This window comes from Spermophilus citellus (genome assembly GCF_964194105.1).
Source record: "Spermophilus citellus genome assembly, chromosome: 9".
NCBI lineage: Eukaryota > Metazoa > Chordata > Mammalia > Rodentia > Sciuridae > Spermophilus > Spermophilus citellus.
Window position 1 is genome coordinate 46,718,014 of NC_138191.1, and position 60,948 is coordinate 46,778,961.

The 60,948-nt window shown below is 35.0% G+C and overlaps 1 protein-coding gene across 2 annotated transcripts; it reads right to left on the reverse strand.

Moving 5' to 3' along the window:
- Positions 1 to 32,418: 32,418 nt before the first annotated feature.
- LOC308657090 (pancreatic alpha-amylase) lies at positions 32,419 to 41,249 on the reverse strand. Of its 2 annotated transcripts, XM_081308548.1 has the most exons (11): positions 41,206 to 41,249; positions 39,583 to 39,760; positions 39,079 to 39,225; positions 38,073 to 38,270; positions 37,125 to 37,355; positions 36,239 to 36,372; positions 35,368 to 35,490; positions 35,175 to 35,274; positions 34,126 to 34,244; positions 33,913 to 34,038; positions 32,419 to 32,636 (listed from the first exon to the last, which is right to left on the reverse strand). In XM_081308548.1, exons 2-11 carry the CDS (start codon positions 39,748 to 39,750, stop codon positions 32,447 to 32,449), a joined length of 1,536 nt encoding a protein of 511 aa, XP_081164674.1. In that variant the 5' UTR covers positions 39,751 to 39,760; positions 41,206 to 41,249; the 3' UTR covers positions 32,419 to 32,446. The 2 variants fall into 2 exon arrangements, with proteins under 2 accessions (XP_081164674.1, XP_081164673.1); XM_081308547.1 differs by lacking the exon at positions 41,206 to 41,249 and having other exon boundaries at positions 39,583 to 39,796.
- Between the last annotated feature and the right edge of the window lie 19,699 nt (positions 41,250 to 60,948).

Below are 60,948 nucleotides of genomic sequence, written 5' to 3' on the forward strand. Positions count from 1 at the left end.
GCAACAGGCAGCTCAGACTCAGGGAGATGCGAACATCATGTGTAGCCTCCCAGCTGCCATGTGGGCTATGACAGGTAAAGCCACAAGGGCTACCAGGACCCTGGGGGCTCACTCTTTGATATCATATATATAAGAGACCAGACTTCAAGCTTCAGGATTTAAAGTCTGCCCTACTGGTTTTTGGTCTTGCTTTGGGCTGATTACTCCTTTCTACTTCCTCACACTTATGATATGGTAATGCAAAACTGGCTAACATACTATCTAAATAACCATCTGCTTCCTTCTTATTATAAAATTATATTTTCCAAACTCTTTATGGAATTCATGCTTTTCAATGAGTACATAGTGAGTCATCATAAAGGTAGATTTCAAATTATTTAACCCACTTTTTTCTTGTTCTTTGAAATTTACTTGGTTTCCAGTCTCTTAATCTTTAAGTGAGAAAGAGAACACTTGAAAAAGACAAATTGTAAATGTGCTAATTTATTCCAGGATAATTATTCCCCACACTCACTCTTTCTTTTTTTTTGAAAATCTGGCAGCAATGTGTTAGTGATAAATGTGCAGTTTTATATGGGGGAGTGAACTTCATGAGCTCTGACATCTATTTTCAGTAAGGGATAACACCAAATATATTTTTTTCTTATTTTTACAAATCTCAGTTATTTAGAAAGCTCATAAACTCCAGTGATTCTATAACAAAAACTGACAGTCATGAAAGTGCATGTTACCATGTAGCTGAGATGCTTCTGTTAGAGCTTTGCAACTTTTCATGAGATGGGAACTTCTTCTTGGCCTCCATTTTATCCCCCCACCCCCCAACAGTGATTCATCACCCACAGCCCAGTTGTTCAGTGCTGAGAAGCCACCATATGTTCATTCCTAGTCCTCAACAGAGGCACACCATTCAGACTTACCCTTCCAGGCTCTCTGTTTCTCTTTTGAGTTTACAACTGTAATTTCTTCATCTAAAACACAAAACAAGAGTTCAAGGCTAAGATGATAGTTGTATCCTTTCCTAACATTCTGGTTCTAGATTCTGCCTTAAACCCAGTAGAGTGTGTGCCTTAAATTTAAATATGAAATTACCCAAAATTCAACAGATAGTATTGAGAACTCCAAATGTTTTCTCAAATGATTTGTATCACTTGATACAAATATCTGGATCTGAAATGTTTAATTCAGACCTAAAATCTCTTCTTTATTTTAATTAGGTTTTATCTGTAATAAACAGATGCCATAATCTTCCCTTTTTCTGTGCATAGAGTTATTTGAATATATCAAATGTTCAAGTCTATATTACTTTTTGTACTAGACAAACCACATTATTCTACACTAACTTGTCCAGGTAATAGCAAAAAGTAATTTTTAAAGGCATATTTAGTATGATTGGATGCATTCATAGCACAGCTACAAATCTTTCAAAGTTGTTATAAACCACGCAGAACTACTTCCTTGTGACAGTTTGTTGAACATTTAAATGGAAATTGAAAAACCTAAGCTATCAATTTCAATTCAGCTAGCAATTCTACCGAGCTTAAAAATCTAAAATTCCATAGTGCTGTGAAAATACCAACTATCAAAAATATATACAATTAAATTACAATCTTTAAAAAATCTACATTGTTTTCAAACATCTGCCTGGCAAAACATACATTTTTTGTAAAATCATTTAATGTTCTACATTGCGCCATGTAATCTGGATAATTTTCAAATTACTCTTATGTTCCTCCTGAGTTTAAAATGTAGATATCTAAACATAAAATTGATCATTTCTCCTCCAGGTCTGATTCTCAGACAGGAGGTTTCCAGTCTGACACTACTCCACTGAAATTATCATGGTCACTGAGGGAAGGTAACTAATTGTCTTATTTGAACTTTCTCATACCCACTCCTGTTCTTTTCGCTTGCTTTAGCTCTTTTGGTTTCTGTTAAATCCTGACTGTTAAATCCTGAATGATAAATCCTGACTCTAACCTTTGTAGCCTTTTTTTTGCCCTTGCTTTCCTTTTCTCTTTTTGTATTCATTTTCTCCCACTTCTCTCCTTTCACTTCAAAAATAAAGCTCTAATTAAGGACTCAATTACTACTTCTATATTGAAATTTCCCAGATACCTATCTTGTTGACGGAAAAGATTTTTCTTATGAAGTCTAAATCTACATGTCCAGCTGCTCACTGAGTATCAGTACCTGGAAACACACGTGTTCAAATATGAACTAATGGCCATTGTTTTCCTATTTCATTCACCTCCAATTCTTTGTTACTACTCGTTTATGTTGGCTTATTCACTTCTAATTCTTTACACTCTTAAGTCCTTCTTTTTCACCGTCTGTCTGTATATTCCATCTGTCAACAACCACTTCCACTTCCTCCATGGGTTTGAGAGTGTTTGCTCTAACGCTGTCCTCGAAGAACTGCTGAGGCCGTCCCATCTCCAGCCAGCAACACCCTAATTAACTTCCTGACCTCATCAAAATCATCTTCCTCACTAAAAAAAAAAAAAAAAAAAAAAAAAAAAAAAAAAAAAAAAAAAAAAAAAATCCTAAAAACACAATGATTTGTTCCTTTTCATTTTTACAGTAGTTACTTGTTATCTCCCTTCCTGAATCACAGGTATAGTATGTAGACATACAGAAAGTGTGTCCCCCAAAAGCTTATGTAGGAGACGATGCAAAAAGGGTGAAGTGATTTGGTTGTGAGAGCCTTAACTCAGTCAGTTCATGAATCCCCTAATAGCTGTAGGCAAGTAGGATGTGACTAGAGGAGGTAGATCCCTAAAGGCATACCTTTGAGGTTTATATTTTGTCCTTGGAAAGTAGAGTTCTCCTGCTCACCCCTCTGTCTCATCTCTCTGCTTTCTGGTGTCATATCCCCAGCTGCTTTCCTCTGCCATACACTTGTGCTATGATATTCTGCAACACCTTGGGCCCAGAGGAATAGTCCACCACCTTAAGGACTAAGACCTCTGAAACTGTGAACAACGAATCAACTCTTCCTCCTGTAAAATTGCTCTTGTTAGGTCTTTTGAGTTGCAGAAAAAAAAAAAAAAAAAAAGCCTACTAAAATGGAAATCATTGGTGGTATCACCAGAACTGACACAAATAAAGTGGTCTTCTTTCTGCTCATGGATTGCCAAATATTTGACAGTGAATGCTGATAATACCCATTTGAATGTTGTCATGCAATAGGTGACAGAAACTGAAATGCTGATTCTCTGGGAATATGCTAATCTTATTTCCCTATAAATCTGCATTTATCCTTCTCTTTTATGATTCCTAAGGCTCCCCTTCGCTATTTTGGTGGCATTGTTTTGAACATCCCTGGTTAACTATCTGCACATAGCCTCCCCCAAAGCTCTAATGCTTACCTGTACCATAGCAACACAGTGTGCAGGGAGCATAATGGGAACTTGAACTCCTCAAACAAATGTGCTAGGTATTGCCTTTCAGCAAAAGTTTAACCCTTTAAGAAAGTATGTGTAATTAGAGCTGGGGTAAACATCCCTTTTCAAGATCTTCCTTTTCTTATACTGCTGCATAGGTCAACCACAAAATAGCCTCAATTAGAGTCATGATTTTCCAGAGTGTTTTTTAAGCATCTACTCAGGTTTTCTACCTTATTCCATGTATGCAACACTTTGTGACTAGGGGCTCAGTGAGTTTGAGATTAGTGACTTACTTCAAGATGCACTAAACTAAAGCCTTAGTTCTACTGATAGTGAATAGGCCCCCCAAATGTAATCCAGATGTCATCGGTGGCTTACTTGCCTCTGGAGAACTAAGTAAGACTTGATAAAATTTCCAGCTCCATTTGCTTTGGAAATCAGGATTTTTGTTAATGGGAGAGAGGGAGAGAGGGAGAGAGGGAGAGAGGGAGGAAATGGATTCACGTCCTCAGGGTCACTTCAAAGTGTTTCACTGGCTTCTCTGTGTAAATCTCTTTCCTCTTTAGTCCCTAATTTTATGTTCTTTCCTGGAAAAAAAAAAATCCTCTCTTTTCTCATAGAGGCCTAGGTTTTTATCTCAGTCTCACTATTCCTCAGTAGTTTTTCAAGATATCCTCCCAAAGAGAAGCATTTTGTTTTGGGGAAGATGCCAGATAAGAAAATAAATTTTCACTCAACCCCAATGGCTGGAGGATGTACTTTTTAGCTGTAAAGTACACTTCATTGAAGACACACCCTATTAGGCACCTTAAAGACAATCTTATCCAGCATCCTTGTGACTGAGAGAGAAACGACCATCCCAGGATCACCCTGACAGCTAGTTTAAGAGCCAGACATGCAACTTGAGATTCTGCATTCTCATTCTCATTTGACTTGACAGTGCAAATAAATGCAATCATTATTTAGGCATTATTAATTTACTTCATTTAATCAAATTATAAAGATTCAAAACAATTAAAAAATTAATATACTTTTCTTTGAATATTTAAAATTAATAGTAAACACTAGGGCTGCAGATACACCTGGGTTGTAGAGTACTTGCCCACCATGATTGAGACCCTTGTTTGATATATCCAGCACTGGAAAAAAAACAAATAAAGGAAGTTAGTAACCACTCATCAATCACTTATTCTTATAAGTTTATATTAAAAAAGTAATTATGTATGTGCACAAATCAAAACTACTCTAAGATTTCATCTCACTCCTGTCAGAATGGCAATCATCATGAATACAAGGAACAATAAGTGTTGGTGAGAATGTGGGGGAAAAGGCACACTCATACATTGCTGGTGGCACTGCAAATTGGTGCAACCACTATAGAAAGCAGCATGGAGATTCTTCAGAAAACCTGGAATGGAACCACTATTTGACTTGGCTATCCCACTTCTCAGTTTATACCCAAAGGACTTAAAATCAGTCAATAATGCAGCCACATCAATATTTATAGCAGCTCAATTCACAATAACTAAACTATGGAACCAACGTAGGTGTCCTTCAATAGATGAATAAATTTTAAAATATGATATGTATATAGATAGATAGATAGATTAAAAAGAATATTACTCAGCTTCAAAGAAGAGTGAAATTATGGCATTTTCTAGTAAATGGATGGAGTTGAAGAATATCATGCTAAGCAAAATAAGCCTATCCCAAGTAACCAAGGGCTGACTTTTTTTTTAATATGCGGATGCTAATTCACAATAAGCAGGCAGGCAGTAGAGAAGAATAGTGTTACCTTAGATTAGGTAGAAGGAAGTGAAGGGAGGGGAGGGGAGGAGATGTGGGGATAGGAAACATAGTAGAATGAAACAGACATTATTACTTTGTGCATATTTGTGACTACATGACCAATATGATTCTGCAACATGTACACTCAGAAAAATGAGAAATTATATCCCATCTATGAATGATATATCAAAGTGCATAAATGCATTCTAGTGTCATGTATGACTAATTAAAACAAAAAGATTAATAAAAATTATTACTCTTTCAAATTACACTTTTGATGGCTGCATAATAATACAATTGCTGAATTAAATTTCTTACCACTCTGTATATATTTATATATATATATATATATTTATATTTATATATATATATATATATATATTTTAATAGAGAGAGAGAGAAAGAGAATTTTTTAATATTTATTTTTTAGTTTTCGGCGGACACAACATCATTGTTTGTATGTGGTGCTGAGGATGGAACCCGGGCCCATGCATGCCAGGTGAGCGCCATCCCCAGCCCCAAATTTATTTATATTTTTACTTCAATATATGTAAATCGATATCACAAAAATCTAAAACTTAGAGATGTTTAAGGGAAAGAATCCTTTGACTTAATTAGACAGGTTCATGTTTATCTTAACTTATATAATTACATTATTTACTTATTTCTAGTCAAGATAAAATTTTATTGAAATAATAACTTTAATTTGTTGCACATTCATTAAAGTAGTGCTGTATATTTTACTGCATTTCTACACTTTTATGTAAGCTAGATGTTTTCTCCTATAATTAACTAATAACACTAAAGTGCAGAGAAGTTAAATTACCCAAAGTCACAAAATCCATTGGTCTGTTTCACCCCAAAATACTTTTACCAATATAAAAATTGATTCTTTTCAATTATGAATATTATTTTATTATTTATATTGGTTTATATATAGGCTACTTTTCAAGGTTGCATATTAATATCTAATGAGAAAATATATTTTCTTTCAGTATTCATCAATATATTCAAAAATTTTTATTGAAAGTCTACTTTCTATCAGCAAACTATGTGTTAAGGTTTAAATGTATCCTTAGATTTAAATAGGTATTTAAATAATTATAAAGATTTGTTTTTCTCAATTTTTTTATTTTATGGATTTTTCTCAAATTATTGCAATATTTATGAAATATATAACTTAAAGTACTATTAATGCAATAATAACTTTTGAAAATTTTTTCTAAACAACTATTTGAGGAATTTTTCCTTTTGGAAATGTTGCCAGTTCTTAATGTAAGATTTTTTTTCTCCAAAAATCTCTGTAAATATGAGCATAGATACTTGCCTGACCAGTATCTGATTCACTGTTCCAATTATATGGAACAGATTTTTTTTTAGACTTTTTTTTTTTTTTACTTGACCTAACATATTGATTCATGCTTGCACAGTATTCATTCCAAAGCAATAAAAATCTAGGACCGGGTGACAGGAAGACTCACCCTAATTGGCAATATGTCAGCATTTTTCTGGTGACATGTAATGATGGACTAACTTGGCAGCAATAAGAGTGTGGGCATACCTGACCGAGCATCATGTACAGTTTCACTAATGCAGATGATTTAATTCTATGAGCAATCAATAGTCCCAGGACAAATCACATATTTTTTTCTCAAACTAAACCTGCAAAATTTTAAAAATTCAAAACCCACATACTAAAAATACAGACTTGACTCTCATAATATATCAAGGATGAGCTAAATGATATAAACCTGTTTTATATCTATTTCATCTGCTTTGAGGGAAGATAGCTCAAGAGCAACAGAACTCTTGGGTTTAAATTAAGTGTGTGTTTAAATTTCTAATCAGTGAAACCCTTGTTTCTGGGAATGGACTACTATCCAAACCAGTACACCCATATCAGCCTGTGTATCTCCTTCTACAATAAACCAGAGTGATATGAGGTGTTATCTGAGGCATATGAGAGGAAAGAAGGGTACAAAAATCTTAATACAAATAATCTTAATTCACTTCCAATAATTAGCATCACCATTATCTTATATATATGGGAAAACAACCCTTGCCTGTATCCCTGACTGTAGACGGGGATACCACATGGATATCCATCTTCACCAACCCCACCCCTTGCTCATTAGTTTCTAACCCCACCCCTTGCTCCTCCACCCCTTGCTCATTAGTTTCTACAATTCTTTTCAATTAAATTGTTTCTTATATTCTAATGGTAGAGAGGGCCTGGCCACAGCTGCCCTTTACTATGCTGAACCTTTATCCTTCTCATGTGTGTTTCTAGCTCATGGGTAGACTGTGGCAGGACCGCTTGTAGTGTGACCTGACGTAGATTCCACTATGGGCAGACTTTGTGGCTTTGTAAAAGCTGAAATAGAGGAAAAAAATGCATTTGGGAAGAGAAATATATTTTGAAAAACAAAATCACCAGAAATTCCTAATATAAACTCAAAACTTCATTAGAATTCCTTTCATTTATGCTCAATGTAGTATTTTAATTATTCATTTATTTATATTGCATTCCAAAATGGTTTTAGTGGTTAGTGCCTTAAAATTCAGGTGATATTAACAAATAAGTGTGAACTGCAAAATGAGGATTCTTTTTTTTTATTTTCAGAAGATATTTGTTATGAAAGTCAGTCTTTCTCTCTCTCTCTCTCTCTCTCTCTCTCTCTCTCGTTCTTCTCCCTCCCTTCTCTCTCCATTTCTCCTTCCCTCCCTCCCTACTTTATATATTATGCATCAGCTTCAAATTTTTTTTTAAATATTTATTATTTTTTAGTTCTCGGCGGACACAACATCTTTGTTGGTATGTGGTGCTGAGGATCGAACCCGGGCCATGCCAGGCGAGCGCGCTACCGCTTGAGCCACATCCCCAGCCCGGCTTCAAATTTTTTATAATTTATCATGCTAATATTGCACTCACACATGAACACTTTGTTTTCTCTTCACTCAATATGACTAGTTAAATCCAAAATTTCTGCATTCAGTATTATGACTGTAAACATTTTTCATCCTGATTTGTATTATAACAATATTTCATTGCCTTTCTTAGACAACAGCTTTTGCTTTTCATGAAGTTTAATTTTCACTTGCTTAGCAACTTCAAATCTCTGCGTAAGTCATCCTAAATTTCCAACAGCTCTGTAAAATGCCTTTCCAAGTAAACATGGTCAAGCCTCTCTGATAATTTATCAATCTTAACTTTATTATATTTTGCTGAAAAAAAAAGTTTCTCACAAAGCTCACTATCATCCTGATGCAATATCTACCAGGAAATCTTTAGCTGTGGGAATCCTAATGTATGGATACTTTCTTTGTCATTATGTTGAGAATTCCCCTTGCTCTCTCTTCTATACTGAAATTTCTTTTTTAAAATTAATTTATCTATTTTAACTTGTTGTATATGACAGCAGAATGCATTTCAATTCATAGTACACATATAGAGCAAAATTTTTCATGTCTCTGGTTGTACACAAAGTAGAGTCATACATTTCTTGTCTTCATATATGCACTCAGAGTAACAAGGTCCCTCTCATTCCACCATCTTTCTTACCTCCCTCCTCTTTTCTCTTTTCTTTCTTTTCTCCCTCCCCTTTGCCCTATCTAAATTCCTCCCATGCTCCACCCCCATCCCTGTTATGGATCAGCATCCTCATATCATAGAAAATATTTGGCATTTAGTTTGGGGGATTGGCTTACTTCACTTAGCATAATATTCTCCAACTCCATCCATTTACCTGCAAATGCCATGATTTTATCCTCTTAAGGTTGAATAATATTACATTGTGTACTATATTGGAATTTCTATCTCAGGAAACTTATTATCCTCTTTCTAGATTTAGTTTTCATTTGGAAAATAAAGGGTATATGGGGTTATGGTTTTCGCATATGATAAATGTCTAGTCCCTCACACAAATCATGATTGATAGTTTTGCTGGCTACACAATTCTAAGTTGGAAATCATTCTCTCAGAACTTTAAAGATATTATGTATTCTGCTCAAGATTCACATGTTGCTGGTTTATAAGTTTTTGAACAGTAGCTAACATTAATTCAGCAATTCCTATGTATCCAGTTTTTTATTGGATTATGTTCCTTGCAACAAACTTACAAAAATGTATTATTATCCTTAATGACAGAAGAGGAAATGGATGTGCAAAAAAATTAGGCAGCTTTTCTCAGACTCTTTACTACATGTGTTGTATAGTTTAGATCTGAAGCCAACACCCATCTGTTTTCTTATTCTGGCATAATTATGCTAATCTTATTTTGATCCACCATATATTAACTTTTATCCTTCTCTATCTTTCTCTCTCTCTAAGTTTTTAGAATAGCTTTTCTTTTCTTCAGTTTTTTGAAATAATACAATATGCATTGCTATCAATATTTTGGTTTTCTACTATTCATGTCTTGAGCTCATAATTTCCCATAAAACTTTGTTCAAAAATTATTTTAATTAGATGATATTTTAGCTTTATTGAAATAGGGATTGCTAATCAAAATTATATATATTCAAAGTAAATAACATGATGTTTTGATGTATGTATGCATTGTCAAATGACTTCCACAATCAGGCTAATTAGCATAGGCATCACTGCACATTGTGTGTGTATGCTGAGAATACTTAAGATCCATTCTCTTAGCTGAATTAAAGTATAAATACATTATCAATAACTACAGTCACCATATTAACTTATTCCTTGTATACCTACAAGTTACAAGCTTTAACCTGTAGTATTTTTCATTCTTTGGCTATTTTATTTAGCATAATGTGTTCCTGTTTATCCATGTTGTTGCAAATGGGAGGATTTTCTTCTTCTTTAAGGTCATTGTATATACAGACTACCACAATATCTTTATCCATTCATCAGTAGAAAGACACTTAAGTTGTTTCCATATCTTGGCTATTATGAATAATGCTGTAACAAATATAGGAGGTAGTTATTTTATTTTCTTTGGATGTTGTCTTAATTTATTTTCAGTTACTATAGCAGATTACCTGAAGCTGAGTTAATGGATTAAAAAAGATATTTATTGGCTTATGATTCTGGTGACTGAAGAGCTCAAACAATATAGTTCTGGCATCTGGCAATGGCACTGACTACATAACAACATGGCAAAGAAGAAGACAGGGTATTGTGTAAATCCAAAGAGACTGAGGGAGAGATTGAAGGCTTTCTTTATAATAGCCTGCTCTTGGCAAAAACCAATCCACTCCTTTGAGAGTAAGAACTCACCTTTGTGAGAAAAGCATTAATGCATTTTAAAGGCCACCGATACCTCTGAAAAGTACCATTACCCAACACTTCCAGATTGGAGACCAAGCCTTAAAATGGTTTTTAGTGCAGAAAAACTATACTCAAACCATAACACACCATAACAGTGGTTTTTACTTGAGAGAGGGGGTCAAGAGTATCTTCATTTCTGGGAGGTTTGTGATAACAAGGGACATTGGTTGCCTCAGCAGCCAAACCTGCTGCAAGTGAACCCTCAGCTTTCTTCCTATTTCCAAATATGCCAGGTGTGTTAGTCTCCCAGAATTCCTTTTGTATGCTTATTCTCCAGTTTTTGCTCCATTGTGTTACTGTAAGTTTGTAATTCACCCCATGAGCTTTCCTAGATCTGTTTTTGGTCCATGGATGACTGATTGCTATATTTATAGGGGAATGAAGGCTCTTGTCTCTTTTCCCATAGTATTCCTTTTATTAAATTATGAACTTCTTGAAGTAATTTTTAAATTTTTAAATCTATTCCATTTTGTTTCCCATCTGTTACCTTTCTGTTGAGTTTCTTTGGAGATTTTTCTAAACTTTACATTCCAAGTTTTCTATTGAATTTTTATTTCAGTTATCACACTTTTAATTTCAAGAATTTCATTCATGAAACATATTTTCATTTTTTGGTGGGTTTTTTTTTGTGTGTGTGTGTCTTGAAAACACTAGAAATTTTCTTAATACACTCAATTTACATCTTTTATTAGGTTTAAGTAGCATATAGCTTTACTGTTATTTTAAATTATATTTTAAATACCTTTTACCAAGTACTTTTGCTTATTTTTCAGAATGCCATTGATTTTTGTACTGCTGTGAATTCACACCTGTCTTTTGTTTATCTTCCTTTACTTCCTTAATGTTAGTTAATATGGGACATGTGTACTTTCCTTTTTGATTATTACCCATTCTTGTTATGCATAATCTAAAACTGTGTGTGTATGTACTGTATGTACGTATGCATGTGGGTTGGGATTGGAGTGGAAACATTGGTTAGCTGGAACATTTTCCTTGGGTGTATATATTATCTCAAAACATTTTTCTTCAAATGTGTAGTATCTGTTCCAAGATAATTTCTTTTCTTTCTAATACTTTTTCCTGTTAGCTTCTTTTTTCCCCCCAGAACAAGCAGAAAATCTGTATGGCTTATTATGAAGCATTTTATGTTACAGTTTCCTTTTTGATCTGAGAGAGTTTTATTTCCCTCTGAGATAACCAGAATGGTTTGTAAAATCAGACACATGTGAATCAAAGATCTGATTCCAACCTCAGTCTTTACTAATCATCTTAATTATATAGTCAATCAAGAGTTTCCAACAAAGCAGAAAAAGATCTGAGATTTTAACAGCATTAGACATGCATGTCTGGATCCGAACAATAATTAGGTCTCTAAATAACATTCATGGTGTTACTTTACACAACAAGAGCATTCAAGTTATAAAGCATCTCATTGAATACTTTAGACGGCCACATAATGCCCCATAGATTTTGAATTCTATCCACCTTGAGTAAGAAATACTGCAATGGGCATTTCAGAGATAAGCTCTCTTCCCTCTAGCAAATATCTATAGTTCCTTTTTTTAGAAGTCCAGCTGATAAGGAGACTAACCAGTTCATCTTCTAGTCTTTTCCCTCAGGACTTCCACCAGTAAAAACAGTGAACAGAAATTGCAAACTAACTACTTTAATTACTTATTCATACCACTGAATGGTATTTGTCCAACAATTATTAAATTGATCATCAAACATATTCCTTGCCTTTTCTTAAAACACTGACTTCATCTGAAAGATGTGGACTTTCTTTGTGGGTTTTCTTGCTCTTATATTATGGTACAAGATTTGTGGACAGGACAGTTCCAAATCCCCAGAAGCTCAATATTCAGAGTAAGAAATCTTTGTTTAAGTATTTAAGGCTAAAGACTTCAAAATTTCTAAGAAGCATATGCTATGCACAAAATCTTTTGGTGTTATTTCCTTTCTATATTAGTATACTAAATTAAAAACCAAATGTTAAGTACAATATTCCAATCTTTTGGTATTTACATGTTGATCCTTACAGCTTATTATTTGGACTAGACATAGTATTATTAAAGATAGTTTTTCCTATAGCTTTTTTTCTTGATGTTATTTTCTATTTTTATTAAAAAAAAAAGATGTTAGAGTGGAAATATTTTTACGTGGATATCTTCAAACATAGAAAAATGAAAATGTCTACTGCTATAACTAAATTTTCTGTAATTGAAATGAATTTACAAATATATTTACTTCAAAAGCATTGATTTGACTTTTGTGTGAATCAATTTAAAATTTATGATTAACTAGATTCCTATAAGCTTTTAGAAAGGAAATGATTAAGTTTTTGCTATTTTGGAGTCTGAAAATATGAATGATATAGGCAAGTAGAAAGGTAAATACAGAAAAAAAAAATAATAATAATCTTTAGATTCACTTTCAATTATTTTAAGTAAGCAGATATTGAATTTTATCTACAGCAAATGTAATTCATTTTAGGGAAACAATGAAAAACAGTGTATTATCCTATATGGGTCTTTTATATATGTTTCAGATTACTCTTTTTAATATTTTTGATTAATAGAAGAAGCAAATGCAAAATTTTCTGAGGATATAGGGAACTATTAGCCAGATTCCAGAAAAGGGTATCCTCCAGAACAAATGCCACACCTACCTAATTTTTTTCCCTACCCATTCCCACCATTATATCTTACTGTTTATAAATGTTGTGATGCTGTCAAAAATGTGAAAGGAATATTCAAGCAACAAGTTTTTTATTAACATTCTCCTAATTAATTAATATAACTCAATTAAAATATCAACCTTCTTTTTCTTCATTTGCTCTAAAATGACTTTTTCTCTAAGGACTCTAAATGTTCTTTTCAATGAGTTAAATATTATTGCAATAGTAACAGTAAATCTTCAGCAAAATAACATTTGCCCAATGAAAAGAGAAAGAAAAAAATAAAAAGAAATATCCTGGTCAAATTTAATTACTGAGAATACTGACACTGATAGCATACAAGTGCTTAAGACAGAATTTTGCACAATTCCTAAAATAACACCCAATTTTTACAAAATATGCAAGTAGGAACGGATGTTTCATTTTACATCTCATTGCATCTGAAAAAGCAACCTTCCTTAGCAGAGTCCCAACCTCCCTCCTCAATTTCAATAGAACATTTCATTCTGAGGTTAATAGATATTTATAATATGTATAACCACAGAATATCAGCTACTAGGCCAGAGAAGGGGGCTTCTTTTCCATTGGATAATCACTGGAGAGCTTCATTCTGACCAGAAGTAAGGTCTTCATACTTAACTCATCCTGTCCCCTGTCACTACAGAGAGCATCTGGGCAGCTCTTCCACCACGGATTCGCCAACACATAGCACTTGATTTTGTTTCTTCCCTCACAGGATCTGGTAACAATGAAACATTGGAAAGAGCTATAGGTTCTACCATTTAAAGCAGCATCATTGTGTAAAGCTTTGGGTTTGCGTAGAATAAAGTAAGTTATTAAATTCTGATGATGACAGTACTGAGTTACAGTATGTATTTCAGGGTAGGAGCTTTGACTTATTTAAATGTGGTAACAAGTGTTTGTGTCTTGTGCAAACTGAATGAACACATTGGGGTGACTGGGTGAAACATGACAATTCCTAGTAGAATTATTTATAATTGTGTGCTGGAGTATAGGGGGTTTGGAAGTAAGATTAGGTGCTGGAATCCAGAGTGATGATTTCAGATACTCAAAGAAGGAAGCCGAGAATATGTCTGCCTTAGTCTTTTTGACTGCTAAAACAAAAGAACAGAACTTAATTTCTCACAGTTCTGGATCCTGGGAAGTCCAAGATAATTCAACATCTGATGAGGGCCCCACTGCATCATTTACAAGAGTCTTCTTTCTTGTCCTCACAGGATGGAAGGGGCCAGTGAGCTCCCTCAGGCTCCTTTGATAAGAACGCTAATGAAGACCCTATGCCCCCACGCCCACCTATCACTTTCCACACCTACAACCTCCTAACACCATGATCTCTAGGGGCAGGACTTCTGCTCATGAGTCAGGTAACTACAAACATTTGGACCAGGGGAATGTCTGATTATTAAAATAATCCTAATATTCCTCTGATTTCTGATAGTTCTTGCTGAATCCTGAGTCCTGAAGTGCTTCCACTTTGCTACAGGGTAGGTTTCATTTTAGCATTTAACATGAAATGTCTATGATCTCTTTCTTTCTTTCCTTTTTTTAAAGGGGATTGAGCCCAGTAGCACCCTAACATTGAGCTACATCCTCAGCCCTTCCCAGACTTTTTATTAATTTATTGATTATTACTTTGAGAACAGAGTCTCACTACATTGCTAAGGCTGGCGTGGAATTTGAGATTCTCCTGCTTCAGCCTCCCAGATAGCAGGGATTACAGGTATGTGCAACTGCACAGATTATGATTTTAATCTGCAGTAATATATTTGTTGTCCTGAGAATAAGACTAGGTAATGAGACTGAATCCTAAACGTTATTTTAATACCAGTATGAAGATATGAACATCAGTATATCCAATCAAAAATATTTTGTATTTTCATTTGGGATTCCTGAGAATGTGAAACTACAAGAAGAAAAAATTGGGGAAATGTTTTAGGACACTGGAATGGGTAAAGATATTTTAGACAAGACCTGAAAAGCACAGGAAGAAAAATAAAACATAAACAAAAAGGACAATATCAAGCTAAAAACCTTGAAAATAACAGAATGAAGAGACAAACTTTAGATTGAGAGAAAATGTTTGCAAACTATATACCTGATGGGGGGTTAATATCTAGGCCATATAAGTAACTTAAAACTCAAGAGTCAAAAAACAAATAATATGGTTTAAAAATGGACAATAGACCTAAATAGACATTTTTCTTTTTTTTTTATTGGTTGTTCACAACATTACAAAGCTCTTGACATATCATAATTCATACATTAGATTGAAGTGGGTTATGAACCCCCAATTTTACCCCAAATGCAGATTGCAGAATCACGTCGGTTACACATCCACAATTTTACATAATGCCCTATTAGTAATTGTTGTATTCTGCTACCTTTCCTATCCCCTACTATCCCCCCTCCCCTCCCCTCCCAACTTCTCTCTCTACCCCATCTACTGTAATTCATTTCTCTCCTTGTTTATTTTCCCATTCCCCTCACAACTTCTTATATGTAATTTTGTATAGCAATGAGGGTCTCCCTTCATTTCCATGCAATTTCCCTTTTCTCTCCCTTTCCCTCCCATCTCATGTCTCTGTTTAATGTTAATCTTTTCTTCCTACTCTTCCTCCCTGCTCTGTTCATAGTTGCTCTCATTATATCAAATAAGACATTTGGTATTTGTTTTTTAGGGATTGGCTAGCTTCACTAAGCATAATCTGCTCTAGTGCCATCCATTTCCTTGCAAATTCTATGATTTTGTCATTTTTTATTGCTGAATAGTACTCCATTGTGTGTAGATGCCACTTTTTTTTATCCATTCATCTATTGAAGGGAATCTGGGTTGGTTCCACAGTCTAGCTATTGTGAATTGTGCTGCTATGAACATCGATGTGGCAGTATCCCTGTAGCATGCTCTTTTAAGGTCTTCAGGGAATAGTCCGAGAAGGGCAATAGCAGGGTCAAATGGTGGTTCCATTCCCAGCTTTCCCAGGAATCTCCAAACTGCTTTCCAAATTGGCCGCACCAATTTGCAGTCCCACCAGCAATGTACAAGTGTACCCTTTTCTCCACATCCTCGCCAGCACTTGTTGTTGTTTGACTTCATAGTGGCTGCCAATCTTACTGGAGTGAGATGGTATCTTAGGGTGGTTTTGATTTGCATTTCTCTGACTGCTAGAGATGGAGAGCATTTTTTCATGTACTTGTTGATTGATTGTATATCCTCCTCTGAGAAGTGTCTGTTCAGGTCCTTGGCCCATTTGTTGATTGGGTTATTTGTTTTCTTATTGTCTAATTTTTTGAGTTCTTTGTATACTCTGGATATTAGGGCTCTATCTGAAGTGTGAGGAGTAAAAATTTGTTCCCAGGATGTAGGCTCCCTATTTACCTCTCTTATTGTTTCTTTTGCTGAGAAAAAACTTTTATGTCAAAGAAATATCTGTACTCTGATGTTTATTGCAGCACACCGAGAAATGGAAACAGCCTAAATGACCAACAACAGATGAGTGGATGAAGAAAGGTAGTATATAAACACATGGAATATTATTCAATCTAAACAAGAATGAAATCTTGTCATTGGCAACAACATGAATGGAAATGGGGATTATTATGTCAACTGAAATGAGCTGGGCCAAAAAAAAAAAAAAAAAAACCACAAGTATTGCATGATCTCAGTTAAATGTGGAATATAGAATGGTTGATGTCATAAAGTTTGCAAGTAAAATGGTGGTCACCAGAGGTTGAGGAAAGTAGGGGAAAGAAGGGATTGGTTGATCAATGGGTACCAAGTTATAGTTAGAACAGAATAAGTTCTTGTGTGCATATAGTGGGATGAATATAGATAATGATAAAATACCATATATTTCAAAAAGTCAGAAGGAAGGATTTTAGTTATTTTCACCATAAAGAAATGACAAATACAGCTGGGCATGGTGTTGCACACCTGTAATCTGAGAAGCTCAGGAACTGGGGCAGGAGGATAGAGAGTTCAAAGCCAACCTCAGCAAAAGCAAGGCACTAAGCAACTCAGTGAGACCCTGTCTCTAAATAAAATGCAAAATAGGGCTGGGGATGTGGCTCAGTGGTTGAGTGCTCTTGAGTTGAATCCTTGGTACCAACCCTGCCCCCTCCAAAAAAAAAAAAAAAAGAAAAGAAATGACACGTTTGAGGAGATAGTTTTTACTTGATTTAAATACTATACAAAGTGTGTGTGTGTAAAAAATATATATATCAAAATAATATGTGATAACCCATAAATATTTGCAATTTTTGTTCATAAACATCAGTTGGAAATGAAAATTTAATTTAAAATTTAAGTAAAAGAAATCATGAAGCTCTGATTCCTGTTAGTCATGTCCTGCCCTGCTTTCGTCTGCCACATGATTCCACCATGATGTCCTGCCTTACCCCGAGCCCTGAGGAATGAAGTCGGCTCACTGAAACAGTGAGTCCCCAAATAAACATATAAACTTTTCCTTTTCTGAAAGAAATAAAGAATAAAAAAAAGAATTCATGATGTCTTTTTTCATAGCGGTGGGAGGTATTGGAGATTGAACTCAGAGGCACTCAACCCCTGAGCCACATCCCCAACTCTATTTGGTATTTTATTTAGAGACAGGGTCTCACTGAGTTGCTTAGAGCCTTGCCATTGCTGAGGCTGGCTTTGAACTCATGATCCTCCTGCCTCAGCCTCCTGAGCTGCTGGGATTACAGTCATGTGCCACCACGTCCAGCCTCATGATGTCTTACACATCCAGTGTGAAATGTTTTATTTTATGGTGGGATTCTCAGAGTGTTCAATTCTATTGCTGATAGAATTCAGCCAATGAAGAAAGACTGCAAGTGACGAGACCACTGTCTTTCCTAAAAGATTAGGAAAAATTGAGGACAGAACTCATAAAAAAGAGTAAAATTTGATCAAAAGGTTAAGGGAAAAGAAGTGATTCTGAGAACTATACCATTGCCTCTGTCCCTCTGATGGTTTGTTATCAATTGACAGTTCCCAAAGATTGACAGTTAAGGTCTGAAGGCAGAAATTATGCTCAAGTATAGCAGCCCTTTGCTATTCTTAGTGGATTGGTTCCAGGACCCACAGAAGACACCAAATTTTTCAGAGGCTCAAGGCTCTTATATGAAATGCCATAGCATTTACATGTACCAATGTAACCCTTGCACATACTCTAAGTCATCTTTAGATTACTTAAAATCTTAGTACAATGTAAATATGATATAAATAATTGTTATACTGGATTGTTTATAAAATAATGACAAAGAAAAAAGTCTGTATATGTTCAGTATAGACATAGTTTGCAGGTTTTAAAAGTTTTTTTTTTAAATCCATTCAATTCACAGATGTGGAAACCACAGATAACTGAAGACCAATGCTACATAAGCTTTATTAGTGACTTTGTCCTGAAAGTATGGCTTCACTGAAGCATGGTCTTTTCTACAGAGGGTTCACTTTAGCAGGGAAGGGGCTATATTAGCTTAAAAAAATAATTTCATGTGTTACATAACAGACATCTAGACAGTCATAAGTAGGAAGGTGGCCATGTGGTTCTGAATATGTTCGTACTTGAGCTATGGCATGAAGCCTTTCACATAGAGGATTTGGGAGACTCTGAAGGCAAATTGGTAGTGCCATAGTCATAGGCGTAGTCAGAGTCTGAGGCATAGAATAATAAAGCAGTTTCATTCAGATCTGGGAATTAATATACATGCCAGACTGAGCAAACAAAGTTGTTTAAGAACGCATTTTATTTAGCAAGACTACACACTCAGGAAGTAAAATACATGAATTAATCATTAGTCCAGGACATGGTGAAAAATTAAGGTCACAGGGAAATAAATGACCCTTGAAACATTGTGTGACAGAGAGGGTGATATGACAAGTGAGTCCAGAAAAAGGACTTTGGAAGAAGCCTACAGATAAAAAGTAACAGGTGCTAGGACAAATGTTTTGGAAGTGATAGCCATGATTAAATTGACTCAGCATAAAGAAAATTTTTAGTTTTTATAATATGGAAGTTCAGGGATTCATATAACTTCAGACTGGAATTAGGAGCTCAAAAAAAAAAAAAAAAGAACACCTTCTCTCTCTCTCCATCTCTTGTCTCTGCTTTCCAAGTTTTGACTTGATTCTCAGGCAACTGCTGTTCACATGCAATATCAAGTTTACTTTCCATCAGACAGGCAAACAGAGAATAGTAAGCACCACTTTCCCAACAGTTTCCTAGTTCCAACACCTCTTTCCCAAAAGTTCAATCCAAAGTCCCAAGGTTGACCCTTAATCCATCTAGCTTGGTGAATAAGCCCATCCCAGAACCATGCATGTGGCAAGGAAATAGAATGCCATGATTGTTCCAACATAGGTCTTATTCCACTATCTCTGGAGCTGAGAAATGGGTCAACAGTGCCTTACAACATAAGGGAAACATTGTCTCTGGGTGCTTTCTTCAAGGGAGTGGTAAATTATTACCAAAAAGGAAAGCATGCTTGCTGGGTGCAAACAACATTCATCACATGCCTATATTGAAAGACTCTGGTTCCTGTGGACCTAGAAGATGTTATCACTAAAAGTTACAAAAGGAAGCTATACAATCTTAAAATAACAGTAGTAGAAAATGTGCACCTGAATGTACCTGTTATCTAAAACATTGTTGAATCATTATACTATATTTGTTCTGAACTAACCACGATAAAACTTGAGTTTGCTTTTATTTGACTTTGATATATTTTGTTTGGATTATTATTTCAAAGTCTTTACTCCATCAGTGTTAATCATACATCCATGTCTTTGTCTTTGATTTCCCTCTGTTAGAGCATACATAGTGCATTTTCCTACTTGACGATATTGGGCTTATCCAGGTGTCTTGCTTTCACCAGCATTATTTTTTGCCCATTGAGAAAATCAAAAGCTTTCAATATACTTTCTCCATGAGACTTTGTCTTTTACATTTCTACCTTGTAGCATGAAAGGAACATGCCTCAACTAGTCACCAATTAAAATAAAATGAATCAGAACTAACTCCAATGCACAGTCTAAAGTCAAGCCCAGGGAAACTGTAGTACAAAGCAGAGCTACCCACAATTACCTATAGTCTTGGAAGCAAGAAAAATATTCACTTCTCTAAAATGTTTAATAATTCTGAAAATAGCAGGAAAATTTCTACATGTAGTAGATTATTGTTTCTTTAAAAGATTTAACTATGAAACATCAAACATTTCCCATAAAAGATAAAAATTAAAATTAACATTTTAAAGTCTTTTTTCCTGTATTTAAATTTTAAAACAACCGTATTGTTTTAGTTAGCTTTGGTCACTGTGACTAAAATAACTGACAGGAGCAATTTAGAGAAGGGAAAGTTTATTTTAGCTGTTTCAGAGGTTCAGTCTGTGGTCAGCTGACTTCATAGCTCTGAGGCCTAAGTGTGTCACAATATCAGGGCAGAAGGACATGGAGGAGGAAAACAGATCAGTTTATGACAGCCAGGAAGTAGAGCTTGAATAAGTGGAGCCAGAGATAACATAATCTCCGAAGGTGGTATACCCCCAGTAATGTACATCCTCCAGCTATTCCCTGCCTGCCTACAGTTATCACCAAGTAAAAATTTTCATCCATCAAATGGATTAATTCACAGATTAAGTCACAGCTCTCATAATCTGATTATTTCACCTCTTAGTAAGTTTGCATTGTCTCCTTCATGAGCTTTTGGAGGACACATCGCATCTAAACCACGACCCATATCACCACCCTGAGAGGAGGTAGAATGTGGGGCAGGCAACTCAGTGTTCCAGCTACACTTTGCTGCAACTTCAGAGAAACCTCATTGCTAATATTTGTATACATCAGTAAGGATTTTATACAACATTTTAATTTTTAAAGAACCAGGAGGGTTTTTTTTTTTGCTAAGTTAGAAACAAATTTGTAACCTACTTCACCACATAGTCATCTTACATAGAAAAATTGGAAATTTTCTTACCACTCCTGAAAGTAATATTGATGTGTATTGTAATTAAATTCAAGCACAGATACCTTCAAATAAAAAGTAAGAAATTATGTAAACTGTACATGAGTGAGGAAATACCTTTTTCCTCCTAGCCTAAATAAACACGACTTTATTTTTTCCCTCTCACTCCTTTAATGTGTTAATCAGAATATGTCCTGTATTAAAATTTGAAATGTAAAAGGTATTTTCATTGGGAAGGATACTGTTCTTCAGAAAGAAAAGAAAGCATTTTATTGTTTGCACTTATAAAAACCTATATATCTGTAATGTATGTTTTACTACTAAGTAGAAAATTCTTTTAAAAAAACCTTCATTTAACTCTTCAACTGATATGTAAGTGGACATAATTATGAGAGATTTCAAAATGACTAGTAGGCAGTGACTAAGCTTTAGTGTTTGAAGATGACCCAGAACCTATTAAAATATCTGCCCTATCACAATGCCAATACCTCTGGGTTATGATATTATCTTCAGGGATCATTTTTTTTATTGATTGTTCAAAATATTACAGAGCTCATGATATATCATCTTTCATACATTAGACTCAATTGGGTTTTGAACTCCCATTTTTACCCCAAATACAGATTGCAGAATCACATCTGTTACATACTCACATTATTGCATAATGGCATACTAGTGACTGTTGTATTCTGCTACCTTTCCTATCCCCTACTATCCCCCCTCCCCTCTCCTCCCCTCCCATCTTCCCTCTCTACCTCCTCTGCTGTTGTTCAATTCTCTCCCCTTTTTCCCCCTCCCCCTTGCCCCTCATAACCTCTTATAATTTTGTGTATCATTGAAGGTCTCCTACCATTTCCATATGCTTTCCCTTCTCTCTCCCTTTCTCTCCCCCCATTCGTCTTTGTTTACTGTTAGTCTTTTCCTCATGCTCTTCCTTCCTGTTCTGTTCTTAGTTGCTCTCTTTATATCAAAGAAGACATTTGGCATTTGTTTTTTAGGGCTTGGCTAGCTTCACTTAGCATAATCTGCTCTAATGCCATCCATTTCCCTGAAAATTCTATGATTTTGTCATTTCTTAGTGCTGCATAATACTCCATTGTGTATAGATGCCACATTTTTTTATTCATTCATCTATTGAAGGGCATCTAGGTTGGTTCCACAGTCTAGCTATTGTGAATTGTGCCGCTATAATCATTGATGTGGCCGTATCCCTATAGTGCGCTCTTTTAAGGTCCTCAGGGAATAGTCCGAGAAGGGCGATAGCTGGGTCAAATGGTGGATCCATTCCCAGCTTTCCCAGGAATCTCCATACTGCTTTCCAAACTGGCCTCACCATTTTGCAGTCCCACCAGCAGTGTACAAGTGTACCCTTTTCCCCACATCCCCACCAACACTTATTGTTGTTTGACTTCATAATGGCTGCCAATCTTACTGGAGTGAGATGGTATCTTAGGGTGGTTTTGATTTGCATTTCTCTGACTGCTAGAGATGGTGAGCAGTTTTTCATGTACTTGTTGATTGATTGTATGTCCTCCTCTGAGAAGTGTCTGTTCAGGTCCTTGGCCCATTTGTTGATTGGGTTATTTGTTAGCTTATTGTTTAATTTTTTAAGTTCTTTGTACATCATTTTTATGATTATTAAAATTTAAATTGCTTAATCAAGAGAAACTATACTAAGCCATTAGTACCTATTAAAACCTTAAGATGAGGAGGAGAGATTAATTCAATTTTCTTTAAAATCTCATCTCTTCTTCTTGTTTGATAGCTTTATAAGAAACTAATTCCACAGGTCTAATTCATTACCTGGAAATTCTAATTATTCCAATTCTAATTATTACCTGGAAAACTAGGTAATAATACTGACGGTAGGTTCCAGAGCCACCTTTCTAATAGAGTCACCAATTACCGAATCTCCTTACATTTTTATTGTATTATAAGGGTGGAACTCCCCACCTATCGTCTACTTCACTTTCTGTGATTCTTCCAATCCAGATGTGCCCAACCAAAGCATAGCTATGGAGTAATGAAAGCTCAGTAGGAGTTTATGTTTGTAGCATTCCCCCAATAAGTCTATTATCATATTTACTATAATGAACTTCGTATCTCCTTGAAATGATAGGTCTATTACTTTTTAAAATTTGTTAGCAAAGCAATAAAAACATCTTTTGTAAAAAGAGGAAAAATAGAAAAGTTTTAGTTAAGCATTGGGGAGAGTAAACTTGTAAAATTTGGGAGTGTTGTCTCTGAGTTCTCCATGTCTAAGTGTTGGAGGGTAGGAGGGTTCCAGAATAAGGAGGAAGAAAACTAAAGACATGGGCTAGAAATCCTAAAACCATTCAAGTATTAGAGAGCACTCTGAATTTCTCTCAAAAAAGTCACTGGTAAATAAAAGTGAAAAAATGTAAAAGAAACTCAGTGATGGTATTTTCGTGTCGTTTCTTCTTTTTCTTTATCCCCTTTAACAATGTTAATTTCAATGAAAAGACATTCAATGCTCTTATAACAAACCAGAAAGCATGGAGATGATTTTTTCTTATTCATTGTTTCTTCTTCTGAGGAACAGCTAAATTTATGTAACACTCTAGATTATTTCAGCCCCTTCACCCAGTTGGAGTGGACTAAAATCTTTTTTGATGGTTTTGGAAAGAAATATGGCACATACAACCCAGCTCCTTCTTCTATTTCTCTTTGCAGTAATTTGTATATAATAATAGTCTACTTTCCTCTCCTAGAGGGATTCTGTCCCTGACCAGAGGAGCACTGCCCCAGTTCAGTCGGCTGTTTTGGGAAGTTAATCCAATTCTTAGGTTAACTAACAGGAACCCCACTTACCCCTGGATACAAAAGGTATTCTTTTGTATCAGCTTCTTAACAAAGATGACTTTTGAAACGGTGAATTGGGGTTCTAGCTTTTCTAGCTTCCTTATTATTTTGTTTTCATTTAGTTTGAACCACAGACACAGGAGAAAACACTACATATATATTGGGAAACCTCTGAGCCTGCACACACAATTTTTTTTCCATATATTACCTCTAAGATATGTCTCCGCAAATTGAAATTGCATTGTGCTGAAAACATGCTCATAGAAAGTTTACAGATGCATTAACCCTTCATTTTTTTTTTCGTTATTCAGACATTTTTGTCCAATGGATCCACATTACTTCATTGATTTGGTAGCTTTTGAAGTAAAGGCAGAAAACATTTATACCAAGCAATGCTTTTTATCCTCAAAATAAATTTTTAAAAGTTTATTCTCATGGAAGGAGTTAAAGAGGAGGATAAGAAACTCTTCCTTTCACATCCTGGGAACAATGGTGGGGGCATGTGAATCAAACTAGTGAAAGACAAATGAACAACAGAAAAAAAATACACAGATTTAATTATGTAGGAAGCCAAGGATGCAATAGGTGTTCTCAAAGAAAGTGCAAAGGATATAACTTTGATGATCCAGAATCACTCCCCCAAATAGTGTCCCCCCCAAAAAAGCTCCAGCTTTTATCTTGTTTTCAGTCAGCTATTGGTAACTTTTGCTGATGTAATTCTATATTTTGATTTTTCAATGTATTACATTAGTATCTGTTATGAGATAGAAAAATAAAATTGAACTTTCTTCTACAAAGACAGCAGTATTCTCAAAACCACTAGTCCTTGACAGATTGTGAGGCTGTTTAATTTTATACTATGCTTGAGTTGTCATTTGACTGACAGTTAAATAAAGGGATAATTCTATTATCTCCATCCCTGATGTTATAAAAATAGTAAACAAGAAGTAAGTTGTCATTCAAAATCAATTATTTCAACATATAACAATGTAAACATGGAGTGAGCATTGACAAATACAGATCCATGCAAAACTGAAACCATTCAAAGATAAGATATGTGCTAGTAGACATAGTAGAATTCAGGTTCATTTAAATGACACAAAGGGACTGGGGGAGACAGAAAGAAAACTATGAAGGTTACATACACTAAAACTTAATAAGCCACTTTTGTACTAATATTAATGTGGACAATGATAATGTAGACACTGAATTTCTTAGTGGTAATAAATGGCTATCTTGCATTACTAGAGATATAACTTACATAGAGACAGCTATGCTGGTATGAGCACATTGAACCTAATGGGAAAGTCTTTATGGGAAATGGATTCTTCTGTTGGTATTATTCTACCTTCCTGATGTATTTTCCACTCACATCCCATGAATCTGCCTCCCCAGCCTTACTAATCAATGAGTCTGTTCACTGCCACAGTCTTTCATTTCTTTATGATTTTGTTATATATTTTTTTGTTCCTGGAGTGTTCTTCCCTCCATACTGTAATAAATCCCCCTGATTGATATCAAGAACTTCCATTTCCAGAAAGCTTTCTCTGACTTTTTTGACATATTCACCTTTAACCCCAAACAATTTACTTTCTATCTTATTATGCATCACTTCAACTATTATTTTTAAAAATTTTAATATCTTTATTTATTTTTATGTGGTGCTGAGATCGAACCCAGTGCCTCATGTGTATGAGGCAGGCTTTCTATCACTGAGTTATATAGCCCCAACCCCTTGATTTTTATTAACATATTGCAAATTTACTTTGCTTTCCCAACTATCTTCTGTACTTAAACCTGAGTAACATGTTTCAAGGCACCTGAAAGAATGCTGTGAATTGATAAATATATGATGTATCGGCTAACATGCCTTTTGATTATAACATAAATTTATTTAATCTTTACTTGTGGCTTTAGAGCATATATGGGATACCTGATCATAACATACAAAGCTGAAACTGAGGCTTTATAGAGGCATTCCTACAAGTCCTCTGACCTAAAACGGAATTAGAAAGAATACTAAACTCAAAACGTCTATTTTCTATCAACTTTTTACTGGAATCCTAGGCTGGAGACCCCACTCCTGGACTTCTAACAGACCAGACTTAGTCACTTGCCATTATAATACAATTAGCAGGAGGAGGGTGGTGGTGGCCCTACCAGAAAGAATAGTGATCTTGTGACCTAAGATATGTGTTCCAGGGATTGATAATAGGTCTAGGATTATACAGGGGAAGGAACAAACAGGTATGCACAGACAAGCAATCTTGATCAATTATGGTCTGGTTATCTCAGGTCTGGTTTTATGGGGTTTTATTAACAACAGAGGAAGTCATTGCCCATGAGTCTCACTGTTCTTGGATTTGAGATGGACTGAGGAGAAGAAATTACTCAAAATGAATGAACAAGTTCAAGGAACAAAATGAAGCTAGTTAGGATACAATTTGACCTTACTTCAGGTTTAGGGCAATGACTGGAGACTTCAGGGCACTGTTGCAGTGGTCTGGAATAAGACACTGTAACAGCTGGTGGTTGAAAAACATGGTGATTATGATGTTCCTGTAAGACTTGAAAATATCTTAGTTCCTCTTAATGTCTTCAGCCACTAAAGGAGAGTAGAGAAATTAGGAAAACTTAGAGGTAATCAACCTTGGATTAGTTTTAGACAAGCACTTCTTGAATGACATACATGTGTATTTGAAGAACCAACTGGAATCTGATCTGAAGTTTAAAATAGCAAAAGGAACTGATGCAATAGGAAGGCAGAGATGCCAAGCTTTGATCCTGCTGTCAGTCACTTGTTGGATATGTGCAGGACCAGGTGAAGAGTTGGGGCTCTTCGCAAAAGCAGCCTCTAAACCTCAGTTACAGACTAGCTTTCATCAGTGGCACATAGGCTGAATGTGGCAATATTTCAAGTAAGAGTACCATATCACTTTCTGCTCCAATTACAAAGCTTTGTGATTTCCTTTTCTTGTTTGAATTAGACGTTTACCAGCTCTCTGTACTGAGAATAAGCAACATTTTTTTGAAGAGATGAGGAAGTATCCATTTAGCCAGAAATAGTATTTAGTATATTACAATTTCTCATTTAATACAACACACTGAAAGAATAAATATCATTTTCACTTAAGGAAACTGAGGTTCAGGGAAATTTTTTAAAGTCCATTGATTGAGTTGATCAAAAATATAATCTTTTTATCATTTAAAAAATCCTTAAATGTATTAATAAAAATGGTGAGATGTGTTTGGCAAATTGGCAATTATAGAGATATAATATATATCACTTTTTAGTTCACATTTGGGTCGTACTGTTTGTACCCAAACCCTTTCAACACACCAATTTGAACCTTAAAACATATTATATGAAGAGCTCTGAACTACACGTGTTTTTTTTTTTTTTTTTTCCTGAGTTTCTGTTCAAGGACAAAAACAGCAAACAGACTATGTTTGCTCATCTGTTCACTTTCTTGTGAAAGACCTTTCATAGTTCTTTTAATACATCACTTTCACTTCTGCTTTTAAAATATTGTTTTCCATGAGATCTCTTAAATGATTTTTTCTAAAATGTTATCATTTTCTGTGCAAATAAGTTACATCAGTTATATATAGATTTGTTTCTTTATAGTTTTTTTTTTTGTTGTTTGTTTGTTTTTTGAGAAAACTTGCAAGGGCAAACAAAACAGAAGAATAATTGAGACTCAATTAAACCAGCATGAAGACCCTGAATGTTTTTTCCGTTACTTTCAAAATGATTGAAAGCTTTTACTTTGATATATCCAAAAGAGCAAAATTTTCCAAAAACTTTGGTTTAAATGATTAGGGATTTTTACTTTCCTTTGCAAAAACTCATTGTTATCTTCATAACTCAGAAAGTGATCTCTTTAGAGATTTGGATAATTGAAAGTGTCTTTGTAACAGGGTTACTCCTTTGGAATTGTCTTTTGCTTTCCCCTCCCTTTTCCTTTTTGCCTTTCCCTAGTATGGTTGCTGAAGAGAAACTCTATCCCTATGGTTGAGTTGTTAACTACTAAATCTCTCTTCAGATTTATAGCATCTGGAACATCTGATACCTAAGATCACCTTTCCTTAGTCTTTGGTTCTACACATTAACTAGCACAAAGCAGGTAAATTTAAAAAAAAAAAAAAAAAAAAAGAAGAGAAAAAAAAGAAAGAAAGAAACTGCAGGAGCCTGCCCCTGGAGGTCAAGTCTATTACAATGTTTCAGAGAAGAACAGATGTGCCTAAGATGATAAAAGTCCTCACTCAGCACAGAAACTTCCTGCCCTGCTGCTCCTTTCCCTCCCTGGGTATAAAAGCCTGGTGTGCCCCTGTCCCCTGCCAAGATACAGCTTTGGGGCAGTAACCTCTCAATTTTCTCAGGATGGCTGGTCCTTGAATAAATCTGATTTCTTTCTACAAACTTTCTCTTTTCCTGAATGTTGGCCTTCCAGAAGTGGGCAGCCTGACACTTTAATTCTGGTAACATCTTTTTAGAAGTTTTTATTATATATTGATCTAACAGCTAAATGATCTTTATGTGGAAGCCCAATGATAATAATAACAATGTTAATGATAAAAATATTGAACTTACTTTTTGGACAGACACTGAGCAAATGTTCCAGCTATCCTCTGTGGTCAGTCATTCTGTGTGATCACAAAGACATAAATAAAAGGGGCCTGAAACATGCCTTCTGAATTGCAATCCCTAGTTAATGTAAGCCTTTAATTAACACAGTTCTTTGTAGATGGTATTAGAGTAATAAGTAACTCAGAAAATACCCTGTTCTTGCTTATTGCCACTCTTACATTATTAACTAAAGTCCTAAGTTATTCTTGACAACTAAAGCAATAGTAACAACCTGTTTGCTATGACTTCTTTTTTTTTTTTTCATGTAGAAAAACAGATCCCATTTTGGGGTATTTATCTTGGGCAGCCAGAATTCGTGTTTTTCTGTGTTGTCATCCTCAATTTGGCTGAAATAAAGTGTGTGTTCCCACGATCCCAGCAGCCTCAACTTGCCATTTTGGTTGACAAATATAAGTTTGTTTGCTAAGTTTTGACTTGCAAATGAGAGTCTAATCATGACTAAGGACAATTTTCAATAAAATAGTTATTTTTTTTCCTTTTATGACAAGAGAAATAACTTAGTAGTTTCATAGGCAGGATTAATTCTATAAACTAAAATGAAATATTAAAATAAAAAAACATTAACAAATTACTACAAATAAAACAGTACTATAAAGCTCTAAGAATATAGTAAAAATGAATTTTAAATTTATTATATCTAGATTAGTATGGCATCATTATACTGATATTGTTTTAAGAATACTTTGTTGATTTAGTATGTCATGGTTTTTAAATGCTAAAAACATGATGGCTTTTGCAGTATTGAGGATATATCTTTACCTCAGCAGCATGATGGGTACTTTACTTTTTCATGACTTTCATAAATCAAGAAATCAGAGCTAATCAGGAATTAATTAAATTTGGGAAGAATTGAGGGGAGCATGAGTAAACCATCTTCATTTCAAGATTATATCTCTACTAGTTTTTTTTCTTCTCAAAAATTGATGTATTTCTTATTTTATTCTCTTTCATTATATTAATTAATTTTACAAATAATTATTGAATTCATACATTATATGTTCTGGATGCTACACTGAGAATAAGGATTCAATAAAGAGCAAAATAGGCATTTTACATAATACTAATGAGTAATAAGAAGGATGATGTGGGCAGTCATGAAAGAAATAAGGGGCTCTGACCTAATCCATAGGTCAGCCATTGAACTAAGATTTGAATGATGAATAGATCATACCAACCAAAGGAAGAGAGAGTAATCCACCATATTGAATATGGCTGTGAAGTAGAATACAGTAAGAATAGAGAAGAACATAAGACTGATAGCATAAATGTTACAGATGATAAGAAAGACGGATTTATTGATGATGGAAAATAGTCAGTGGAGAGATGAGAAATGATGTTGATACTGTGTAAAACATAAAAAACATAGAAAAGAGGTTTATTTATTCTCAGTTTTAGATGCCAAGAGACCAAGATTGGGTGGTCCCATTTGTTTGGCCTCTGGTGAGGGTCTCATTGTGAATGGCATCATGGTGGGAACAAATATAAAGGGATCACATAATAAGACAAGAAGCCAATGAGGGATTTAGGAGTCAGACTTACTCTTTTGCAACAACTAACTTTTGAGAACTAACCAAGTTCCCACAGAATTTCCTTAACCCATTAAGGTGATAGCACCCTCAATGACCTAACCAACTCCCACTAGGCTTTACCACATGAAGGTCCCATTGCCTCTCACATCACCAAATGGGGACCAAGACCAACACATGACCCTTGGGAGACAAACCATATAAAATCAAAGAATGGACTTATTTAGTTATCCATTTTAATTTGTACTACTGGAATTGAACCAAGGGTCTTGTGAATGCTAGGCAAGTATTCCCCCACTGGGCTACATCCTCAGCTGCTTCTGAGATAAGGTCTTGCTAAGTTGCCTAAACTGATATGGACATTTTGATCTTCCTGCCTTAACTTGCAAATAGTTGGGATTATGGGTATACACTACTGAACCTAGCTAAAAGCATGGATTTTTTTTTTTTTAGTAGAAAGACTATAGTGCATATAATCTAAGGATACTAATGAGGAAGGAAGGAAAAGATGGCTACAACAGAGCGGTTAAAAAAGGCAAGACCATTGACACAGGTGGATGGAATGACCTTTGGAAGAATGTGGTATTTTGTTTTGTTTTGTTTTGTTTTGTTTTATCATGAAAGAGAAAAGAAGAAAATCCTATGGGCAAATGAATGACTATCCTTGAGGATGTTGTGGTACAGCCAGTTGGTCTCCCTTTTATACTTTTAGTTCTCAAGAATAACTGTAGAAATAGGCTGAAATACAACATCCTGAAATAAGGAGAAATGGGAATTAGCAATAACAGTCCAAGGTGCTTTTGTCCCTCCAAGAACCAGATGGATTTCTACACTTTAGCCCAGGAAATCTTGTGAATCCCAGGGATATACAATCTAGGGAAGGCTTCCTTTTACCCTCTGCTTTAGGACAAATGAGACACATGCTGATGAGACTGCATCTACCCTGTGCAGCTTTCCTGAGCCTTGGGAGAATGGCTATGCTAGGTGTCTGTTGTCCCTTGTTGCCTCTCTGTAAATAATTAACCTGCTTCATGAAAATTCATGTGTGTGTGTGTGTGTGTGTGTGTGTGTGTGTGCATGTGTGTGTGTTCTGTATCACAATAGTCACAGAAATTGTAAAAACTTGGAACACAAGATGAATTGGGCTGAAGTTGTAACAAATGCACTATGAATCTGTTTCATGGCAGAGACAGATAAATTTATAGATGAAAAGAAGAGTTTTCAATTTATTTCTTCTATCTTCTCACTTAAGCATTATAAAACAACTGAGTTATACAAAGATCTAGGTGAGTGCCATAAGAAATTCTATATTAAATTTTAAGACAATGGGGAATAAACAACTAGAGGATTGCAAAGAAAATCTGGAGAATATAGTGTCAAGAAAGCCTTAATTGAACATCCATGTTAGAGGTTGGAGCAGGAATGAAAATCCATGTGACAGCAAGTCAAAACACTGAAAGAAAATGAGAAGAGGGCAGGGGTTGTGGCTCAGCTTACCTAGCATATGCCAGGCGATGGGTTTGATTCTCAGCACCACATGAAAATATATAAATAAAATAAAAAGGCATTGTGTTCAACTACAGCTAAAACAAAATTAAAAAAAAAAGAAAATCAGAGAAGACTATAAGGAAAGGAATAGAATATTCCTGTGGGCTAAAAAATATTAAAAATTATAAAGTAGGTAATTGAAGTCCCTTCTATTTTTTTAACTATTTTTTTAGATGTTGGTGGACCTTTATTTTATTCATTTATTTATATGTGATGCTGAGAAATGAACCCAGTGCCTCACACATGCTAGGCAAGTGTTCTACCACTGAGCCACAACCAGTCTCATCTATTTTTAACTCTAAATTATAAAACCACTTCTGTATTGTGAAAACCATCCAATTGAGCTATCTGAGTATGTGAATCACCATTAAACCAGCTCTTTCTAATTGACAGAAAGACTCTGTGAGAGAATATAGACAGAATTTCAGATTATATCTATAAATTGTAGACAGAATTTCAGACTATATCTCAGAAATAAGAGATACATAGTGGACAAATGGTGTCAATGACAATAAATGTATTTCTCAAAATGCCTTTCTGAGTTCTTAGAAATTCCCTAGACAGGTAGGTTAAAGTGTGTCTTCTAAAACAATAACACCTTGCATGTAGTTTTCTTAAAATTATACATATAAGTCATGTGGTTTTTTAATGCTTGATCTTTTCAAGTTGATGGCATACAACTTATAATAAAATTAAAGGATTATGAAAACTAATGTATATACAATAAAAAAGGACACTTGATAATGCTGTGTATTTGCATTTAATTTAAATTTTACAACTTTGAATCAGCATGAATTGCAATGAATGGGTCTTCAGCAGAGTTACTAATAGAAAACTGAGCCTTGCCATCACTGGAAACATAGACTTTAATTCCTGTGCAATCTCCATTAATTTTATCTCCAGAAATGACATCACAGTATGTACCACCAGGAAGACCAGTTTGCAAAGTTGTTGACAATGACCTATAAAACAAAATTTGCTATTTAACTTAAATTCATTACTGTCAAATGTAAGAATTCAGATTGTCTCTAAAGTAAATAAACAGCTTAGTTTTGTGCCATAGAATTTTAAGCAGTCAAGATCTCAATAAGAAGAAAATGGAAACACAGAGACCTTTCCAGTGGATGTGAACAGCACTCTCAGTACAATGTAATCATACAGAACACCTATCCATTCCTAGTCAGTGGTGACTATTACCAAACCATAAAGGTTGAAGAATAGCAGTGAAGATCTACAGGAATTGCTACCCTTAGATAAAAGTACTGCCTGTAGTAAACATAAATATTTTCTATTTGTCCTTTTATGAATTTATAAAAATACTGTTTGCTTTAAAGAATTAAAATTGAAATTTTTCTTCAAACATATGTGTTTTTCAAGAGGCCAAAAATAATTAGAACTAGAAATAAAAATATTCTAGCATTTTTATGAGGAAGTATATACCTTGGAATAGAAAACTATCATGTATAAATTTATCTCAGTTTTTCTATCCAGAAAACACAAAAATTAAAGAACTAGCCATAAGATATTTTGGAAAAAATAGAGACACATTAATCACTTATTTATTTTTGGCCAAAAAAATGTAATTTTAGCCTAATCTGAGCTAAACATGAGCAGAAGTTGGGCTGGGATTGAGACATTCCAAAGCTGGCAGAGTTCTTCTGGCTGTAGTTCTCCATGTGAAAGACTCATTAGACTACAAGAATAGGCTATCAGTATCACTAAAGAAAGGCCAGCAATGAGAAGCTTTAGAAGTAAAACTAAAAAAATCTACTGAGGAAAGTCATTGGCCATAAGATACATTTCTAACACATACACTTTAAAGTAGTACTTGTCCCTGAGAGGTAGAAAGTGAAGGAGCAGATAGTGGAGTAGTTGAGATACAGAGCTCAGAAAAGATATTCCAGTACTAAGATTGAGACTGAAAGCCATGTTCTTTTAGAGATTTTTCCATCCTTATATTAACTGTTGGTATATTTAGTGGCTCATGTAATATTAGCATAATATGCATAATATTTAGTACACGATATTGCAGATGCATAAGAAAGCTCTAATTCAAACAAAAACCCTTATAAAAATAGGGGGAAAATAAATGTCATCATCATTTTTCTTCGTTACTTTTCTGATTTCTTAATTCCCTGATTTAAATAATTTTTAAGATATAAAAAAGTAAATGAACAGGAATAGAATAAAACTAGAACATAACAGTGTAAAAATTATTTAAAATCGATTTTCACTTACCAATCATCATTATTAAAGACAATGAATCCTTTGTTTCCTCTACCAAAGGCCACTTGGTTGCTACCATTATCCCACCAATTTTGAAAAGGCTGGCCATCAACCACATTTCGGAAAATAACCATGTTTCTGAAAGCATAGTATCATATAAAATGTTGATATTCTTAAACTCAAACAGTTTAAAGGAAAGTGTTAGAGGATATGTATTATTTTTACCTTATTTGGCGCCATCGATGTTCACAGACCCAGTCATTGCCACAAGTAGTGTCTGGATTAATAGTTACTTCTTTGATCACTCCATTATTATTTGGTGGTCCAATCCAATCATTAACATCCTTAATTTAAACAAAAACAGGCTTTTAACACACACACACACACACACAAACTTTTTCTTCCTTCATTACACCTCTCAATTAATTGGTCCTGCTACTTGTCTCTGCAGTGTCTTTGTTCAGAATACATCATGTACAGTATTTTTATAGACCTTTACTGAGTTCTTATCATCTCTCTAAACTCTGGTTCTTTAGGTATCTTTCTGAATTATAGGAAAATGATTTATTTTAGATATAAAGTCTCTGTAATGATGCTACTTCTGAAATCTTCAGTTTAAAAAGAAAACCCTCACTTAACATTTAAAACATCTTTATAATCTATTTCTCAGTTCAGTTTCAAAATTGATATTTGGATTAATTTTTTTTACCATACCCCTGATATTTTTCTCATTCTTACTTATCCTGAAGTGGTCTGTAAATTTTTAATTCCGTAATGTATTTCATTTCATTCATCTTTTAAGATATTTTCCTCATTTAACTTCAGCTCAGCTGAACCTTTTCTTTGCATTTCATAAAACTTTTTAAAAAAATATTTTCACAATATTCATATTTCTGATAATAAAAACAGGAAACTATTTAAGTTCTTGATAATTTTTAGCATGTGTAATCTTCATATCAACTCTATGAAATTGGGTACTTATGGTAAGTATATATTTTATACCCTGTAACGTTCTTATTCATAAGTTTTTTTTTCTTAGTGTGTGGATATCTGTCCTATTACTGAACAGTTTTCATACTCTTTGAAAAAAAGAGAACATAAATTTTATGTATTCAATATCCTTTCCATTACTAAAATCAGAGATTAGTCTTAGGTTTCCATTTAAATGAATACTTGATGAATAAATATTGAATGCAACAACCTCATGGGAAATTAAAAGAAAATTACCTACTTTTTCTTGAGAAAAAGATATTTTGAACAAATTCAAAACTTACTTGTCCATTCACAAAGTTTCTTTGCCAACGGTAGCTTGACATTACTCGTGTAAATCCATAAGGATGAGCAAGCATAAATCCAACTGCCATTTTATACAGCCTGAAAGTTATAAAAATATATTAAAATACAATAGACTATTATTACTCTCATTGAAAGGAGAGTTAAAGACATATAGAGAGGTTTTTTTCCTACCTTGCATCCCAGAACGTAAGAATGGATGCTCCTCCAGCTCCATGTCCTCGTTGGTTGTCATGGTTATCCACAAAGACTAGAGCTCTGTCTGAGGGCATGAAACCCCAACCTTCTCCCCAGTTCCTATTAAAAAAATAAATATTTTTATTCTTTTACAATTGGTTTAGGGTAACCTAAATCTGCATCTCTTTTTATGTAGCATCCTTAGATAAACTCTCTAATTAATTATTCCATAGAATTTAGGGTTTTTGTAGATTAACAAATCTATAAATTCATTCTGTGATTGTATATATGTAGAATTCCTTGTATCCATTCATATGTAAGATTTTTGTCATAAAATGGTTCTTTTAAAGGTTTCAGGATATGCATTTTATGTTGATTTCTGAAGGGTTAATATGCATATCACACTATACAGAAAGGCAAACGTAGTTAAAATGAGGCTTCAACTGTATTCCTTTAGAATGAACACCTTAATGTTTCAAATGAGTTTTTTAATGTTGTTTAATGTTTTTAATGAGTTGAGAAAATGCATACTATTCAATAGTTATGGCCAAATTGTAGGTATTTTATAAATGGTAGCATCCTCTGAAAAATAACCTAGCTTTAATAGATTATAAGGAAACATTACTCAAATCTAGAGTACTCAAATAATAGATAGATGAAAATATTTAGGTGATGTTTTGGTTTCCAGAATACATCCTGGAGACTGATATTCTAACTTAAAAAGATGGTTAATCATGGTTTAAAGAAGAATAACATTTATTAATAATCTACTTCTTGATTATCTAAGAAGGTTCTAAGACGATAACTCACCCTGGAGTAGTATGTCTAATAGATCTGTAAAGTACTACAAATCGCAAATTATATTTACTTTAAGTAAGCCATCTTCTCTCCATTCCACCTGCGAATAACTGTGCCCAGTTTTGCACCATACTTGAATTCTGTCACACGGCCATTTCCAAAGTACTCACTACTTGTAATTGCCTCACCACCCAGATCAATCACCTGGTTGATACACAGGGGGAAATATCATTTTAATGTACAAACCTTTTAAAGTGTTTAATGAAAAAATTAATATAACATAAAATAGCCTTAAAACATCTATGTTATTTGAAATACTTAAAACTGCTTTCATCACACTGAGATTCTTAATTTGTTTTGATAAAATATGTCACAATATTGAAAGAGATATCTATGATGAAGTAACCTGTGGTCCTGTGAAAATCCTGATCTCATTTAGTCTTGCACAATAATTAGAAAAATAATAGTTCACACTATCATAGAACTCACTATCTGATCAATATTTCTCAATGCTCGATAATTATTAATACGTTTAATTTTCCAAAGAGAACAAAAACATAAACTTTCTCATTATTCCTTTTCTTTAGATGAAAAAAAATTGTTTCACAGAAAGGAAAATTAATTTCACTATAAACGTAGATAGCTAGTAGTTATATAGTGAAGATTCAAACTCTGGCTTAGAACAACAACTATGTACTTTTTGGTCTTGTATAATGACCTCTGGAAGGTAGTAAATAGCTGTGATTTGTAGCCTAAATAAATGTTCTGTAGTTCCAAAGAACACACTTTGATAAAAAGTTAAACGTGTTATTTCTAAATAAAAATTTTAAGAATACTACAGTATATTAATGACTCACCCATTAACCTACAGAAATTTCTTATTGAATTAAATCTGCCATTTATTTTCTAGTGAATGAAATGATATAGTTTTTATGCACATATATAGATGAATGTACCTCCTGGAAAATGAAAGGCCTGCTTCCTCCAGGGAACCATTTTGTGTTTAGATTATGCAGTTTATCCAAAACTGCCTTTATGTCTCCAGGCCACATATGCTTAGAAGCATCCAGTCTGAACCCAGCTACACCAATATCAATGAGATGGTTCATATAATTGGCAACTTGGGTGCGCACATAATCTTTCTCCAGGGCAAGATCAAGAAGACCAACCAGACGACAATCTCTGACCTGTTGAGGTAAAAATTTTGTTGTTGTTGTTTTTTTTTTAATATCATCTTTCATCTGAGAATCCATTTGATCATTTATTCATTCATTTATTCATCAAAAGATATTTCCATAATTCATTTTTTAAATTGCGCATTGGGAATATCGGCATTATTCTGTGGATGCACTTTGAAATATTTTCTAGCATAAAAATGGAGAAGGTAGGAAAATGAGTAGATGAGCTTTTTAGTTGATTGGAGGAATTTATTTATTTATTTATCCTTCTGGGATTGAGGAGTGAACTCAGTGTCTGCCTTACACATACCAGGCAAGTATTTTTTTTTTTTTTTTTTTTTTTTTTAAAGAGAGAGTGAGAGAGGAGAGAGAGAGAGAGAGAATTTTTAATATTTATTTTTTAGTTCTCGGTGGACACAACATCTTTGTTGGTATGTGGTGCTGAGGATCGAACCCGGGCCGCACGCATGCCAGGCGAGCGCGCTACCGCTTGAGCCACATCCCCAGCCCCCAGGCAAGTATTCTATCATTGAGTTCTATACGTAGTATCATGACTGCAGAATGCTTTGGATTATTGAGTTTTTTTATTGTTATGCAGTCATGGTTAGTTATTTTCTGTAGGAATCTAAACTAGTGTTTAAAATCAGTGTTTAAGTAAGCTACATGTGCATAATTAAAGGCATAGATAGTTCTTTATTCAGATCATTATTTTAAAAAGAAAATTACCTGATAAGCATCATTATAGCTTTCAATGCCGCCACTTGAGGTTCTACATTTACCATCATTAAAATCCCAACCAGAGTATGGAACTGCAGGAAACTCCCTATTTCCAGCATTGAAGTAACTTCCACAAGTACTGCTTGTTCCTGCACCTCCCCCTTCACCACACATATGATTAATTACAGCATCCACATAAATTCGGACCTGAAAAGCAAAGGGTTTACTTCAGTTTGATTTTAGGAAAAATCTGACACATTATTGATTGAACTTAACAGAATATTCATTAAAATCTAAAATATTTCTTTATTATTGCATAATTTCATTTTCCTATAAGACTAAAAAGTGACGCATGAAAGGAAACTAATGTGAAATGAAGAGTGATATCCATTCTAGTTGTCTGGTCATATATTTACAAAAATGATGAATTGAGAAAAGCAGAAACTATGATAATTATTAAGAAAGTCATTTTAGAGGAATAAGTTGAGACACAAGAAATTATTAATTTTTGAAATTTCAGTGGATCACAAGGAAAAAGAAACAATTAGCCTTTATTCTCTGCCTAGGATCTGAAGAAAGGAAGATAGATATTGCCTATCTTTACACTCCTCACTCTAAAGTGAAAATGGCTATTTATTATTTAAAAAAAAGATGAAGAAGAGTACTCAGGAATTTACTTGTAGATAAATCACATAAAATTCACAGCAACTATTATAATTGGAAATTTTAATACTTAATAAGAAATGTATTTAGTTATAAGGGTTAAAGTTGATGCCTTGCTTTACAAGTGAATTATTCTTTAAACTTTAATAGTCTTTTCTTTAGTAGATAAATGGCACATATGTGATTATTTATAAAGGTTGAACATATAGCAATAGTTCATTTTGAGTTATTGCTCAAGTATGAAGTTAAATTTTAAAAAATCAAGTCCCAAAAACTTACTGCTCAAGAGAGAAAGAAAAAGAAGAAATTATCTTCCTATGTAATACTTTTAAAGAAACTTAAATTCACTTACACCAACATTGTTACACCTAGTCACCATGTCTCTGAACTCATCTTCATTTCCAGATCTTGTGCATATTTTATAGCTAATTGGTTGGTATCTTTCCCACCAAGGTCTTGAAGGGTTGTTAACAACAATATTTTCATTAGGTGGTGAGATCTACAAAGAAAGCAAACTTAATAAGTATCAAATTATAGCTTATTTTATATCATTAAAACCTCTAAAACAAATTAATAACCTAAAATTATTGCTGAATCTTTGTACATGCAGCTACAGTACTTTATAACCACTCTAAAACATTAACATCCCATTAAAGATGTCCTGCTGTTATTCTGAAACAAAACATAAAGTTGACACCAATTCTAATTTTTTTTTCTTTCTCAAAAAACTGTTTCAGAGGACTTATATGAGAAGTAAAATATTATCTCAGATTCACAGAAATGGGTTGCCATTTTACTATATCATTTATCATAAGCGCAAGTAAATGTTGCAATTTATGATGTGAACAATCCTTACCTGAACTCCTCCAAATCCATTGGGAGCTAAGTATCGCTCACATTCCTTAGCAATATCAACCCAGCGCCACTCAAACAAGTGGACCATAGAGGTCCTTCCCTGTTGAGTGTTTGGGGAATACTGAGCCCAACACAGCCCAAGGGCTGAAAGCAGCATAAAGAACTTCATTTTGCTCTGAAGCTGCCACTGTTCTTTCTAGCAACTATTTATATTCCTGTAAAAAGAGCACATTTGACAAAGCAAATGTTAAGATGAATAAATATTTAGAGTACAAACACTGGAATGTGAAAATGATTATCAATAATAATGTTAACTCAAGAGGTGAAGAACATTCATATGATATTTGGGGGTGGGTGGGTAAGGGGGGAGTGGGAGGGGATGGAAACAACTTTTTATGTATTTTGTATTGTATGTTTTCTTCAACATGTAACCAATCAGTATCTTGTCAATATAGTCAGCCAATCGATCGACCTCAAAAAAAAAAAAAAGAACATTCATATGATCTCCCAAGAAAATAACCTTAAATGACCTTTTAGAACTTAATGTTGTTCTTATTGAAAGAATATTAGCCTTTTCAAATATCTGGCATGTGACATACATAAACAGTCCTCATTCATATATTATTTAGCTATAAGTATATCTTATTTCTGATATCCTTCACTAATAGAAAGAAAGTTACAATTAGACACAACTTATACTCAAAATCTTGTTTGAGCTATTTATCTGCAATGTTTGTAATATTTCAATTTCCAAAAAGAAACAAGACATTAATTTTCTTATCCTCCTTCCCACACACAAATTTTTAGTTACATTTCTGCATTAAATTTTTTAAAACTACTTGAAATTTAAATGCCCATGAATTGGAGAATTAGACCCCCTCCCATCAAATCAAGTGCTTAATAATATGGCTAGAGTACTAGATTTTGTGCTAGAATAGTAGAATTTATGCTGGAATAGTAGGATTTGTGGTTGTTATGATTTTCTCCCCGTAGCCAAATATCTTTTTATGTCTAGTAAAACACTAAACAAAGAATGCACATCCTTTTCCTCCTTAATTAATAGTATATTTGGGAAAATTTTATCCATATTTTCAACAAGAATTGAGTGTTCTCCTTTGCCAAGTATTAAGGATGATATTAGGGATACAATGATGAGCAAGACAGTCATTTTTCTATTCCAAGAGAGCTTGCATTCTAGTAGAAGAAAAACAAAATATGCAAGTAAATATAATATTAGTAATGAGAATAACAATGATGATAAATAATTTCAGATTTCAATAAAAACTACTATGAAGTAACAGCATAATAAAATAGAGAGTAACATCACTATCAGAGTATATCAGACTAGATGGTCAGTGAAATATTACTGAGGGAGTGATTTTAGCTGTGAATTAAAGAATTAAAAATAAGTAGTCATTTGAAGACAAGGAAAAGAACAATATAGATAGAGGAGAAAGCAAAAACTCATGGGTGAAAAAATCTTGGAATACTCGAGAACCTTTTTTTTTAAGTTAGCAAGGCTAAAGCATGTGTGAGAAATGGAAAAGCAAATGAATTGAAGACAGATAGGTAGGTCAGATTTTAGAACATATCAAAAAAGAGCGGCTGTAAGGAGTGCTGAAAGAGAATGCTGTACTTTAAAAGGAAATCATCATTGCCCTTGGAGGAAATCAGAAACTGGAGTTTAAGAATGGAAGAAGGAAGATAAGTTAGAAGCTTTTTATAGTAGCCCAGGAAAGAGGTGGGTGACTTAGACTAGGGCATAGATAGGATGTTTCAAAGGTGAGAGGCAACAGGTTTATGGGTATATTAAATCTAAAGAATTAATGAAATGCAGACACTAAAGATATAGATATTTGATATGATATCATTTATCAAGATGAGGGGAAATGAGGAAGTACTATCTCTGGGGAAGAATTATTACTCCAATTATTCCCTAATTATTTCTCTAGTAATCACAGCACTCTCCTTTGGTCCTTCCTGGGACCAACCATGTGGACAATCAAAGTTCCATATGTTTTACATGTAAGTTCATACCTCCTGGTATTCTTCCTATGATCCTCTTCCACCATTGTTGTGTACCTGGCATATATTGAGTTAAAGCAACATCTTTATAAAGCCTACACTTTATTCCCAGGCATAGTTTATAACTCCTCTTCTGCGTAACAGCTGTTCAACTTCATATATATATATATATATATATATATATATATATATATATATATAATTTATATAGTAAATGTATTATATATATATATAATTTATATAGTAAATGTATTATAAATAATAAATATTACATGTTCACCATTCTGGACAGATCTCTTAAAAGGTAGACATCATATGTAATGTTGAACCTAGCAAATGATTAGTATGTCTAATGTGCTCAATAAATGGCAATCTAACATATACTCTGAGCTCCAAGTATCGAGCAAGACATTGAGGTTATTATGGGTTATGTCTTCATTTTATAAATAAATGAACACCATGTCAGAAATTGTATAATACTTCAATCCTTGTCTTTTCAAGAAATTCATATACATGAAGAAACTAAGGCCTAGAGAGACTGAGCAAATTGTCCAAATTTCTGTAGCAAGTGACAAGGGCAAAATATGGTAACAGGTCTGACTATGAAATGACATTTTCTGTGTTACATCAGTATTTCTTCCATATTTCTGAAATTGGGATGTTCACTATAGAAGCCACCAGCAAGAATCTATGGAGCATTGAAATGTTGCCAATTTGAGCAGAGATATGATGTAAGTATAAAATATACTTGTATTTCAGAGTTAATATAAAACCAGAACATAAAAATCAATAATTTTTTTAGTTGTTGAAATAATATTCTGAGAGACATTAAGATAAGTAAAATGTATTATTAACATGAATAACCTCAGTAAATTTTTTGCTTCTTTACAAATGGTCATTAAAAATGTTAAATTATGTATGTGATATGTTCGATCCTAGTAGAATTATTCTAGAAGTTAAACATGAGAAGGGATACAGCCACACAGAAAAGCCAACCATAGTAAAGTGAAGGGTGAGATCATTGTGGTAAGAGAGTCATGAGTAAACTGTGTTAAGATTTTATTGACACAAAAAGTAATTTCTGACATGAATAGGGGAAGAAAAAATTGATTCAAAGAATGGGTTTGACTTTAATGAAAAATATCAGGTAAAATTCCATTTTAGTAAGAAAAATAGAATTATCAAATGTTGAGTAAAGGGAAGGAGGAAAGTAATGCTTTAAAACTGTAAGTTAAGGTGTGGGAGAACCATGGGCATCAAGGTGGTAAAGATGTATTGAGAATGCTCAAAGTCAGGAAGAAGAAAATGCTTTTTTTTGGAAGCCTACATGAAGGTACTGTTTGTTTGCTTCAGACAGGAAAGGAACTTGATTAGAACAGTATAACAGATGGATTAGAAGGCACAGGTAGCAGGGACAGAAACACTGGAAATCCCGCAGATTATTAAACAGGCAGTCATGAAAATCTGAACTAGGATTATAGCAATAAGAATGAGAATTAGGAAAGAATTGCAGATTGTTGGTATAAGGGCGACCAGATGAATAACATTTTCCAGTGGCCATACCTATTTGGAGTCTCTTCCTACATCATCTGTGGGATTGACTTATACAGTGTGTGATTTGCCTTGTAGAGTAAAATGTCAATCAATAAGAAACAAGCAAAAATTTTATTAGGACTTGCAGGAGGCAAAATCAGAGACTTTTGTGCTGTGTGCAGAGTTGTAATGAACAGATAGGTAAAGAGGTCTGGTTGTCCCTCGCCATTCCAGTCATCTGAGTTTTTGACCCACTAGCTAACAGTAGGTGAATGATGATCCAGGGCTGAACCAGCACATGAGATATTGTTTTTAAGTAATAATTAACCTCTACAGAGAGGATAGATGCAATAAATCTGGTGAAGATTGACCACAGGAAATGGTAGCTAAATAGATATCAGGGGACAAAAAAAATGGAGTTAAAGGGACTCTGTTATTTAAAGTTTGGGTGAGTGGAAAATGGCGATGCCCTTATCACTTACAGTGCAATTTAAAGGTAGAATGGTTACAGGAACACTAAATCCTGAGTTTGAGCTTTAACTTTTAAACCTACATGGGAATACAAAAACAACTTAAAAGATAGGTGTGAGAAGCAAAATATCAGAGAAAAATGGGAATTTCCAATAAAGCAATGATATTTTGAGGAATGGCACTCAGAGATACTGAGCAGAACAGATGTCATCCCCAAACAATCTCCAGGCTAACTCTGTCTGAATTATCTGTTCTGGAAAACTGTATCCTTGATAGCTGACAAGGTACCAAGAGAGACATTGAAAGCAAAGATATAACTTTGGGCAAAGCCTACCAATTGATATAAAAGATGGGGTAGAGGGTATAGGAAGGGGAGAATAAACAACTATTTCATTACCAGAGAATGGTTTTCAACAATAAACAAAAAAAGGAAAATTTGCAAGGTTTACAAGACACTAACTGGATGTGCTTGAGTATTAGAATCAGAGAGAAGAGAAGACTGATTAGACAGTTGGTGACAGTATAGGGCTGATGCTCTAAAGAGTTGAGAGAGAAGAGAGGATTCATTTGAATGTCACACTTGATTGAAGGTTACAAATTCTAAAATGTGATGGTTCAAAACATGACCTAAAGATTAAGACAAGCTAGTTTTAAATATTTCTTTAATGTAAATTTTTTAATACATATATGACAGCAGAACACATTATAATTCTTATTACATATATAGACCATAATTTTCATATCTCTTGTATACATGGTATATTCACACTAATTTGTGTCTTCATAGATGTACTTTGGATAGTACATGATCATCACATTTTACCATCATTAATTATCCCATGCCTCCTCCCTTCCCTTCCATCCCCTCTGCCCTATCTAGAGTCTGTCTATTCCTCCTATGCTCCCCCTCCCTACCTTACTATGAATCATGCCCCTTATATCAAAGAAAACATTCAGCATTTGGTTTGGGGGTATTGGCTAACTTGATTTAGCATTATCTTCTCTAATTCTATCCATTTACCTGCAAATGCCATGATTTTATTCTCTTTTATTGCTCAGTAATATTCCATTGGGTATATATGCCACATTTTTTTTTATCCATTCATCTATTGAAGGGCATATAGGTTGGTTCCACAGTTTAGCTGTTGTGAATTGTACTGCTATAGACATTGATGTAGCTGTGTCCCAGTAATATGCTGTTTTTAAGTCCTTTGGGTATAGACAGAGGAGAGGGTTAGCTGGGTCCAATGGTGGTTCCATTCCCAATTTCCAAGAAATCTCAATACTGCTTTCCAAATTGGCTGCACCAATTTTTAGGCTCATCAGCAGTGTATGAGTGTACCCTTTTCCCCACATTCTCGCCAACACATATTGTTGATTTTATGCATAATAGCTACCACTCTGACTGACTGGAGTGAGATGAAATCTTACAGTGGTTTTGATTTGCATTTCTCTAATTGCTAGTGGTGATAAACATTTTTTTTTCATGTATTTGTCGGTATGTGAGACCTCTGAGAAGTGTCTCTTCAGGTCCTTGGCCCATTTATTGATTGGTTTATTTGTTTTTGGGTGTTTAGCTTTATGAATTCTTTATATACCCTAGTGATCAGTACTCTATCCGATGTGTGAGTGGTACAGATTTTCTCCCGAGATATAGGCTCTCTATTCACCTAAATGATTGTGTCTTTTGCTGAGAAGAAGCTTTTTAGTTTGAGTCCATCCCATTTATTGATTATTGATCTTAATTCTTATGCCATAGGTGTCTTATTAAGGAAGTTGGGGACTAATCCCAAATGATGGAGATTAGGGCCTACTTTTTCTTCTATTCCATGAAGGGTCTCTACTTGTATTCTTTTTTTTTAAAGAGAGACAGAGATCGAGAAAGAGAGAGAGAGAGAGAGAATTTTTTATTTTTTAGTTTGCGGTGGACACAACATCTTTATTTTACTTTTATGTGGTGCTGAGGATCCCTGCACATGCCACATCCCCAACCCTCTGGTTGTATTCTTAAGTCCTTGATCCATTTTGAGTTGAGTTTTGTGTATGGTGAAAGATAGGGGTTTAATTTCATTTTGTGGCATATGGATTATTTTTCCAGATGAATTTCATGATTGCTTTTTCTATTTCTATGAGGAATGTCATTGGAATTTTGATCAGAATTGCATTAAATCTATAGTGCTTTTGGAAGTATGCTCATTTTGATAATATTAATTCCCCCTATCCAGAGCAAGGTAGATCTTTCCATCTTCTAAGGTCTTCTTTGACTTCTTTCTTTAGGGTTCTGTAATTTTTATAATATAGATCTTTCACCTCTTTCATTAAGGTGATTCCCAATAATTTTTTTTAGACTATTAAGAATGGTGTAGGACAGAGGGATCCTAAGATGGCGGCCGGCGAGGAAGCAGCACGTTCAGTATCTCCACAGTAACGGGATCAAAAAGATCCATTAATACACCCAGATTCTACCTACTGATGAACTTCGAGCAAAATTCCGCTGAAAAGAGACCTGCCGGAAATTAGTAAGTTTATTAGAGGTGACAGTTTGTCCCAGACGAGTGAATCTTGGCCACGCGGTGCAGAGGACCAGTCCCGCTGCCAGCCGCCGCCAAACGGCTGCCGGCGCCGCCCGCCCGGTTCTGCAAACGGCCCCCGGCGGCGGGACCTGGCGCGGCGAGAAGGGTCCCCGCCCGCACATCAAACAGCCCCCTGCCGGCCCAGCCCAGGAGGCAACGTGAAGGGAATCTAACCAAGCCTCTATGAAATAGCGAACTGGGCTGCGTACAGGGGTGGCTGAAGTGCTGAGCCTGGAGCTCAAAGTAGAGGCTATAATCGAGTCTTTGCGCAGCTTGTTAGAGCTCCTTTCACCATTAGTCTGTAGTGGACCACCCGGCCAAACAGCAGTAAAAACAAAGAGATTGAAAAAGAGACGCTTGGCTCCCGGACGCTTTTCTGCTGAGAGCCACGGGCGCTTTGCGCTCATCTGCTTCCTCTTCCACTTCGCTCCCCGCAGAGAAGCTGAATGGGTAATCAGCAGTGGATCCTAAGTACCTGAGGCTAAGAAAGCCCCCGCCCTTTTTTTTTTTTTTTAATATTGTCTATACAGGGAGAATTAGTGGACTGAAATTGTTGGCTGGGCTGGGGTTTCGGGGCCGAAAATCCACTCCACGGGAGCCGCCATTTGCTTTCGGCATGCTGTCTTGAGGGCCCTGTCTACACGGTCTAGCTGCCGCATCTAGAGACTAGAACTGGGCTGCGTGCCGAGCCCTGTCCTCCGAAGGCTGGGTCGTTCGGCATCCCCCTGCAAGAGAACCCGTGCTCCGGAGGAGGCGGTTGGAGAGCCGCGGCGGTAGCCGCTTGGGCCCCGGGAGCTAGGCACCGGGCCAAGGAACAGCGGAGGCCGCGGCGACGCTGCTATCTAAAGCCTATTTGCTCAGGATCACTAGGCAATGCTGAGCTGACGTGGAGCTAGGGCGTACACTTTGGGCCCCTCAGAAAACACACACTGAGCACATATCTGCTGCGTTTAAGCCCCGGATAGCCTGCTTCTCGTGACTCAGCACTAACGACCCAGCTGAAATAACTAGTCGGCCCACCTGATCTCACAGAGGTAAAAAAAAAAAAAAAAAAAAAAAAAAAAAAAAACAGAGCACCATAGCCAGACCCAGGGAATCAGGAGTGATGTGGGATTAGCGGCACAGAAATCCCGGCTATCGCCCCCACCAGGGCTGACAACAGAGGTCCCTTGCACCACCTACCAGGGGAGTTGCTACCTGAGGGCAAACAAATTCGCTGGGGGTCCTCAGCCCCAAACCCTACAAACTTAGGGCCTGAGGGAGGCAAACAGAAAGGGTGTGCCCAGACATCAATGAAAACAGGGCTCCCAGGAGCAGCAGACCCGACGTGTAGACAGTAATGTGGTAAGCGTCACAGGTGAGTGGGGCCTGGATTGAGGAACCACAAGAGAAGGACCCAGGCATTCAGGACTGGAGACCCGCACAGTCTCGGAAGAAGAGCTGAGGCACAGTGATTGGCTCCCACCTATCAAGAGGAGAAGCCTGGCCCAGTGGGCATAGCTCCACCCACTGGAAGAGAAGTAAATCGAGCTTTATGACTGCATTTATTATTAGTATTTTTTTAATGATTATTATTAGTATTTTTTTTTATTCTCACTTTTTGTAGTTGACATTGTTGTGTTCTTTAACTTTCTTACTAATGGTTTCAATCTTTTTTTGTTAATTTTTCTTATTCTATTATTATTACTATTATTTTTTTAAACTTCAATTTCCATTTTTTATTACCATTATAATTTTTTTCGTTTGTTTTAAATTTTTATTTTTTCGTTTTTTCTCTTTCTTCTCACTTTTTTTCTTTTGTCTTTTCATTTCTTTTCAACTTTCTTATTCCCCCTCTCTTGAACTCCACCTGCCTACACTTACTCTCTTTAGTGACTTCTTCCCTTCCCTTCTAATACCTCTCCTCCCAAGCATCAAATAAACTTATAAGAGTAAACAGTAACTCAACAGTCAAACAGAACAAGAAGTATCATGAGCATAAAAAAGCAAGGAAGAAAAGGAGTACAAACAATGAAAGACAGCCTAAATATTCAGGAGGACCTGGAGTCATCAGAAAAATGGCCATATAAAGAACTCAAGGAACACCTTAGACAGATGGAAAGGAACCTTAAAGATCACATTGAAAATGAATTACAAAAACAGATAAAAGAAGAAGTTAAGCATCTTTATCAGGAGATAGAGATTATAAAAAAAAATCAAACAATAATTCTAGAAATGAAGGAAACGATAAACCAAATTAAAAACTCAATCAAGAGTATCACTAACAGAGTGGAGCAAGTAGAAGCCAGAACGTCAGATAATGAAGACAAAATATATCACCTTGAAAAGAGTCTAGCCAACTCAGATAGGCTGGTAAAAAATCACGAGAAAAACATCCAAGAGATTTGGGATAACATAAAAAAACCAAACTTACGAGTCATCGGGATAGAGGAGGGCACAGAGATTCATGCCAAGGGTATGAGTAACTTACTGAAGGAAATAATTACAGAAAACTTTCCAGAAATATAAAAGGAAACAGATATACAAATTGTAGATGCATACAGGACACCGAGCACACAAAATCACAATAGACCAACGCCAAGACACATTGTTATGAAGCTATCCAATATACAGAACAAAGAGAAAATATTAAAAGCTACAAGAGAAAAGAGGCAGATTACATTTAGGGGTAAACCAATAAGGTTGACAACGGATTTTTCATCACAGACGCTGAAAGCGAGAAGATCCTGGAACAACGTATTTCAAACACTGAAAGACAATGGATGCCAACCAAGAATCCTGTATCCAGCAAAATTAAGCTTCAGATACGACAACGAAATAAAAATCTTCCATGATAAACAAAAGCTAAAAGAATTTGTAGCCAGAAAACCAGCATTGCAAAGCGTCTTGAGCAAAACTCTACACGAGGAAGAAATGGAAAACAATAACCAAAACCATCAGTGGGAAGTGCCTCAGTAAAGACAGAGGATGGGAGGAAAGCTAATCATGGAGAAACAAACTAAATTAGGGGAAAAAAAAAGAGATAAATAATCAAACATGGCAGGAAGTACAAACCATATATCAATAGTAACTCTAAACGTTAATGGCTTAAACTCTCCAATAAAGCGACATAGGCTGGTAACATGGATTAAAAAAACAAATCCAATGATATGCTGCCTCCAGGAGACACATCTGACTGGAAAAGACATACACAGGCTCAAGGTAAAAGGTTGGGAAAAAATATACCAAGCACACGGTCCTCGTAAGCAAGCAGGCGTGGCCATTCTCATATCGAATAAAATCGACTTCAAGGCTAAGTTAATCAAAAGGGATAAGGAAGGACATTATATACTGTTAAAAGGAACCATTCACCAACAAGACATAACAATTATCAATATTTATGCACCAAATAATGGTGCTGCGACGTTCATAAAACAAACTCTCCTCAAGTTCAAGAATCAAATAGACCACAACACAATAATCATGGGTGACTTCAACACACCTCTCTCACCATTGGACAGATCCTCCAAACAAAAGTTGAATAAAGAAACTATTGACTTCAATATCACAATCAATAACCTAGACTTAACTGACATATATAGAATATATCAACCATCACCAAGTGGATATACTTTTTTCTCAGCAGCACATGGAACCTTCTCAAAAATAGATCATATATTATGCCATAGGGCAACCCTCAGTAAATATAAAGGGGTTGAGATAATACCATGCACTTTATCAGATCATAATGGAATGAAACTGGAAATCAATGATAAAAGAAGGAAGGAAAAATCCTACATCACATGGACAATGAACAATACGTTACTAAATGATCAATGGGTTACAGAAGACATAAAGGAGGAAATCAAAAAATTCTTAGAGATAAATGAAAATACAGACACAACATATCGGAATCTATGGGACACAATGAAAGCAGTTTTAAGAGGGAAATTCATCGCCTGGAGGTCATTCCTCAAAAAAAGGAAAAACCAACAAATAAATGAGCTCACACTTCATCTCAAAGCCCTAGAAAAGGAAGAGCAAAACAACAGCAAATGTAGCAGAAGGCAAGAACTAATTAAAATCAGAGCAGATATCAATGAAATTGAAACAAAAGAAACTATTGAAAAAATTAACAAAACAAAAAGTTGGTTCTTTGAAAAAATAAATAAGATCGACAGACCCCTAGCCATACTAACGAAGAGAAGAAGAGAGAGAACTCAAATCACTAACATACGGGATGAAAAAGGCAATATTACAACAGACGCTTCAGAAATACAGAAAACAATTAGAAATTATTTTGAAAACCTATATTCCAATAAAATAGAAGAAAGTGAAGACATTGATAAATTCCTTAAGTCATATGATTTGCCCAGACTGAGTCAGGAGGAAACTCACAACTTAAACAGACCAATATCAATAGATGAAATAGAAGAAGCAATCAAAAAACTTCCAACCAAGAAAAGCCCAGGACCGGATGGGTATACAGCGGAGTTCTACAAAACCTTTAAAGAAGAATTAATACAATACTTTTCAAGTTATTTCAGGAAATAGAAAAAGAGGGAGCTCTTCCAAATTCATTCTATGAGGCCAACATCACCCTGATTCCGAAACCAGACAAAGACACCTCAAAGAAAGAAAACTACAGACCAATATCTCTAATGAACCTAGATGCAAAAATCCTCAATAAAATTCTGGCGAATCGGATACAAAGGCATATCAAAAAAATTGTGCACCATGATCAAGTAGGATTCATCCCTGGGATGCAAGGATGGTTCAATATACGGAAATCAATAAATGTTATTCACCACATCAATAGGCTTAAAGATAAGAACCATATGATCATCTCGATAGACGCAGAAAAAGCATTTGACAAAGTACAGCATCCCTTTATGTTCAAAACATTAGAAAAAATAGGGATAACAGGAACTTACCTCGACATTGTAAAAGCTATCTATGCCAAGCCTCAGGCTAGCATCATTCGGAATGAAGAAAAATTGAAGGCATTCCCTCTAAAATCTGGAACAAGACAGGGATGCCCTCTCTCACCACTTCTGTTCAACATAGTTCTCGAAACACTGGCCAGAGCAATTAGACAGACGAAAGAAATTAAAGGCATAAAAATAGGAAAAGAAGAACTTAAATTATCACTATTTGCAGATGACATGATTCTATACCTAGAAGACCCAAAAGGGTCTACAAAAAAACTACTAAAACTAATAAATGAATTCAGCAAAGTGGCAGGATATAAAATCAACACACATAAATCAAAGGCATTTCTGTATGTCAGCGACAAAACTTCTGAAACGGAAATGAGGAAAAACACTCCATTCACAATAGCCTCAAAAAAAAATAAAATACTTGGGAATCAACCTAACAAAAGAGGTGAAAGACCTATACAATGAAAACTACAGAACCCTAAAGAAAGAAATAGAAGAGGATCTTAGAAGAGGGAAAAATATACCCTGTTCATGGATAGGCAGAACTAACATCATCAAAATGGCGATATTACCAAAAGTTCTCTATAGGTTCAATGCAATGCCAATCAAAATCCCAATGGCGTTTCTTGTAGAAATAGATAAAGCAATCATGAAATTCATATGGAAAAATAAAAGACCCAGAATAGCAAAAACAATTCTAAGCAGGAAGTGTGAATCAGGTGGTATAGCGATACCAGATTTCAAACTATATTACAGAGCAATAGTAATAAAAACAGCATGGTACTGGTACCAGAACAGGCGGGTGGACCAATGGCACAGAATAGAGGACACAGAGACTAAACCACAAAGCTACAACTATCTTATATTTGATCAAGGAGCTAAAAACATGCAATGGAGAAAGGATAGCATCTTCAACAAATGGTGTTGGGAAAACTGGAAATCCATATGCAACAAAATGAAACTGAATCCCCTCCTCTCGCCATGCACAAAAGTCAACTCAAAGTGGATAAAGGAGCTAGATATCAAATCAGAGACTCTCCGTCTGATAGAAGAAAACGTTGGCTCCGATCTACAGATTGTGGGGACGGGCTCAAAATTCCTTAATAGGACACCCATAGCACAAGAGTTAATAACAAGAATCAACAAATGGGACTTTCTTAAACTGAAAAGTTTTTTCTCAGCAAGAGAAACAATAAGAGAGGTAAATAGGGAGCCTACATCCTGGGCACAAATTTTTACTCCTCACACTTCAGATAGAGCCCTAATATCCAGAGTATACAAAGAACTCAAAAAATTAGACAATAAGAAAACAAACAACCCAATCAACAAATGGGCCAAGGACATGAACAAACACTTCACAGAGGAGGACATACAAACAATCAACAAGTACATGAAAAAATGCTCACCATCTCTAGCAGTCAAGGAAATGCAAATCAAAACCACCCTAAGATACCACCTCACCCCAGTAAGATTGGCAACCATGATGAAGTCAAACAACAACAAGTGCTGGCAAGGATGTGGGGAAAAGGGTACTCTTGTACACTGCTGGTGGGACTGCAAACGGGTGCGGCCAATTTGGAAAGCAGTATGGAGATTCCTGGGAAAGCTGGGAATGGAACCACCATTTGACCCAGCTATTGCCCTACTCGGACTATTTCCTGAAGACCTTAAAAGAGCACACTACAGGGATACTGCCACATGGATGTTCATAGCAGCACAATTCACAATTGCTAGACTGTGGAATCAACCCAGATGCCCTTCAATAGATGAATGGATAAAAAAATGTGGCATTTATATACCATGGAGTATTACGCAGCACTAAAAAATGACAAAATCACGGAATTTGCAGGGAAATGGATGGCACTAGAGCAGATTATGCTTAGTGAAGCTAGCCAATCCCTAAAAAACAAATACCAAATGTCTTCTTTGATATAATGAGAGCAACTAAGAGCAGAACAGTGAGGCTGAGCAGGAAGAAAAGATTAGCATTAAACAAAGACATGAGGCGGGAGGGAAAGTGAGAAAAAAAAAAGGGAAATCACATGGAAATGGAGGGAGACCCTCATTGTTATACAAAATTATATATAAGAGTTTACGAGGGGAATGGGATAACAAACATGGAGGGAAATGAATTTCAATAGATGGGGTAGAGAGAGAAAATGGGAGGGAAGGGGAGGGGGGATATTAGAGGATAGTAAAGGTAGCAGAATACAACAGTCACTAATATGGCAGTATGTAAAAATGTGATGTGTAGCCGATGTGATTCTGCAATCTGTATTTGGGGTAAAAATGGGAGTTCTTAACCCAATTGATTCTAATCTATGAAATATGATTTGTCATGAGCTTTGTAATGTTGTGAACATCCAATAAAAAAAAATAGAACACAAATAGCAAAAAAAAAAAAAAAAAGAATGGTGTAGTTTTCCTCATTTCCTGTTCTGATTTGTCACTGATATACAAAAATGCCTTTGATTTATGGGTATTGATTTTATATCCTGCTATTTTGCTGAATTCATTTACAAATTCTAGAAGGTTTTTTGGTGGAACTTTTAGGGTCTTCCAGGTATAGAATCATAACATCAGAAAATAGTGCCAATTTGAGTTCTTCTTTTCCCATGTGTACTTCTTTAATTTCTTTTATCTGTATAATTGCTCTAACCAGTGTTTCAAGAACTATGTTAAATAGAAGTGGTGAAAGAGGGAACCCCTGTATTGTTACAGTTTATAGAGGGAATGCCTTCAATTTTTCTCCATTTAGAATGATGTTGGCCTAGAGATTAGCATATATAACCTTTATTATGTTGAGATATGTTCCTATTATCCCTAGTTTTTCTAGTGTTTGAAAATAAAGGGTGCTATATGTTGTAAAATGCTTTTTCTGTGTCTATTGAGATGATCAAATGATTGTTATATTTAAGTCTATTGATGTGATAAGTTACATTTATTGATTTTTGTATGTTATGTTGAACCAACCTTGCATCCCTGGGATGAATCCCACTTGATCATGGTGCATGATATTTTTGATATGTTTTTGTATTTGATTTGCCAGAATTTTATTGAGAATTTTTGCATTTATGTACATTAGAGATATTGGTCTGAAGTTATCTTTTTTTGATGTGTCTTTGCTTGGTTTTAGAATCAGAGTGATATTGGCCTCATAGAATGAGTTTGGAAGTGCTTCCTCTTTTTCTATTTCCTGAAATAAATTGGAGAGTATTGATATTAGTTCTTTCTTTAAATGTCTTGTAAAACTCAGATGTGTATCTGTTTGGTCCTGGGCTTTTCTTGGTTGGTAGACTTTTGATGGTGTCTGCTATTTCATCACTTGAAATTGATCTTTTTAAATGTGTATATCATCCTGATTCAATTTGGGCAAATTATATGACTCTAGAAATTTGTCAATGCTTTTGATAATTTCTATTTTATTGGAATATAGGTTTTCAAAATAATTTCTAATTATCTTCTGTATTGCTGTAGTGTCTGTTGTGGTATTTCCTTTTTCATCACGTATGTTAGTGATTTGAGTTTTCTCTGTCCTCTTCATTAGCATGGCAAAGGGTCTGTCAAAAGGACCAACTTTTTTCAATTGTTTCAATTTCATTGTATTCAGCTAAGAGTTTAATTATTTCCTCTCTTCTGCTGCTTTTGGTGTTGGTTTTTTCTTCTTTTTCTAGGGCTTTGAGATGTAGTATTAAGTCATTTTATTTGTTGACTTTTTCTTCTTTTAAGGAATGAACTACATGCAAAGAACTTCCCTCTTAGAACTACTTTTACAGTGTCCCAGAGATTTTGATATGTTGTATCTGTGTTCTCATTCACCTCTAAAAACATTTTAATATCCTCCTTGATGTCTTTTATAATCCATTGTTCATTCAATAGCATATTATTTAATCTCCAGGTGTTGGAGTAGATTTTACTTCTTATTTTATCATTGATTTCTAATTTCTTACCATTATGATCAGATAGAATGCAGGGTAGTATCTCTACTTTTTTATATTTGCTAAGAGTTGCTTTGTAACATCGCATATGGTCATCCTAGAGTACAATCCATGTGTTGCTGAGAAGAAAGAATATTCTCTCATTGAAGGTTGGAATATTCTCTCTCTCTCTATATATATATATCAGTTAAGTCTAAGTTATTGATTGTATTATTGAGTTATATAGTTTCTTTGTTCAGATTTTGTTTGAAGGAATATCTAGTGATGAAAGAGGGGTGTTAAATTCAACCAAAATTATTGTGTTGTGGTCTATTTGACTCTTGAACTTGAGAAGAGTTTGTTTGATGAACATGGCTGCTCCGTTGTTTGGGGCATATATATTTATAATTGTTAAGTCTTATTGTTGTATGATTCCCTTGAGCAGTATGTAGTGTCCTTCTTTTTCCTTTTTGATTGACTTTAGTTTGAAGTCTACTTCATTTGATATGAAGATGGAAACCCCTGCTTGCTTCAGCATTCCCTGTGAGTGGTATGATTTTTCCAAGCCCTTTACCTTCAGTCTGGGAATGCCTTTTTCTATGAGATGTGTCTCTTGGAGGCAGCATATTGTTGGGTCATTTTTGTTGTTTGTTTTTTACTTAATCCAATCTGCTAGTCTATGTCTTCTGATTCTGAGTTTAGGCCATTAACATTCAGGGTTATTATTGAGACATGATTTGTATTCCCAGCCATTTTTGTTTATTTTTGGTATTTAACATGACTTGGTTTCTCCTCTGATTCAATTTTCTTTTAGTGTAATTCCTCCCTCTGCTGATTTTCATTATTGTTTTTCATTTCCTCATCTTGGAATATTTTGCTGAGGATGTTCTGTAGTGCAGGCTTTCTAGTTGTAAATTCTTTTAACTTTTGTTTATCATGGAAGGTTTTTATTTCATCATCAAGTCTAAAGCTTAGTTTTGCTCAATATAAGATTCTTGGTTGGCATCCATTTTCTTTCAGAGCTTGATACGTGTTGTTCCACAATCTCCTGGCTTTGAGGTATGGGTTGAAAACTCTGTTAAGATATGAATTGGTCTCCCCATATATGTGATCTGATTCATCTCTCTTGCGGCTTTTAAGATTTTTATCCTGATTCTGTATGCTAGGCATTTTCATTATGTGCCTTGGTAATTTTGTACATTTGGTGTCCTGTAAGCCTCTTGTATTTGGTTTTCCAATTTGCTTTTCATGCTTGGGAAATTTTCTGATATTATCTCAGTGAATAAATTGCACATTCCTTTGGTTTGGAACTCTGTGCTTACCTCTATCCCAATAACTCTTAGATTTGCTCTTTTGATGCTTTCCCATAATTCTTGGATGTTCTGTTTGTGTTTTTTATCTTCCTTTACTGTGTGATCAACTTTATTTTTCAGATTGTATACTTTGTTTTCATTATCTGATATCATTTCTTTCAAGTGATCTAGTCTGTTGGTTATGATTTATATTGAGGTTTTGATTTATTGTATCCTTCATTTCAAGGATTTCTGACTGGTTTTTATTGGACAGTATCTATCTCTATTTTGAAGTAATCTTTTGCTACCTGCATTTGCTCTCTTATGTCATTGTTGGAGTGATCAATTTTTGTTTGTATTTGCTCATTTGGGTCAATCTTTAATTCACAGATCATCTTAACTATGTTCCTTCTGAACTCCTTCTCTGACATTTCCTCAACTTTGCTGTCCATAGGTTCTGTTATTATAGTGTCCTGGGGCACTATAATAAGTTTGTTTGGGGCACTTTCCTCCCTTGTTTTTTCATGTTGTCTATGTGTCTTCCTTTCTTCCAGTGCGGATCTGAGTTATTACAGTTTCTTCCCTATATTCTTGCAGTACCTGAGCAAATTGTCTGACCCTCACCTTCATATTGGGATTCCAGACCTGCTGGTGTCCCTCAGTGGATGCTACAGCATCCTGGGTCTGGGATATCCATAAGTTGAATTGAGTGAAGCTGGGACACTGGGCTTGACCTCCTGTAGTAGTCAACTGGTAGAAAAGGCGGTCCTGTGCCAAAGGCTAGGCTCTGGCATAGTCTGCCCCACAGAGAAAGTGTTTGACCAGGTGTGCTATGGGCCTGGGCCCTACAGAGTCCAGTGTGGGTGGATCTCTAGTTTTAAATCTTGACCTTTCCATTTATCAGTTGTGTGATCCTGGAAAGTGGCCTTTGTAAATTTAACTTATCTACAAAATAGATAAAGTGATGTTTATGTCCCAAAATTATCATGATTAAACAAGTTAATGCAAGTAAAGCTGTTATCCTAGTGTATGAATATGATAAAATCTCAGTAAGCTTGTTTGCTATGATATTGTTATTACAGCATTGATATTTTTAGTCTTGGTCCTACTGAAATTGTTACAAACTCATTTCTCTTTCCACCTTTCATTCTTTCATCAGGTGGCATTCTCTTTCCTTTCCACACTTTTCAACTTCTAATAATTCTTTCTACTTTCAGAACTATTTTAGAATCCCCCAAATAAGATATGGGAATGAGAAGACATCTTTATTTTTTTCCATCTTTAATTTTTTGAATTTTTCCCTTTTTTCTTTCCTTTCTATATTCCCTCTCTCTCCCCTTAGCACATCTCTTTATTTTCATATCTTTCCTTATTTTTAATTTTTTTAATTTATATATGACATGAAATGCATTACAATTCTTATTACACATATAGAGTACAATATTTCATATCTCTGTTTGTATACACAGTATATTCACAGCAGACTACTGGAGGAAGTCAAGCCCAGTGGCTCAGATGTACCTACACAGGCCTCTGCAGGTCCCAGGTGCATAGTAGGCCTGGCCCACCGCTTTCCCAACAGGGCAGACACAGCCAGAACCTAGCCTTTGGCGTAGGACCACCCCTTGTGAACAGCAGACTACTGTGGGAGGTCAAGCCCAGTTGCCCAAATCCACCCACATGCGCCTCTGAAGGGCTCAGGTTCACAGCAGGCCTGGTCCACCCCTTTCCCTGTGTGTCAGACACAACCAGAGCCTAGCCTTTGGTGCAGGACTGTCCATTTCCACCAGCAAACTACCAGGGGAGGTTAAGCCTACCAGCCCAGATCCACCCACTCCAACTGAAGCAGAACCCAGACATAGGATGCAGTAGCACTAAGTGAGTGACACCGGCAGGGTCTGGAAGCCCAACATTAAGGTGAGGTATAGACAATCTGCATGGGTACTACAAGAATATATAGAGGAAAATGTAATGTCTCAGATTCACACTGCAAGAAAGGAAGACAAATAGACAACATGAAAAAAAATGGAGGAAAGTGCCCCAAACAAACCAGGATACTAATAACAGAACCTATGGAAAGCAAATATGATGAAATGTCAAAAAAGGAGTTCAGAAGGTTCATAATTAAAATAACCTGTGAATTAAAGAATGACCTAAATGAGCAAATAAAGGCAAAGATTGATCACTCCAACAATGAGATAAGAGAGCAAATACAGGTAGCAAAAGATTACCTCAAGAGAGTGAAAAAAAAAAACAGTCAGAAATCCTTGAAATGAAAGATATAGTATTTTTCTTTTTTTGGATTTCTGGTAGACCTATGTTGATTTTGAAACATACTTTCATCATTGCCAAATCAGTTAATTTTGAGCCATCCTTTTAGCAACAGATCAGTGATATTCACAGTGCAGGTAAGATGTTATTAAAGTAAGGGATAATTTAAGGATATTATTGAGGAATTTTATTAGCAACCTAAGATAGGTGGAGATATACAAATATAAACTTCTATTACTGGTCAAATACATTGTCATATATTTTTCTCATTTATTCTTTTTTAAAGAACATAATATATTGTCTTGAACGTATTTTGGTAATTTTCTTTTCATAAAATACATGTGGTCATTATTAATTTCCACAGTGAAAAATTACTTATTATTTATAATTTTATATCCATGGGAAGATTATTTCAGGACAAGTAAATCTCAGTTGAGGATAAAGTCTGTTGGAATCTGTAATACTCTGATACACGGACAATGGAGAGCTCTTCCCTAACTGGAATTTCTCTGTTAGAAGTTCTACAAGATTTCCTTCTTAGGATTGAGAAATCTGTAAACTGAGATTTCAGCAACTCCTAATTTTAAAGTTTTCCAGGGGATAGGTGACCATCACTAGCTGGTATCAATGGAACAGAGGGAAGTTCCTAGTTTTTAATTAAACAGTGTCTATTTTCTGGGGTCTTTAGTCGTGAATGAAGTTTTTCTCTTTGTCTATTATTCCCAAGTCAAATGCAGAAGTATGATCATGTATTGACAATAACAAAGCTAAATTATCTTTAAAATATTGATAAACCAAAAGGCAAAAGTGCATAACTTTAAATATGTAATACTGTGAGCCTTGTGAATTGGGAGACAACCCCATTATCTCATCATAATATAAAACTCAGTCTTATGATTACTTGAATACATTTCCTCTCAAATTTCTCAATTCGATTAGAACAATTAAATTCTAAAATAACCACGTGATTGGGATAAATTTTGTCTGAAAATGGACTCATCTCTTAATTCCTCCTTATTGTGAAATGAATGGCATGACAGTAGAGGCAAAGAGGCATACAATCCGTTCTTAAGGTATTAAAAATATCAAAGCTTCCACAGCATAGCAACAGCTTTCATGAACATAGTAACAACTTATCTAAGGCTCCAATAATTATGAACAATGAGGGCTACAGACAAGGAGGAGTGGTCCACTGCAAAGCAAAGATTCAAATATGCAGCCAGAGCATCCCAGGAACAAAACACTGATAACCCTCTCACTAGTTCAATGGAGAGACACAGCCTTGAAACCAAAATGGGGTTTGGTGACCAGTGAAGGTGCTGCATTTCACAGCATCCTGGGGCAGGTCAATTCTAGAGAAATACTGAGACATGAGCCTTTCTGACCACTGGTATCCAAAGCATCAGAGTTCAGCCTCCTTGGATACTGCAGAGGACACTCAGTCTTAAGAAAATTGCTATCCTGTTTTTGAGGGCTCCAGGTCCTTAATCAATCTGGAAGCAGTTATGAACAACTTAATCTTAATTTTCCCATCAAACAAGCAATCTGAAGAGCTCTAAACCCCACAGGAGAAGGCTTCATATAACTAAATATGTTGCTACCATGTGAAATTAAATCTGCAATTAAATCCAGGATATCTTTGGAATTAAAAAAATATATGGATTTGCAATATTGTTGTGTCTATTTTCCTAGAATAGCTACCCTGTAAGAATTTTCCTCAGAAAACCTATCACAGTTAGTAATAATAATTCTGTTAACCATATATGCTTATTTTTTTACATTGCTCTACAAAGAGGAAATTTCTCTCTATTCAAAAGCTCTATTGTTACTATATATGGTGGCAAATGAGATAACTTGGAAATTCCTTAAAATATGAAATAGGGCTAGGTATTCATACACATAAAATATATAAAACAGGGCATCTAATAATATCCTAACTGTAAAGCAACAATCTTTCAGGTGAATATTTATAGTCAATAAAGGATACCTAATATTTACGGGATATAGTGTGATACTATATATATATAATTTGCCCTGATCAAAACAGGATATTTAATGTGTCCCATCTTCTTATCATTGTTTTATGTTTAAAACTTTCAAGTTTTTTCCTCTAGTTATTCATATTTATTAGTTTATTGTGAAATATAAACATCCCATCAATATATGTATAATTATTATGTGTTAATAAAATATTTTTTAAACTTTTAAACAGTTGGAAATGCTAACTACCCTGATTTGACCATTATACTTTGTATACATGAGTCAAATTATTATATCACACCTAATAAATATGTACTATTAAAATAATAATATATAAATGAATAATTGTAAAAAATCACATTCATGGACAGGAAGAAAATTCTAAC

Excerpts from the sequence above, each read along its gene's own strand:
- LOC308657090 (XM_081308548.1), bottom strand. The coding sequence starts at position 39,750 with ATGAAGTTCTTTATGCTGCTTTCAGCCCTTGGGCTGTGTTGGGCTCAG. Across the intron at positions 36,373-37,124 it reads GGCCTTTCATTTTCCAGGAG|GTGATTGATCTGGGTGGTGA; the intron begins GTACATTCATCT and ends TGTATCAACCAG. Across the intron at positions 32,637-33,912 it reads GTCTTTAATAATGATGATTG|GTCATTGTCAACAACTTTGC; the intron begins GTAAGTGAAAAT and ends TTTGTTTTATAG.